Raw genomic sequence first — 72,089 nt, forward strand, 5'->3', positions numbered from 1 at the left:
TTAACATTCAACATAAAATATATGTTAATAATTAAGCAAGTATAGGAACTTTCTTACTTACGATTATACACACAATCCCAAATTATTAAAAGGAAAAGGGGATAGAAACTCACCTGGATCATGTGGCGTTCTAAGTAATTCATTTCTTTAACTGTGCATAACTAACTGTTATATCATACACGTATTAGTTAATCAATCTAACGAAACTATCTAAGTTAACATAGTTAGTTATCTTAGCTTAACCAAGTTAACTTAGTTAATGGACCATGTTACTTAGACTTGACTAAATCTTCCGACTAGGTTAACTTTAGTTGACTAGAGCCTACCAGACTTATTAGCTAACTTAATTTCATTAACGAGGTTGACTAATTTGGGTCAACCCATAGAATTAACGAAATTTTCTAATGGGAGTAACATACTTTACTAACTAACTTAATTAAGTTATCTGGTTTATTTATGTTAATATAGTTAATTTGTCTCAACCTAACTAACTAGTTAAACACATTTCTTAAGTCCATTTAAGTTACCCCACTTGCTTACAAGCCCAATTAGTTTACAAGCCCGGCCCACTCAGCTAAACGAACCCCAACACCAAAACCGTTAGGGGATCGCAACTCTCAAAATTAGGCCACAGATCATGGACTCTCATATTGCTTAGTGAAGTTCTTGGGCTCACATAGGCCGCTTGTAGGCCTGGTGGTCACACATGGGCTCAACAGTCTATTCTCATACGGGTTTTACCCCAATGGCTTGCAAGCCTGATCTGGTGGCTCGCTAACATGTTGGTACGTTGGGCTCGAGGCTCTCATGTTCCACTAGTGGACTCGCAATTTGGGCTTCATTAGGCTCACATGTTTGGACTTTGCGTTGTTTGGGACCACGAGTCTGTGTCGGCTTGCAAATGGTTGCAGGTGTTCTAAGCTTGCGAATACATTGGGCTCGCAACCATGACTGTCCGGTCCAGTTTCTTGTCTTTTAACGAGATCTCTTCACTACAAGGCTCGTTAGGAGTGAAGCTTGTATTTTTCGTAAACTCTAGACCCCAATTTACCAGCATGCAAAACCTAAAGGTATTTCAAGCAAATTTTAATAACCTTTTTGCCATTCAAAACATACCTTAACTCTTCGGGTTTGAGCTTGATTTGCAATGAGTTATACTTTATTTCTCCTTGTTGTTCTAGATGTAGAGATTTAATATTTGAGCTCCTACTCTTACTAATTCGAATCTTAAATGAAGAGAAAACGAGGAGTGTTTGTGACTTTATGTGTTTTCAAGATGTAGTTGGAATAGATGAATAATGGGGTTTAAGGGTTTTAGGTTGGGTATTTATACCCTTGGCCCATGAACCCTCAAGCCTGCTTCCATTCTTCAAGCCCATCTTTCTATTGTATACTTATATAAGTTCGTGCCTTTGATCCTTATAGCCAATCTATATTTATTTATAGAAAAATATTAATACTTAAAATAATAAAATTCTTTTTATTACTATCTTAAATAAAAACATATGTTATTTATTAAGTAATTTTAAAAGTACTTAATTTTACATAACAATTACGTTTTAATTTCATGAAATACCATTAGATCCGGTTCGGATATAAAAATTATAATGTGTAACTGTGTATAACATAATCACATAATACATCAACGTATAAACATCATCATCATCATCATCATCATCGTACTCAGTATATCCCACCAATAGCAAAGCTATGGTAGGGTCTGAGGAGGTTAAGATGTAGACAACCTTACCTCTACCCCATAGGGATAGACAGACTGCTTTCGGTGAGACCCCCGGCTCGATAGTAGTTTTGCATCAAGTCTTGGACATAAGTGTAACATCCTACTTTCGATAAGATTAATAAAGGAAATTTCGTTTATTTAATAAAGTGTCGTGTATCGGTTTAGATAATAAACTATAAGATGATGGGCTTGGACTTAGAAGATGGAATAAGAAATGAAATGGGCCTTAGGTCCATGGGCTTAAGGGAGTATAAATACCTCTTAAACCCTAAACCTTTCCATTTTTATCCATCTCTACACCATAGCCTACACCATCAAAAACACACAAACACTATCATATAACCCGAGTCAAGATCCGAAGGCGAAAACCCGAGATTATTGGTGTTAGAACGTTGAAACGAACCAAAACAACATCAAGACTAGCTCGAATTCTTAAACCGACTCGTTTAAGGTACGTATATAATTCGAAATCGTTCATTTGGGTCCGGATTCATTTAGGAAGTCCTAGATCTGTATGAATGTGATGAAAACGAGTCCAACGACTGATGTAGTTCGTTAAGGTAAAGTAACGAATGGATTGGGGTTTGTTGCCCGCTGGTATGGCGAATCCATTGATACCAGATTCGTGCTATTTCATCAAGAAATGAGGAATTAATTGGAAATCTTACGGTTGTTGACTGTGTAGTGTTCTTATCGATTTTGACTTTGACATCAGGGTCAAAGTCTGGATAAGACTGATGTAATTCGTTAAGGAAAAGTAACGAATTAAGGTAAATTAACGAATTAATTAACCAATTCGTTATGACAAGATAACGAATTAGTCCACCCATTCGTTATGTCCAGATAACGAATCAGCTCACCCAATTCTTTATGTTTAGATAACGAATCCAGTCATCTTCAGATGACGAATCAGAATGACGAACCAGATGATGACAAGCGGACGAAGCAGATAACGAATTAGACAACGAAGCAGATAACGAATTAGACTGTGATCTGATAACGAATTAGGCTTAATTCGTTATAGAGAATGAGTTAGCGAATTAGAAAAATAATTTAAAATCCTAATGGAAAATGTGTTAAGATAGTTAATGAAAATAAAATTTTCCAAGCTGACCTGGCAGCTTAACCGCAGCTAGGGGCTCTGCCCCTTGGACCCCGCTAGGGGCTGCCGCCCCTAGAACCCCGCTACCAGGGGCGCTGCCCTGGACCTCCGTTCGTTGTGGGTTATAAAGATAGAAATATGATATGAGTAATAATAGTTAATTGATACATGTAATTATTATACAGTTAGCCGTGCACAGCTCAAGAAAGGAATAACAATTAACGGTGAACGTAACTGCATTCAGGTGAGGTTTAGCCCCACTTCCTTGTTATGTTTTCGGGGCTGTGTGCATACTCGATGTGATTAGTTAATACACTTACCTTAAATGGTAAGTGTATGTCTTATATGATTTATGTATGAATGAATGTTTGATGATGCATGAACGATCTTCGGATATTGCATGTACCGTCAAGGGATAGTTTAAAGATATGATTGATATATATATATATATATATATATATATATATATATATATATATATGTATGATATACAAATGATGTATGTGCTATGGATGTTATAATTAAGAATGTATAGAAAGGTATGGATGGTATGACTAGAAAGGGAACAGACCCTAATAATATCCGCGAATGAAGGGAACGGACCCTAATAATATCCGCGAATGAAGGGAACAGACCCTAATAATATCAGCGAACGTAGGGAACGGACCCTAATAATATCCGCGAATGCAGGGAACAGACCCTAATAATATCTGTGAATGTTTTAGGATGAGGTATATGTATATGTGTATGTATGAAAGGAAAGAAGGAAGATATGATAGTATGTACGTATGAAGGAAGGTAAAGAACTATGTAAGTATATGTTCCTTCGGGTGTGTATATATGAATGTGTATGGACGTATTTTATGTTACTTGATTAACTAGAACTCACTCAGCGTAGCTGACTTTTAGTATGCACGCAGGTGAGTAGAATGAGGCAGCTTGCTTGATGAGGACACGTGGCATGGAATTGAAGATACTGGCATCTCAAGGAAATGCTATGATGTTTTTAAAGACTATGTTTTATGTTTAAATAACGATAAATGTTTGTTAAGACGAGATTCGAATGTTGTGTAAAATATATTATGGTTGAAGTTTTATATTCCGCGAAAGTTTTAATTAACTCTGAAGTTTAGAACTGTGTTTATGAGTAAATCCAACGTCCAATGTAGGGCACCGGTAACGGAGCCTTACAATAAGACACGTAGCATTCAATCGTCGGGACACCGGCTGATTGGTGCATGTACCTTTGTCTTTCGGTTATCATCGCCACCACATGATGCCAGATTAACCTTCCGCCAATTTTAACGTTATTTTCACGAGATTAGTGAAAGAATGTCAAAATTAGTGCACTTTCATTTTTGCCCACCCGAGGGTACACACATATATATACATTATATGCACACACCGCAAGTAGGACGTATCAACGTCCAAACACATTATAAGTAATATAAAATTTTACACACTACCAAAAAATATCATTGTAATGTATCTTCGTACGTATATAATTTATAAGCAAATTTATTTATCATAGTTTTTCATTATTGATACCTTAATTTTTTAGGACTTATGAAATTAAATTTGTTTGACCATGTTATGCACTTGTACCTAGTCTAGAGGTGGCGGAAAAAAAAGGTTCCGGATTGACTCGGAACCGAACCCGACCCTATATGACCCGCGGGTACGGACTGGGGTTCGGTTCATCATAAAAATCGTACCCGAAACCAGTTCCAACAATACCTGGTCAAAACCCTACCCGATCCTACTTGAAACCCGATAAAAACCCGACAAACGCAGTCAAATACCCAACCATACTCTAAACCGATTTCTACCCAACTCGATTCTTGACTTTTATTAACTATATGCTGAAAATAACCGGTTTGCGCACCTATGGTTGGTATACAATTAGATTTAGTCTATCCCAATGCATGTCCAAAGTATCCACAATTCCACATCACGAGGACCTATAGGCCTATCAGATTTATTAACTAAGCCCATTTTTAAAAGCCCAATATGCAAGCGAATGGAAACTTGAAAGCATGGCTGAGGCTGATACGACAGTACTTTGAATTTAAACATAGAACCCAAATCTTTCTTATCAGTTAGATAATTACCACGTAAACAAATACTGGACGGATAAGATACTGCATCTTCTCATATCTACCAACCTGAGTTCTCTTTGTTTATAATACATAAATTATACCAATGCAACATTTTGATATAGGATTTCAAAAACTTAATTAGGATTTCATATTCTAGTGTCTACAAGAACGGGTTTTTATTTTATTTTTCAACTAGTAACACATCCAAAGTGGTTTGTTTGAGGATATGTGAAGCTAGCTTTCTTTCTTTCTTTTTTTGAGAAAAGCCAAATTATATAAAAGAAAACGAAGAAACCCAAGTTAGATACTAGGAGCCTAAAGTACAAAATGAATAGAAAATATAGACATCACATGGGAATTATAAGAGTTCCGGATACATTATGTTGTTAATTTATCAATTTTAAAACTCCACCAATTCTTCCATTCTATCTTCAAACTTTTGTCTCGATTAGAAATCTATAGAAAAGAGACTATCTTTATGTCACCAATTATTTTGCTTGTTGATAAAGGTTTATTATTAAAAATAATATCGCTTCTCGCGTTCCACAACATCCACCAAGTGACCGACACCACCGCTTGGATAATCCCACCATTTCTCTGTGTAAGCCCGTTCGCATTTGAAATATCTAGCAACCCGCTAATTGATGTCTTGTCCAATTCGCCCATTAACTTCAACCATTGTGATACCACAACCCAAATAAATTTTACACACTCATATTTTACCATTAAATGATCCGTTTAAATGATCCGTTGTTTCCACCTCTTGGCTACAAAACACACAATTTATATTGTCAAAATGCATACCCCTTACCAATAAAGCATCCTTTGTTGCAATCCGACTTTGCAATCCATTTCTGCCAAGCATTCAAGCATGTTCTTTGGTTTGTCAAAGTTATCTAGCTCCCATCCATAGTTTAAAATGAAACAGTGGGTTAACGCCTACCACATATAATCTAACCGTGATAGGCCAACCTTATATCATACCAAAACCGTTAAAAGTTTATTATCAAGTCGATGTTGAGTGCGGTTAACAATCTTAAAGTTGACGATGTCTTATATGCTATTCATAGTTAGCCCCCCCCCCCCCCCCCCCTACCCATCAACGTTACCACAACCACAAGTGACAAAAGAGGAAAGACACTAGCAATTGCAACTGCAATTGTCCGTATTATTATTCGTTATTTCATGAGTCCCACAATTTATCATACCTTCTACTCAAGTAACAAGAAGTTAAATATTATATATATAAATGACAAAGAGAGAAATAGCCATTTTTAACCTTAATATGAAAGAAATAAAACATAAGTTATACCATTTAATATATAGAAACCAACATAATCGACCTCTAATGGTTTGCTAGCTGGTTTTGGCCCTTATCCCCATTCCCACCCCACATACAAACACAAGAAAAATCTTCGGTGTCGTGGGAGTAATCTTGAGTATTCTGTTTTAAATAGTTAAAGGGGCTCTTTGGAATTGACCAAAGAAATAAAAGCCTATTTTCTTCATCTATTTTTTCCACTACATTGTCACATTAGTTTAATAGTAGTGAGATATTTTATTTTGGTGTAAGTATGGTTGTAAGGTTGTGCGTTTTGGTGTCCACGTGAGATGCATAAAGCCTGTCACATAAGCAGGTTGGGCGCTATGCATCGCCACATAGGTGGCTCTGTGGAGGCAGCGCTGCGACAAAAAGGGTCTGGTGTCGGGTGCTAGGGCAAAAAGGGTTTCATCTCTTTTTGATGAAAAAGGAATGATTGATATACAACCAATTATTTCACTTCACAACCACATTTTAATCTCACAACATCACGTGTTCTTGGGTATGAAATGTGAAACACTTAATCGTCTACATGCGCCTATATGGCCACGACATTAAAAGAAGAAACTTCATCACTACTAAATTTCTTAAAGGAAATACATTAGTTAAAAAATTCACTAAAACATGATGAGTTATCACGAGACAACAGGAAGTCGTATCTTTGTGCTAACTCATAAATATATTTGCTCTCGTTAGTTTAAATGGTCGCAGTCGAGTCGAAGATTCAACGTGATCACGAAGGTGGTGTGGGCCGTGGAAAAGGCCGGTACATTTTCGAATTTTCTGAGTTGTGAACAAAATATGGAATCCACTTTTAAGATATTATATAATCCAAGCACGTGACATGACTTTTAGCAAATGACTAAATTATAAATTAATTCTTATTGGAACTGTCGTCTTGTTAAAAGACATTTTAGTACCGTTTCGTACTATTGAAGGGCCACTTCGATCGTTAACAGATTCATAAATTTAAGTATTGGAGAACGAAAGGCACGTCTTGATTTGTAAAAGTAGTCACTATTATTATGTTCTTTTAAAAATATGTACCACTTGGTGACAAATATCCTCGATCCTCAAAAGAATTCTCACTAAAATCTTATGTTGAATGACTAAATCATTAACATATCTGATCAATTAAAAGTAAGGGTGTTTTTCGGGTTTTGAGTTTTTTGGTCGGGTTCTTCAGGTTGTAAGGCTTAAAATCTTGACCCGAAACCCAATCCGAATCTCGCAGGTTTTTCGGGTTTCAAGTATCTTAGAAAACAATATTAGAATGTATTATTGTATAAGTATTTGGTATATCTTTATATTTGTAAAGGTGATATATGTTTCCTTGTATAGTGGCTAGGTTGTTTTGGTTATTCCATATATTATGGTATTATATGTAATTGAGACAGGACAAGGAAAATATCACAGAATGATGATCTATTTCATGGTATCGAGCCTCATCTAACACTAGCCACCATTTTTTTCTTCTTCTTCTTTTTTGCCTTTAATTTTTTTTTATGTGATCATTGCCATTGATTCGTCATGGCAGGCGACACCGGAGATACATCAACCAAACCCGATCCCAAAACTCTTCACCCTGTTTATTCTGTTACAAACATACAACAAAAAATCCGTATCTTGGATGGTGAAGAAGTCACTTATTCCGCATGGACCAAGTTATTTAAACTCCATGCCAAAGGTTACAAAGTCTCACATCACATCGATGAGACACCACCTCCGGCCAAAACTGATGAGACTTACGAGTCTTGGGCCGAGATCGATGCCATTATTCTACAATGGATTTACGGGACCATCTCAATGAAAATCTTGTCCCGGGTTCTTGAAGGCGATTCAACCGCTCAAAAAGCGTGGGATAAAATCCGGGACGCATTTCTCAACAATATGGCAGCCCGTGCACAACTCCTTGAACACAAGTTCACCAATCTCACCCTCGCCGCGTGCTCGTCATTGGACGATTATTTCCAGCAGCTGAAAGATTTGGCTAACCAATTGGAAGATGTTGAAAGACTTGTGGACGAGTCAAGACTTGTCCTTCAAATGATACAGGGCCTTCCACGAGAATATAACGTCGCCGCCGCCATCGTCAACCAAGGTCAGGCTACATAGGAGCATGCCCGTAATCAAATTGGACTTGAACAATTAAGGTTGCAAGCACAAGCTCAAGCCTACCCATCTCAAACCGCCCTGGCTGCACCAGCCCAATCCACTCCGACAGCCTCGGCACCACCCTCTCAGACTCCGACCCAACATCAATCATGCCCACAAAATCAAACCAATCAATATCGGGGACGAGGCAGTGGTCGTGGCAGGGGCAGTGGTCGTGGATCTTCTGGTCGTGGGTCCTATGGACGCAATCAACAACAACAGTATGGCTATGGTTGGAATAATGGATATGGGCAACATGAATGGGGGACAGGTCCTTCGGGGTGGACCAATTGGAATGGACCGATTCAACATGGGTGGAATGGGCCTCCACCATGCCCACACCCGCCCTAACCAAATTGGGGTTCCCCTTGGACTAATAAACCACCGGCCACTCCAAATATGACATCGGGCTTTCAAACCCAACCGCAACAGGCTAATATGGCACTTCACGGGTATGGGTCTGCACCCGGGCCGAACCCTCTTTGTCCTACTGAGCTTGGAGCTGCGCTTCAGGCCATGCAAATAAACCAAACTGACACTCCTTGGCACATGGACTCTGGTGCAACGTCCCATCTCACATCTAATGCAGGTAAAATCCAATTCCCATCTACTGTTCCTTTTATTGGTAATATACTCGTAGGTAATGGCCAATCTCTACCAATTTCTGGATCGGGTAATTCCACCTACCACCTCCCAAATAAAACCATTCACTTAAATAATATACTTCATGCACCTCATGTTATTAAAGATCTAATCGCTGTTCGGAAATTTAGTCGTGAAAATCTTGTTTCTATTGAATTTGACCCGTATGGTTTTTCTTTGAAGGACCTTACAACTGGAAAGATTCTTTCACGCCATGACAGCACGGGGGACCTCTACCCATTCACCGAACCTACTATGGCTTCCGCAAACTGCTTACTCACCACCACTACCAACAATTGGCACAACCGTCTTGGACACCCGAGACATCCTATCTTACCTTAACTTTCTAGTCGATTTTTTATTTCTTGTAATAAGGATAATTCCAATGTTTGTCATTCATGTCAAGTTTCAAACAATAAACGCTTACCTTTTATTGAATCTAGTTCTATAACGGTTGCACCATTTGATATTGTTCATTGTGATTTGTGGACCTCCCCGGTTCTTAGTAATTCGGGCTACAAATATTACATGGTACTTATTGATAATTTTACAAACTATGTTTGGGTTTATCCTCTTAAATTTAAATCTGAAGCATTTGCAAACTTTAAAAAAATTTATAAGTTTGTTCAAACCCAATTTCAACGTAGCATTAAAACATTTCAATGTGATTTGGGTGGCGAATTTGATAACCGGGATTTTCATAATTTTGCTTCCGCGCATGGCCTCGTTTTTCGTTTCTCGTGTCCTCAAACTTTTCCGCAAAATGGTCGCTCCGAACGTATGATTCGGCGCCTTAATGACATCATTAGACCACTTCTTATGCATGCACACCTACCACCCTCGTTTTGGGTCGAAGCCCTTCACACCGCCACTTATCTACATAATATTCTCCCAACTAAAAGACTTAATTACCTTACCCCCACCTATGCCTTATACAATCGCCACCCCACTTACGATCATCTACGAGTTTTTGATTGTGCATGCTATCCTAACCTCTCCACAACCGTACCACATAAACTCTTTCCTCGATCCACCCGATGCATATTTCTCGGCTATCCCTCAGATTTTCGCGGATACCGATGTCTCGATCCTCTTACCGGACGGGTTCACATATCTCGGCACGTCGTCTTTGACGAGTTTTCGTTCCTTTTCAACGAACCAGTTGCCAATACACATTATAATTTCCTAGATGAAGAACCTTTTATGCATCCAATTGCCTTTCCCAGCTACTCTCCTGTCACCCCACATGACCAACCCACAACTCCTTCCACCAATCACACCACTCCTACCCCACAGACCCATTCATTACCCTCACAGAAAACCCAAGACGATAACCCTCCTACCCCTCCACCTCATGATTCAGCCAACACTGATCTTCAACAACCTACTATTTCCACCTCTCCACACCAAGCCGAACCCATTTCACCTCCCACAAGTTCACACACCATGCAAACTAGAGCCAAATCCGGGATCACAAAACCAAATCCAAAATATAATCTTCACACCACACACTCCAATAACCCGATTTCCCCCATACCCACTACTTACCAAAAAGCGTTATCCGATCCAAACTGGAAAGTGCCCATGATAGATGAGTTTAAAGCGTTAAAAGATAGTGGTACATGGGACTTGGTGCCTTACCCAGCTAACCATTCCGTAATTCATTGCATGTGGTTATTACGTCATAAGTTTAATTCTGATGGATCTTTGGAACGGTATAAAGCTCGTTTGGCTGTTAACGGTAAATCTCAAACTTTGGGCATCGATTGTGATGAAACGTTTAGTCCGGTTGTTAAACCAGCCACGATACGCACCGTTCTTTCACTTGGGTTGTCCCGGTCTTGGCCGATTCATCAATTGGACGTAAAGAATGCTTTTTTGCACGGTAATCTCACCGAGACTGTTTACATGCACCAACCGGCTGGCTTTGTGGACCCGAATGCACCAAACTTTGTGTGCAAACTACGCTGATCTCTATACGGTCTTAGACAAGCACCGCGGGCTTGGTTCGATTAGTTTTCTCAGTTCATTCTCAGCAAAGGTTTTAAAGAGAGTTCTTGTGATAACTCGTTATTTATCTATCGACAAGGAAACGATATGGCATATCTACTCCTATATGTTGATGACGTTGTCCTAACAGGTTCCTCAACCACCCTTCTTAACAACATTATTCAGTCGCTTTCCCGAGAATTCGCGATGAAAGATTTAGGGCCCTTGCATAACTTCCTCGGCGTAACCGTGACCCGCGACCGACATGGCTTATTTTTATCCCAGTCGCAATATGCCATGGACATTCTTAAAGAGCCTCCATGTCCACATGTAAACCTTGTGCTACTCCCTTCGACACAGGTGTGAAACTTGGGGCTGAAGACGGACCACTACTTGAGGACGGGTCTCATTATCGTAGTCTCGCAGGAGCTTTGCAATACATCAGGTTCACTCGTCCTGATATCGCATATGCGGTTCAGCAGGTATGTTTATTTATGCACGCTCCGCGGAAACCGCATCTAGCATTCATGCAAAGAATATTACGTTATATTCGCGGAACACTAAACTACGGGTTACAACTTACGCCTTCTGCCCCTACATCCATGACCGCGTATTCGGATGCGGATTGGGGAGGGTGCCCCGATTCGCGACGTTCAACATTAGGGTATTGTGTGTATTTGGGGAACAACCTTGTTTCGTGGTCGTCCAAACGACAACCCACGATATCTCGTTCAAGTGCCGAGGAAGAATACCGAGGCGTAGCTAATGCGGTTGCCGAAACCACCTGGATTCGGAATTTATTATTGGAGCTTCATGTTCCAATGACCCGGGAGACGATAGTCTATTGTGATAACATATATGCGGTGTACTTATCTGGTAACCCGGTACAACATCAACGCACGAAACACATCGAAATCGACATCCACTTTGTCCGAGAAAAAGTTCGTCTTGGCCATGTTCGAGTCCTTCATATTCCGGCTCCATATCAGTACGCCGACATATTCACCAAAGGATTACCGCGTGACCTGTTTCAATCTTTTCGGACCAGTTTGAGCGTCGGACAAGATCCCGCTTGAACTGCGGGGGGCGTATTAGAATGTATTATTGTATAAGTATTTGGTATATCTTTATATTTGTAAAGGTGATATATGTTTCCTTGTATAGTGGCTAGGTTGTTTTGGTAATTCCATATATTATGGTATTATATGTAATTGAGACAGGACAAGGAAAATATCACAGAATGATGATCTCTTTCAAACAAAACAAAACAAAACAAAATTAAAAAACTACAATGCTAAAATTAAAACAAAATATTATTCTTTGCTCGTAAGCAAATAATCAAATAATAAACCAAGGGGTGTTCTGGATAAAACAATCCAAAAGAAAAGTAAAACTAACTCGAACCATAATCGTATTCAATCGGGCGTATGTTAGTTTTTCGATTACGGTTGCTATTAGTAATAAATGGAAAACATAAACTAACAATAAACAATCGATTAGGACCAGATTTTGATAACCTTAGGGGCTAATACTAAGCATAGTATACCTAAAAATATAGTAAATTTCAAAACTAAAAGTTTTTTCGGGTTATTCGGGTTGACCCGAAAATTATAAATCAAACCCGATAACCAACCCGAATTACTTCGGTTCGAGTTTGGGTTATTCTTTTCTCGGGTTCAGGTTTTTTGGGGGGTTCGAGTACGTGCTTTCTTGGGTTGAGTTTCGGGTAAAAATGACAGCCATAATTAAAAACTAGCATATGAATTATTCAACATTTTTATGAAACTTATCTATTAAGAAACTCAATGAATCATTAAGATGCTTTTTTAGTAAATAAAACTCACTTTACCTCCTGATCGATTTAGATGTGATATCTTAGCATATACTCTCTACGTCCCATTAAAGGTGTCTACATTTTCTTTTTTTATTTGTTCAATTACAAATAATCAAAGTGTTTGACAAATGCATCAATGAAATAATCAAAGTTTTTTGTGTTTGAAGAGGGGAGGGCAACGGGTGGTTGCTCTCCTCTTCCCTCTTACGTCGGTGTTCATTCCTCAAACTCAACTCGAGTTTTGTTTATTTTTCGGTTTTTTTTTCTTGGTGTGGTTCTTGGCTACCGGGTGTTTTGTTGGGTGGGGGTGGTATGACCGAGGTAGTGATGAGGGTGTTTGGTCGTGTCCGTTTGGGAGGCTTCCACTGTTGCCCTGATGGATTCCGGGGGTCCAAGGGGGTTCGATTGACCACACATATTAAGTGGCTTCATTTTTCATCGGATGACAAGAAAGATACCTTACGGAGGCGATCTCGACGAATTTGGATTTTTTTATTTCGGTTAGTGAGGCTTTAAAGGTCTCGCGCAGGTGGATGTGTTGGGCATGTATGGAATTACATGCTCTCAGTAGGGGGGTGCCATCATGATGAGGGTCGGTCTGGTACAAGCGAATCATGGGAGATGTGGAGGAGTTTATAGTGGGTATTGCGAAGCCTCATGTTGAGAGGGAAGTTGTCGCGGCGGGAAGGGTGGAGGTGGATGTAGCTCTCCTTGAGCGTGTCTTCAATCTTCCTATTACGACTGTAAAAAACATTCCACATAGTTGTCGTATGGTTTTTTCCCAAGCCTTAGTGGGTGCTTTGGGTAAGGTGGCGGCTATGCAAGAGTCTGTTGAGGCGTGGGGTGAAACTTTTGTTGTTACCACGTTGCACATTACGTGTGTTCAGACCTTCTAATCGTCAGCAACGCAGGTCTGGCAATAGAAAGTCTCTGCAATGCCGAAGTATTCAACGGGCGCTATCAGCGTGGGGTGACAGTGACGGTTCTTTGAGCTTCTTCTATCGCTTTTTCACCAACCCTTTGAGGATGCCCGGGGCGGCGATGCGTTGGTCCCCAAGTCTGATAACTCCTAGGTTATGCGCCAATGTTAAACAATGTTTGCGGAAAGTTGCGGATGGACATTTCACTGCTGCGGTCAAAGTTTTATGCTCTTCAGGGGTCACACCTTTCGGTAAGGATACTTTGAACGCATTGTTGTCTAAGCATCCCGTCATGGCCCCTCCGATATGTGCCTGCTTCTTTCTCTATGAGCCTCCCCTTGTTGTGGGACGTTGATAGTGTGCTTGGGGTGCATTAAATCCTTCCCTAAAGGGACTTCGTGTAGGCGGGACGGATTACGAGCCCAACACATTTTAGATGCGTTGTGCGGAGAGGGGTCTCCGATTGCGAATGGTCTGCTCAAGGCTATTTCGGTGGTGGTTAATTTATTTTTGGGGGAAGGTGTCCTAAGGTGTTGGCAGAGTTTGTTGCGTCTGCCCCATTACGCTGCAACTTAAACCGGGCAATGTGATTAGACCTATTGCTGTGGGGGGCATTTGGATGCGGTTGGTTTCTAAGGTGGCTATGAGGGGTGTCGGGAAGGAGATGGCTAAATACCTCAGTGACTTTCAATTTGGGGTGGGAGTCCCTAGTGGGGCAGAGGTCGTGCTCCATAGCGCGAACAGGTTTCTAAATTAGTTTCATTCGGATGGGTCATTGGCTATGCTTATTGTTGATTTATCTAATTCCTTCAACTTAGTCGATAGGACTACCCTTCTATATGAGGTTCGGAGTCGATGTCCTTCTATTTATCTTTGGGGTGAATTTTTTATATGGGCAGTCGGCTAGGTTATATGTGGGTGATACTTACATTAAATCCACCACTGGGGTTCAACAGGGGGACCCTCTTGGGCCTCTCCTTTTTGCCTTATTTTTGCATCCACTTGTTCACCAAATCAAAGATCGGTGCAAGCTTCTCTTTCAGGCTTGGTACTTGGAGGAAAGTATGATTATCGCGGACACTAGAGAGGTGGCCAAAGCATTACATATCATCAGGTGCGAGGGGCCTCGTTTGGGTCTTGAAATAAACGTTAAGAAAACAGAGTTATTTTGGCCAACATGCAATGGGGTGAAGGTGCAGGAGGGGTTGTTCCTTGTGGGATTGAAAGGCCGGGGCTAGGTGTGAAACTCCTTGGCGGTGCTGTAAGCCGGAATGCGGGTTTTATCAGCAGTTTGGCTATGAAAATGACATTTAGCGTTATGGAATTGATGAGCTGTCTCCCAAGACTTCGGGATCCTCAATGCGAGCTTCTTTTGCTTCGCTCATGTATGGGAGTCGCAAAGCTTTTGTTCGGTTTGAGAACGTGTCAACCTATGTATGTGGGGGAAGCTGATTCTATATTTGACAATGGTCTTTAAAGGGCGATTGAGGACATTGTGGTTTGTGGGAGTCCGTTCTTCGGGGATCTCCGATGGAGGTTGGCATCACTACCTACCGGTTTTGGGGGGGTTGGGTTTATGTTCGGCCGAGGATGTATCTACATATGCTTTTGTGGCTTCGAGAGCACAATCGTGGTGTTTGCAAGACCATATTCTTCGGGGTTGTGATATTAATGGGTTGGACTCTGATTATGGGTGTGCGATGGATCGTTTACGTACTTCACTTCCAGATTTTGATCTTAGCGGGTTCTCTAATAAGGACACTGCCCCGCCCCCCTAAAGCCCAACATGTTGTGGCGAGTGAATTATTTAGTGGAATCGTCCATAGTTTAGAAGTGAAGTTTGATCTATCCCCACGCCAAAAGACTGTGTTTGAATGCCTTCGGGCTCCTCGGGCTCAGGATTTCTAACGGTCATCCCCATTGAAGGATTGGGCCAACATATGTCGGGTTTGGAGTATCGGGCTATCCTTAAATACCGGTTAATGATCCCTATGTTCCCAACTGATGAGCCATGCCCAGTTTGTCGCAAGGTCTATTTGGATTCTTTTGAAGACCATGCGGTGCATTGCAAATAATTACCTGGCTTTAAATACAGGCATGATTTGGTTAGGGATGTTCTGTGTGATGTTCTTAAACGGGCAGGGATTTCTGCTAAAAAGAAAGCCCCTGTTAACTTTCTCACGGATCCTTTTGAAGGGAGGTCTACTTTACAACCAGCTGATATTCTTGTGTTCGGGTGGGCAGGGGGAAAACACGCATGTGTGGATCTTACAGGAGTGTCTCCTCTTGCTGGGCTTAGGGACCATGGGTTTGTTGTGGGTCAGGCTGCGCTGAAGGCTGAATCAGACAAAGTTGTTAAACATGAGAAAGCTTGTTTAGAGAATCAACATGTCTTCCTCCCATTTGATTTTCTGGCCCTAGAGGCTGTGAATTTTTTGAGTAGGGTTCAGTGTGTCGTACACGGAACCTCTTCAGCTCCTAGGTCCCAAAGTTTCGTTTTTAGTAGGGTTGGCTTGCTATTCAAAAGGGGATTGCGGCGCAACTTGTTGCCCGTTTACCTACCACTTTATTGCAATCGCTTTGCTAAACTTGTTTTAAAAGGAAAAAAAAAAGAATTACAAATTACAAATGTCCACCTTCAAAATTTATTAGCCAATTTCTAAGTTACCCTTAAACACACACCACTAACATTAATAAACAATATTTGTTGACCCAATTTTTAAGAGCATTATTGTCATTTGGTAAACGAAAAAACAATAATTTAATCTACATTAAACTTTGTGTTTTTTTAACTAAGACATTTTAACTAGGACGAAGAGACTATTTATTAAGAGACTAATATAGTCTTGAATCAAATCTGAATTTTCTTAAAAGAATACTCCCTTTACCAAATATAATGTTGATGTTTATAGAATATTTGTCCTATTTTCATAAATATATTTCGAAGTGTGATTTTTGTTTTAAAAAGGTTTTGATTTTGTAAAAGCGTTCTAAGTCTCAAATGTTACTCATTTCACATTTCACAAGATTTGTTTGAGTTAGTGATACTTTTTATAACTATTAGTTTTAGATAACATTTTAGAAATGAAGACTTCTTAAAATAGTCTAAATCATAACAGAGAAACTGAAATTAGTTCAAAAGTTTGCTAAATTCCAGTTTTACTCCATTAAAATTCATCTCTATCGATACATTTGGAATCGTGGCGACATATTTTAATAACTAATGAGGTAATGACACTTGTAAAGGTGACTATATATTTTATTTGAAATATGTTTTCGTCGTTATTTTATAATCCAAAATCATCCGCTTAAAAACCATGATTTTCCATTCAAATGTGTCTGGCCCGTGAGTTTTCAAAAAAAGATGATATTTGCGTTTTATTGAAATTCATCTCATCGGATGCATTTCAGTTGAATTTAATCTCCTCATATGAATTTAAAAAATGTATGAAAAAATCGATAATTTTCTACTAAATGTAGTCTCCTCTGATGATTTTCAAAATAGTAAAAAAAAATTGATAATTTCCTAATAAATTTTATCTCCTCATATGTTTTTCAAAAAAGTTATAGAAAACTGATAAATTTGTATTTTAACTTTGTCAGATTATATTTTGCTTTATATTTTTTCCCACTTCAACAAAATTCTCTTGTAAAATAATGAAATTTAAAAGAGATGATAGAATTGAAGTTGTTGTAGTGATAACGGTGGAGTTGAATTTGCATATGGTGCACGTAATTATAACGCTCTTTGGCATGAACGGTTAATATTTCAGCTTATGAATTAATGGTTTATTATTATATTTATTATTTCATGAAAGTATTTTTTTTTTTTTTAAGAAATCTTAGTTTGCAATATTATTTCTTTTGTTTTGGTTGATACAATTACATGCTAAGTAAAAAATATATATTAAACTTAAAAAATAAGAAAAATCATAAAGCTGCTTTTTGTACATTTAATGGTTTTTTTTTACCGAAACTTATAATTTTTTGTATATAAATATTGGGGGTGGCAGGTGGTCGACGGCCACATGCCCGACACCCCGCTAGGCCTGAACTTTTTTTTTTAAATTAGATGTATTTTTATTAAATACAATATGTATATTTAATGTTTAAATTCACTTACATAACCACTATATTCGTCTAAAGGCAAATAGATGTTACTCCTAATCAAAAGGTTATTGGTTATAGTCTTATTTTAAACATGTTTGATTTTATTTTTATACAAAAGTTTTTTACACAACTCAGAAATTATAACCATATAACTAACTAACACACATATAAAAATTAAATTGTATAAACCCAACAAAATACCTCTTTTATTTAAGACCCAAAAAAATTTCGTCTTCGATCTAAAATTTATTTTGCTTTCTCGGAGCTGACCCTGATGTTGATTAATAGTCGATCGATTAGTGATGAATTCATTTGGTAATTTCTTGATAGTCTTAATATCATGTTGTGCCCTTTTGCATATGAGATTATGAGAGTGGCACATCATTATTTGCATGCAACATCGTATATAACATATTATCATCATAAAAATATATGAAGGCCATCACTGACAACTTTTTTTTCCTTCTCTATGCACATGAACCCCATTTTGCCCAAACCGAAAGATTTGGTGAAACAATGCAGAGTAGGGGAGCTATAAAGGCCCGACATGCAACCTCAAAATGCACAATTTTACTTACACCAAAAGGTGCCAACCGGAGATATTTCGACAATAATGTATATGTATAGGTAAAACCATAAGGACAAACATAGAAGAAGCCAATCAACACCTTACATTTGGTCTTCGTTGTAGCAACATGGATTTCTGAAATGCAAATAATGGCTCTACGAATCACTTGATTAATATACACACAAGAAGAGAAGAAGTTCTATGTAGCGCGTGACTTAAAAAAAAACCATTCTGTAGTAAGTTTTGAAGAAAAATCAAGTATGAAGAACTTAAAAAGAGAACGAAAAGAAGAAGAGTCGGGCCCGAAGCTAGAAAGTATCAATAAAGAATTTCATTTTTATCAGGTAGTACGATTTTCTTACTCGATGAGTTACTTGTGACTACATTACAAATTTCCAAGTATAAGTGATTGCAAAACTATACTGTGTAACCGTCTCCCTGATTGCAAAAGCAAATAAGTTGGTGTCAACAATTAATAAAAGAGTTTTTTTTCTTTTTTTTTAATTTGGATAAAGTGTTTCACCGTAAAAACAAAAAAGTTCAAGAGAAACATAATACGAAAGAAAGATCGTACACTAGATGTAAATAAAAAAATTACATACATTAATACAAAATCTCATGAAGTATTAACAAAAATCAATATACATAAATTATTACAACATCCTTAAAAAAATGATGCATGCTTGAAACCATCAAGCCTATAATATTGGTCCTGCCGTCCTCTAGATGCAAAACCAGGCTTAATTTTACAAACTTCACCACATACAAAACCCAAAAAAAAAAAAAAAAAAAACATATCCATAGCTATCGAATCCTTCATACCAAAAAAAAAAAAAAAAGTTTTACAATTTCAAATAATTCCAATATTAAAGAAAGTGGAAATCACCACCCGTGTTCATGTTTATAGGCTAAGGATGTCACCGGGAATTAACCAAACCCATCAACCTTCCACCCCGGCCCGGACAACCATAATCAATGACCATTAACCGCCACCACCGCCTTCTTCGACTTCCTGTTCGTGTAAATCCTCGTATACAAAGCTTTAGTTCTAAATGCCAACCAAACATCCAACACAAACCCGACGACACACACAATGGCCATTACTAGAAAAACGAGGCGGTAACAATGTGCACCGATGCAGGTGTTACCCCCACCAGGTGTGGGGGTAGCCTCTGTATCGTATAAGTATCCCGCTAGGAGGCCCGAAAAGAGGAAGGACCCGAGTGGGAGGTTGAGGATGATGATGTTGTAGATGAGCCCGTAGTATTTGAGACCGAACATTTCAGAGGCGGTTGGGACCGTGATGGCTAACCGGACTCCATAGCATATACCGACTACTATTGACCCGATGTAGAGTGAGCCAGGCATGGCTATGGCCATTAGAACGTAGCCTACGGCCATTAGGATTTGTGATGCTGCGTTCCATATGGGCCTTGGTGTTCCGGCTTTCCTGTTATTGAAAGAAAATACTTTTTAAGCACAAAAATATAATAATTGTATTCTAAAGATACATAAATTTACACTCAGAGTTGTTTTATGTTTTATTTGTATAAATGTACAACGATTTTTGTTATAGATTATAACTAGGTTAGAAACATGCTAAAGAGGTAATATTAAATAGTTAGTATTAAAAATTTAAGAGTTATAAAATGATATTTGAGATAAATTATAGAATTTGCATTATATATAAGTTAGCATTTAATAATTTAATACATTTGAAGTAAAATATCTCATATAAGTTAATATGTCATGTTTTATTAGCACAAGTATGAAGGGGTGGAATAAGAGAAACTGAAAAAAATAGGTTTGGTATCGTAGAATTGTCACACTTGTGCAAATAGTTATATAATTATTAACTAGAGATTAGAATTTAATGAACTTCATATAATATATTATGTTTATATATGAAAACAAATATCATAATGCAATTCTAGATTAATTATATATATAAATGAAACCTTTATTTAGAGTTACGGGACTAGTTAAGCCCGTACTCAAACTTATTTATTTGATATGCAACATAGCTCAAACTGTAATAAGTTATTCTTAAGCATCTCATAAGCGACTCGGTTTATTTATTTGTGTTTTATTTTAAGTTTGTTGTTTCACACTTCAATATTCCATGTTACATGTTTATATTTCCAATTTTGAATTTTAGATGGTCAAAACGAATTGGAACAAAACTGAAGCATATGCCACATTATGTACGGATAAGCAAGTCTAAAATTCGTTTTTTTGAGCATAATCCCCCAACCCCCACGCTCCTACCCACCCATCCCCTACCCCCAGTACCCCCAACTCCACCCACCCACCCACCAACCTACCCGGACTCCACTGGTGACAAAAGTAGGAAAGAGGCTAGAAGTTGCAAATATCCATTATATTATTTAATTCATGGTCCCACAAATATCTCATATATTATCATGTGACAAAAAAAACTAAAAGCCCAAAAATACCAGAACCTAATAAATAATAATTAAGTGACAAAAGAAACATAGTTAAGTGTGAACCTTGCCGGCACGGAAGGCAACAGAGGGTTTTCTAATTCTATCAAATGACCAAACGAGTGTCTTGTAAGACACTCAAAACGACTTCTAAGTAAAGACACACAACCCTTAATCGTTAAGCAAATGTTAGCTGATTAGGTTTGGTTTCCACAAGACCAAAAGGTTGGTTCGTTTTTAAGTAATGGAAAATACAGCAAAACTTCCTTTATTTGTACCATTATTTGTTTTCTGGTCTTTATTTAAATATCTTGTAAACAAACAAAAAAGTACTAAAGTAACATTCTTTTCAATTTTCAAAATCACCTTTTCTTTTGGGTGTGATAACAAAGTTTAGATATTTTGGATCATAAATATGTGACAACACCTTAACGTGAATTCAAACCAAATAATGATTAATTAATAGCATAGGTGAGATTAAGATTGTTGGGCCAGAGTTTTAAGAGACGTGTGATCTATAAACTGCATGAACCCACTTGCATATAAAAAATATCTACTGCATGAACCCACTTGCAAGCGTGGTAGAATGTTTAATATATTCAATACACAAGACTTTTTAGATAATTATATAAAAGTTAGTGTAAAGAACTATATTATAACTAACTTTTCATATAATGTATTATATTAAAACCGGCCTTTCTAAGGCCATAGGTCCTGGTGAAGATGTATTTCCTCTTTTTATCTAACATTAAAGAACAAGTTCTACAAAAATACAGTACATAATTTGTGGAAATAAAACCATCCTTATGATTTGCACGTTGATTAATACCCGTTAACCGATGCGTTTAATGCTAAATCAATTTTAGCAAGAGAACCAGGTTAATCTTTATAATCCATTATGTATACATAATGCTTGTTAGATTTAATAGAGCTAGTGTGGTAGGTGTTAACGTAACCGTCTTATATATCACAGTTAAAATATAAATTATAAACGTTTATTTTTAGTTAGATATGTTTGAGAAGAGAAGTAAGAAACTTACTTCATGAAATACTCAGAAATGGAGCCGGAGCCGATCCGACCAAAAAAGCCCCAAATACTGGTCAACGAAATGAATATGGAGACGTCAGCATACCCAACCGCCAAACCCATTTGAGCCATATTATTCTGAACCGCTAACCCGGTTCCCACCCCACACAAAAACGATGTGAACAAGATCCAAAAATCAACGGTCTTCAGCGCCTCAATCATCGTGTGCTCTTCTCCGATCACCGGCGCCCGTTTCTCCAGCACCTCCTCCGTTGCACTTGCAATCACTTCTTCTTCTTGTTTTATAAGCAACGGCTCCGTTACTGTTTCCGTTGCCGTTGATTCAACGTCTAGGGTTTTTAGATTAGACCGGATTAGGTTTTGAACGGCGAGGTAAGCCGGAATTAGTATCGGAAAAGCTAAGAGTATTAATAAAATGACGCAGAATATTCGTGAGAGTGTAGTTCCGTGTTCGCCGGTGATGTCGAATATTAATAAGTAAACGGCGATGACAACGGCGATGACGTTGAATATACCGAAGTAACGAGTTTCGGATTTTTCCTCTGCCGCGGTGGACGAGGGCGGGATTTCACGGAGGAAGATTACGGCGGTGAGACAGACGGCGAGTGGGACGAGAGTGAGCATGAGGAGGAAGCGTGCTGGATCTTTGTTGAAGAGTGCGGTGCAGATATCGGTGAAAATGGCGGAGCTTAACCCTAGGTAGCCTTTGAGGATGCCGGTCACCGGGCCTCGGTTCTTCCGGAAGTTGCGAATGCACGTTACTAAAATTGCGGTGTTCATCCATGTCGTACTGTTTCCTCCCATACAGAGGAATATACACATCTGTATGAAAAAATGCACACCAAGTGTTTAATGAAACGCTCTAATAATATTAATATTGGTAATAGTAATAGTAGGATGGCATGCAAACTTGAGTGTACCCTTAATAAAATGTTGCAAGTTGCAACTTTTATTACCTGCCAGTACGGAAGCGGGTTGATCCGTTGGCTAACGACGAGCCATTGGACGCCGTAGCCAATAACACCTTCCAATGAGCCTATGAGAAGGAGGGCCGCAGGTGAGATACGGTCTGAGGCGAGGCCAGCGAGGATACCAAAAGCCTTTCCTACGTCTTTAGCGACCGAGAGGTTGTTAAGTTCGAGCTGAGTGAGCGCCATTAGGGATTTAAGGGCGTCAGAGTAGTTGGAGAAAGTGTAATTATTGCCCGAAATGGCTTGCACCCACACCGCGGTGACGAAGCCGATCCATTTACCCGCGGGAGACGAAGGAGAGATCAAGAAACCCATTTGTGGAATTTTCAAGAGCTTGTTGAATTGTACGACTAATTGGTTGCAAAAGGCATGAGTATATATAGTGTCATCTTGGCATTTCTTTAATATAAAGTAATATCGACGTCGACTACAGAAAAACCATGTCCCCAAATTTAATGTCGACTTACCACTAAGACAACTAGTTTTCTTTATTTTATATTATGAATAATAAAGAGAAAAAGCAAATAACTGCCAGAAAGAAACTCAAAATATATGATAAAATCCTTATTTTATCTTTTTCTTTTCTCAAGAATGGCTCGTATTTTGGTTTTATTTTTTCCTTTTTCATGAGTTTTAACTTTAGTCCAAGATTTTACCCATCGATATCATCTTTGATCTTTATAGTAGACAACCATTAATTTGCTTTCTTTCCTCGTTAAATTGCTAGTTCACGAGGCACAAAATTGCCTTTTAAATAGTCACCAAAATTAGACTGAAAGCTGCGATGCAAACACACTTCGTAACATTTCAATCGCTGCCTATACTTGAATAACGGCTAACCGTCATTTCTAGAAATGTAATTTTCAAACATTTGCGAAATAGGTTGTTGATGACGTGCACCGATGAAAGAGGTTATACAAAAATAACTTTTTATACGTTTAGAGCTACGAGAAGTATTGAGAATTTTACCAACTCATGAACCCAAACTTTGTGCACTACGAACTCATGTATTTTGTCAATTTGTATGTTTTCACAATGTGAAACGATGCGTTTCAAGTTTTGATCGATTCACAATTTCACATACATATTGATGCCTTCTATGATAAAAGAAAAAAAAAAGATAGTATACACGTTGACATTTTTATACACTATAACACGACACTTGGAACAATTTTGGCTAATTAAAGCATAACAAATAACAAGTTATTTAGGAAAAGAAAAACAAAAATAGTGCATGTGTTAAACAACTTTAACATGCAATTTTTTTTTCCTTTTTTGTCTTCCGTAATGTTGCCTTATACTCAAGACTTTAATATAGTTTATTATCTAAAAGCAAACCCACTACTGTTAGTTTAACCTTGAGAATTGTTCAGCGATTCAAACATAAGATTTTAAGTTTAAAACATGTTTTCAAAGATATTCGGTCTAAAATCAACGAAATTATAGAAATACCTGTTCCATATTATAAATAATTAAACCTAAAGCACATATACATGTGATTTAAGGAAAACATGCTTCACATGATATTATTGTATCCAACAATAAAACATGAAATAAATAAATTTCCAGAAATATTAAAAAATCTTATTTAACTTGCACATCTATACACTTAAAATGACTTTAGATTCTTATAATATATTAACACGCTTATAATGAGTTAATAGTAAAGGGTGATTGTGATTTAAAAGTTAAGAAGGTTTATTTTGGTACTTAATTTTTGTGGTTTTGCATATAAAAGTAAAACCGGCTATCTTGTTGCCATTCTCATTGCCACTGGTTTAGCTATAGGTCGACTTTCACACATGATTCATATATTCATCTAATTAGCTGCATCAATGTCATTGACGTTGTTTCCCCTCTAAGGCTATGCGTAGTGGAGGGACTACAAATTAGGCGAATTGCGACACATGACGTCCAGTCAGCAAATTGTAGGAATTTGCTTTTAGAGTGTAATGGTGTTGTAGCCCCTCCAGTGTCACGTCACCATTTTTTATTATTTTCTTTTAATAATTAAACTAAACAAATAAAACCCATTAAATTAATATAGGACATGTAATAACCGTGTTTTTATACACGTGTAAACTTTTTATTTTAATAATAATAAAGTTTCTTTGAAAAGTCAAACTTTGTTTATTATTATATTATACTTTATTATTATTGGCTATCGGCGATTGTCACAACCGAACGACTTGGTCAAAAGTCTTCCGCTGCTTAAATTAAGGTTTTCGAGGTGTGATATGGTCTACGTCCAACAATGTCGGTTAAACATCCTAATAACTTGAAGCTGCATTATATTCGTATTACAATGTTTATAACATCAAACCTACTGAGAACAATGATTCGTGTAGCCCTTGTTAATGTTTCTATTATACCTCTTTAGATGGTTGTGTGCATCTAGCTCTTGTTAATGACTGATGATTCAATAACAACTCAAGTTTAATCCCCGCTTATTTGTGGTGAACATGAGTGGCTCACTGACGAAAGACTTGTGATCTCCAGTTCGATTCTGAGAGCGTCCGGATTTTACCACATTTCGGGTGGGTGAGTTTTCCCCGGAACTAAAGATAACTTGGAGGCGCTTAAGGGTTCCGTATGACTGGGTTGGCAACTCGCGGTGGCCTTTTGTAATTGGGTCACCCCGTACAAAGTAGATAGACATCCTATGTTTGTTGGCCGTTAAAAGAATTACAAGATCAATTATTGAGCTTATTAATTACCTTATAGTCGAGCCGGGGGTGTCACCGAAAACAGCCTCTCTATTCTTATGGGTAGAGATAAGCAGGGGCGGAACTACCTATATGATGTGGGGTCGGGCGATCCCTGTGAAAAAAAAATAATTAGTTTATTATTGTGCTAAAATCCTGACCAACCCCTATGAAATTTTGACAACGACCCCTGTGGAATTTCGAAATCCAATGTACGATGAAAAAAAAATATAAGAAAAAGTAGCATGAACATAAATTTGTAATCCGGCTATGCGGTGGTTGTTTCACTCTCATTGATGTGTTGTTTGGATGATAAAGATGAAACAGATATATACAATGCGATGCCCTATTTGCTTTTCTTGGGCTTTTAAAGGCTCACTTAAACTTACTGAAAAACTTCAATTTATTAAAATAACTAATATATCGTGAAAGGGCTCGATGGTTCCATTATGTACGCCGTCATATTCTTTTGGTAAACTTAGAAATTATAAGAAATCTCTAACTAATAATTTATTTATTATTTTGTTCGAGCTATAGAATAAAAACATATAAATTCTGATTCCTTATTGTTTTTGTTTTATTTAACTTCATTTATCATCTTTTTAATATATCAGATAACTAGCTTTAGAAATGTCACACCCTCATCTTAGACCTAGGAGTGTTATCAACAAATGATACCTCAATTATAAATAAATCAGAGTTGCGGGTTAATGCGAAAGTCTTATAAAAACATGTGGATTTAGATTATAAATATTTACAATACAAAAGACGAGACAAAAGTCTCGTTTAAGTTTACTTGTTATAAGTTTTACAAAACCACCATTTTAATTAATAATTAAGTTCAACAAAATATCCGAGCCATCGGAATCATGAGCACTTCGTTCTTTCAAGCTCTATTCCTGATTACCTGCAAAGTGTTAAGAAAATACGTCAGCAACGAATGCTGGTGAATATGCTGACGCTAAAATATTTTCCTTTACTAGATCACCCATCGAGACCACGTAAGCCTCGACCCATCTTGGCTTAGGAATAATCTAGTTAAAACATCATTATAAACTTGAGTCTCTACTCTAGGTCACCCCAGCACACACCGCAACGTTCGACTAGTTGAGTACCCGTATGTATACACACGGTCATTACTCCTCGCAGGCGAGCGTGACTATAACCAAGTGTGGTGCTATGCGCCCATCGCGTGTAAGGATCCAGACAAACGTATACCACGTCCTGAGGGCTAGGCTTATACTCTTATTTACAATGTTTTTAGAGATACTTAATCTCACGTAAAGTTTTTCATATAACATATTTGACTCATTTTAAAACAAGTTTGTAAAAGTTTGTGGCGTATTCACCTTTTTGCTTTGGATCGGCTTCAACAACGTCCGAGGGTCTTTCCCTTGCTATCTCGCACCTATAGTACGAGTATAACTTTTTATTAGTCGGATATACAATCCGGCTTAAGACCTTTAGTCTTAGTTTTATAATCGTCACCTCGATTCTTTTATTCTTTTACTTTAAAACCTTTAGTTAAAAAGTAATACTTATAAACCTTTAGTTTATTTTATAATACCCTACGTTTCTTCTTCTTTAAGAAACGTATTCTTTTCTTTATTATTTAAGAATACTCTATATTACTTAAATAATATTCTTAACAAAGAATTATATATATTCACACATATATATTTATATATATTTATATTTCTTTCTTTTCTTTTCTTTGTTATACATTTCTTTTTATTTTCGAGGTATCGAGTATAACCTCGACTTTAGGGTTAGGCCTTTATAATATTTTATTATTATTTCATTCGGGCATTATGCCTACCTTTGTTGGCTTATAAACCCTAGATACACGAGCAGTACTTCGACGTCGCTTTCTTTACCAACCTTCCTCGATCAACACTCCACCTTGGCACGCTTATCGAGACGCACCAACACTCCACGACACGTACTTAGAGATGATCGTCAGGATGTCGGGACTGCACTATCTTAGTTGTTTGGAATATCGACGGGGTATGGCACAATTATCGAGGTATGGCACGGAAATCGAGGAATCGGGGTACGCTTATCGAGATGGATCGATGGCACGAACTTCGAGGTGTAGAGAGATGTTAGAGAGAGAGTTGTAGGTGTGTTTTTGGTGTGAGATATGAAGACCTCGAACCTGCTATTTATAGGCATTTCTCGGAAGCCCGTCGTAGTACGCAACGGCCTCCTTGGCACCCGTCGCGTATCGCGACGTAGGCCAAGTGAGTCACTTTGTAGACCTGCCACGTGGCGGCCGTGTTGCCATGTGGCGACACATTGTGCCATCATCTGCCACGTGGCACACGTGTCAAAACGTGTCAGGCAACCCATCGCGCTACGCGATGGGTCTCTCTTCTGATCCATCGCGTATCGCGATGGGTCAGGAAAACAAAATTTACAATTTTAACCCTTGAGTTTGGAAATTGATAGATTTGGTCCTTTGACTTTGGATTATGGGTATTTTTGGCTCGAAATTTCCGTGATGTTACATCCTCCCCGCCTTGAAATAAATCTCGTCCTCGAGATTGCTTCACAAGAATAAGTGGGGGTATTTCTTTCTCATTTCCGATTCGAGTTCCCATGTATACTCGGGCCCTCTTCGTGAGTCCCATTTTACTTTCACAATTTTCAAAGTTCGTATTTTAAGTTTCTTTATTTTCGAATCTTCTATTTGTATTGATCTTTCAATGAATTTTAAGTTCTCGTTAATTTCTACATCTTTTAATGGCATCGAAAGAGATTCGCCGACTAGACATTTTCGCAGATTTGAAACATGGAATACGTCGTGTATCCCTTGCATTTCCTCGGGCAGTCGCAAACGATATGCAACAGTACCAATTCGTTCAAGTACCTCGAAGGGTCCAACGAATCGAGGACTTAGCTTTCCTTTCTTACCGAAGTGAACGACGCCTTTCCAAGGCGAGACTTTCAAAAGAACTTTGTCACCAACATTGAACTCCAACGGCTTACGACGGACATCAGCGTAACTCTTTTGGCGATCACGTGTCGTCTTAAGTCGTTCTCGGATTTGAAGAACTTTGTTGGTGGTTTCTTGGACTATTTCGGGTTCGGATAACAGACTGTCTCCAGTTTCAGACCAGCACAAGGGCGTTCTACATTTTCGAACCATATAACGCCTCAAATGGTGCGGCTTGAATACTCGTGTGATAACTATTGTTATACGAAAATTCCATTAGGGTAAGTGGTCGTCCCAACTTCCGCCTAAGTCTATCACACAAGCGCGGAGCATATCTTCCAACGTTTGAATTGTCCTTTCGCTTTGCCCATCGGTTTGTGGATGATAGGCGGCACTAAGGTTTAATTTCGTACCAAGCTCTTGTTGGAAGCTATTCCAGAAATGAGACGTGAAACGGCTGTCTCGATCAGAGATTATAGATAGCGGTACTCCATGCAATGCAAAGATGTTGTTCACATAAATACGCGCTAATCTACCCATTGAGTACGATTCGTTGATTGGAATGAAGTGAGCGGATTTGGTTAATCTATCGACGATAACCCAAATAGTATTATGTTGTCGAGTCGCCTTTGGGAGTTTGGTTATGAAATCCATGTTTATTAACTCCCACTTTCATACGGGAAGTTCGGGCTGTTGGAGCAATCCCGAAGGCTTTTGGTGTTCAGCCTTGACTTTCAAACAAGTTAAACATTTCGCCACATGCGAAGCGATGTCCTTTTTCATCCCATTCCACCAGTAGTTGGGTTTGAGATTATGATACATATTGTCACTACCGGGGTGCATCATGTATTTGGACTTATGAGCTTCGTTCATAATTTTCTCACGCAAGTCTCCAACGATTGGTACCCAAATTTGATTCCCCATTCTAAGGATACCATCATCACCCTTGACTAGCGAGTCAATTGTGCCGTTTCGTTTTTCATCGGAGATCTTGTTTTCATTGATCGCTTGAGTTTGGGCAGATTTGATTTGGTCAATGAGATCGATTTGAATTTCTAATCGTAACGCTCGAACTCTTTTTGGCTTTTCATGCTCCTTACGACTTAAAGCATCGGCCACGACGTTTGCTTTGCCTTCATGGTATACAATCTCGCAGTCATGATCGTTAAGAGTTTCCATCCATTGTCGTTGTCTCATGTTAAGCTCTTTTTTATCGAAGATGTGTTTCAAGCTTTTATGATCAGTGTACACGGTAAATCTTACTCCATAGAGATAGTGCCTCCATATCTTTAGTGCAAATATTATGGCGCCTAACTCTAGATCGTGAGTTGTATAGTTCTTTTCGTGCACCTTGAGCTGACGAGAGGCATAAGCGATTACTTTCTTGCGTTGCATTAGTACGAATCCCAATCCGGAATGAGACGCATCACTAAAGACAATGAAGTCTTCAGTACCTTCTAGCAAGGCCAGTATAGGTGCTTGAGTAAGATTTTGTTTGAGTATATCGAACGCCTCTTGTTGTTTTGCTCCCCATTCATACTTGGTATTTTTACGAGTAAAAGAAGTTAGGGGAACCGCTATACGGGAGAAATTTTCAATGAACCTTCGATATTAGCCGGCCAATCCCAAGAAACTTCGAATCTCGGTTGGCGACTTTGGGACCTCCCACTTAGAGACAGATTCAATCTCAGCGGGATCGACTTGAATACCGTGGACATTAATGATGTGACCAAGGAATTGCACTTCGTGTAATCAGAACTCACATTTTGAGAACTTGGCGTACAACTTCTCGGTTCTAAGAATTTCGAGTAGGGTTCGAAGATTGTTTTCATGATCATCCTTAGACTTAGAATAAATTAGTATGTCGTCGATGAATACGATCACAAATTTATCCAAGTAAGGCTTACAAATTCGTTTCATCATATCCATGAACGCAGCTGGCGCATTAGTAAGTCCAAATGGCATAACGGTGAACTCATAATGGTTATACCTTGTTCGAAAGGCGGTTTTCGGGATATCTTCGGATTGAACTTTGAGTTGGTGATAACCGGAATGAAGATCGATTTTAGAAAAGAAACTTGTGTCTTGAAGTTGGTCAAAGAGATCATCGATTCGAGGGAGTAGATAACGATTTTTGATTGTAACTTTGTTTAGAGCTCGGTAGTCGATGCACATATGCATGGATCCATCCTTCTTCTTAACGAAAAGTATCGGCGCTCCACATGGTGATGAACTTCGTCGTATGAATCCTTTCTCGAGAAGTTCGTCAAGTTGTTTCTTTAATTCCTTCATCTCGGTTGGTTCTAGACGGTACGGAGCTTTTGCGATCGGAGCAGTATCATGAATGAGATCGATTCTAAATTCTACTTCACGATCGGGAGGGATTCTGGGAAGTTCGTCGGGAAAGACATCGGCATAATCGGAAATAACATGAACGCTTTTGATTTCTTTGGGTTTAGATTCTTTGGTGACGTTGGCCATGAATGCTAAGCATCCTTGATTTAAACATTTGTTAGCCCTTATCATGGTGATTAGGCTAACTTGGCCAGCATTTTTATCCCCTTCTATTCGAATGGTTCGTTTATCAGGGGCTCGAAGTTCAACAGTCTTGCTATTGAAAAGGATATGAGCATGGTTGTCGGATAACCAGTCCATACCCAATAGAATATCAAAACCCGCAAGAGTCATAGGTAGCAATTGGATAGGCAAAACGTAACCGGATAATAAAATTTTTCCGTTTTCTAAAGCTTCGGAGATTTTAACAATTTCGCCACTAGCGGTCTCGACACTTAGAGTTTTATTAAGTTTGACTAAAGGTTCGTTTAATAGACTACAAAAATTATAATCTATAAAATTTAATTTGGCACACGAATCAAACAAGACTCTAGCATAAGTGTTGTTAACTAGAAACGTACCGGTAATGGTTTCCGGCATGTCGGCCGCCTTTTTGGTATCAAGAACAAATACTCTTGCGTTTTCCTTTTTGGCTTGTCCACTTCCACCTGTAACACCAGTCGCAGGTTTGTTTTTCGGGCACTCGAAACTAAGATGGCCCATCTCTTTGCAATTGAAGCAAGTCATCTTCTTTTTCCAACAGTCGGCCACTACATGGCCGGGCTTTTGACATGAGTCACATACTGCTGTAGTCTGAGCATAGTGACATCGTCCTCTATGATATTTCCTGCACGTCTTGCATTGTGGAATGTTGGAATTGAATCCAGGCTTACGTTGATCAACACCTTTGCCCTTGAAGCGGGCATTTCCTCCTTTTTTTGGGTCGTATGACGTTACAACCCTCTTGTCCTTCTCCTTGTTGCGGATCATTCCGCTCATCAAATAACCAGCCAATTCCATCGCGGAGTCGGCTGTTTGTGGTAAGTGAGACCTCACCATGTCACGAATCTCTCGTGGTAGTCCCCATATATATCTCGTGACTTTGCTGGATTCGGGGTTAACCAGCTGGGGAATCAATCGACAGTATTCGTGAAATTTTGTGTTGTACTCACGTAGGTTTGTTCCAACAACCTTGTGATTCAAGAATTTGGTTTGATTTTGGTCAGTCTCGTGCATCAGACAGAATTTTGCCATTAATATTTCCTTAAACTCATTCCACGTTAGATTATACATCACCTTCCTTCCTCTACTCAGAATCAGTGTGTTCCACCACTCCAGGGCTTCACCTTTGAACATGAGGGCAGAGTATTGGATCTTCTCCTCATCAGAACACTTGCTTGTTATTACGATCGTCTCCATCTCTTCAAGCCACCTTACAGTTGTGATGGCTCCCTTGTCACCATGGAAATCCTTTGGTCCATAGTATTTGAAATCCTTAAACGAACACCCACCGATCTTAAGTTTCTTAAATTCTTGTCTAACACCTCCATCGGCATTCGACTCATGAACACTTTTTTCGATATGAGATGGTCTAGTATGAGGTTTAGAGATAGATTTTCGAGAAGGGTTAGCAGATTGTGAATGTTTAGTTTGTCTTGATTGAGATCTAAATTCGGTTTCGGGCCTTACGGCATCTTTTACAATTCTTTGAATTTGTTTCATATATTTATCATGGATTGGTTCTTCTTGTTCTCTTTCAGGACCTTTCCCTTTTCTTCTCGTTTTTCGGCTTCTTTTCGGGAAGCCTCTCGATTATCGCTTTGCCCGTGACATTTTATCTTTTATCTTTTCAATCTTTTCTTTTATATGTAATTTATCATATTTCTTTTCTTAAAATACAAGTTTTATTTTATTAAACACACACACATATATATATATATATATATCATATAATGATATATACATATATTATTTTACAACAAACTTATATATCGTTTATGCGATATATAAATTCCTATCCTTATTACATCACATGTTACACATATCATATAGACTATCTTAACACATAAACTTCATCTCTTGAAAACTCATCTTCATCACCATCAATCTTTCATGAATTTCTTCACAACCTTGGTTAACTTGTTTCACTTACGAAGAAGTGTCTCTCCTATCTTCTTCTTTTTCTTCCCATCAATAGCAATCTTCTTTTTCAATTCATCTGTCTTATGTAGGGCTCAATCAAGATGTTCCTCCTGTGACTGGGGAATGTCATTGGGATAACCGTAGCGAGGTGGTAGATCAAGATACCCCATCATGACCACGTCGAAATGATTCCTCGGATCCGGGTATGGAGAAGCAGTCACATCGGATTGGTAGTTGAAGAAAACTTCGGCAGCCTCATGCTGCTCTCGGATCTCATACGCTTGTTCTTCAACTGAGGGGATCTTGCCTGAGTACGGTGGAAGCTTGATGATGCTTTTCCCTTGAGTTCTTGAAGAAATTGTATGTAGGGATCAACAGTTACATAACTTGGGGTTTGATGAGAGTATGGTTCTTCGATCGGTGTCGTTACTTCATTCGGATTGTCGGGATATTCCTCCTCTGAGTCTTCTTCTATTTCCTCTTATTCCGGTTCCTTTTCCTCTGGGTCCTCTTCTTCCATGTCCTCCTCTTCCATTAATTTGGCAGTCTTTTTTGACATTGCAGGCAAGTGAACTTTCTCGTATGGCATCATCACCTTTATTCTGGTTTGTGAGATGTCCCTTCTTTGTTGAGGCGGGAGTCAGCAAAATCCATAGTAGATGTTCCAGTATGCCACCTTCGCTGATCAGAGTGACATTGCATCCAGTCGGATGAGGGAGATCTTGGTTCATCCTTGATTGGTCGGTTAGAGAGGAAAGCGTGTGAAGGGTGAGGATTTGGTGGTAGATACGTCGGTTCATCATATGGGTAGTATGGCGGAACCTCATATGGTTGATAGGTAGGAACCTCGGAAGGATGATACGTTGGTACTTCAGATGGTTGATAGATGGGTAAGCTTGACGGGTAGTAACTCGAGTGCCTTGGTGCTTGGTATGCTTGATGTGGAGTATTATCTAGGCGGTAAATTGGACTTTGCTCATTGCGGGGATAATGATATGGCTTGGTTTGATTATGATCCTCGTCGGAATTGAAGCATGCTTCATAGTAATCTTTGCTCATGATGTCCCTTGGAAATTTGTAATATGTTCCGGCTCTTTTTGCTTCACGATCATAATACTCCATTAATTTCTCGTAAGACATATTTGATGGGTGGTTTAGAATGAGGAGAACGAAAGAAAGGGTTACCAGCCAATCTTATCCCTATTCAAACAATCAAACAATTTCCTATGCTTGGATCGAAGCTTGGGTATTGTTTTATGATACCCAATTCGCTAAGATCGATGGCTCAGATACCAACCTTTCACACCCCCGTCTTAGGCCTAGGAGTGTGATCAACAGTTGGTACCACAATTATAAATAAATCACATTTGCGGGTTAATGCGGAAGTCTTATAAAAACATGTGGATTTAGATTATAAATATTTACAATGCAAAAGACGAGACAAAAGTCTCGTTTAAGTTTACTTGTTATAAGTGTTACAAAAACACCATTTTTATTAATAATTAAGTTCAAAAAAATATCCGAGCCATCGGAATCATGAGCAATTCGTTCTTTCAAACTCTATTCCTAATTACCTGCAAAATGTTAAGAAAATACGTCAGCAACGAATGATGGTGAATATGCTGACGCTAAAATATTTTCCTTTACTAGATCACCCCTCGAGACCACGTAAGCCTCGGCCCATCTTGGCTTAGGAATAATATAGTTAAAACATCATTATAAACTTGAGTCTCTACTCTAGGTCACCCCAACAAACACCGCAGCGTTCGACTAGTTGAGTACCCGGATGTATACACATGGTCATTACTCTCGCAGGCGAGCGTGACTATAACCAAGTGTGGTGCGATGTGCCCATCGCGTTATTACCACATATGTAAGGATCCAGACAAACGTATACCACGTCCTGAGGGCTAGGCTTATTGTGACACCGCAAAACATGGCCTAGGAGTGTGACGGCTATGTTGGTACCACATTTGTAAATATATCAGAGTTGCGTTAATTTAGCGGAAGACTTATAAACTTGTGGATTAAAGTTGTAAATATTTACATATACAAAAGTCGGGATTATAAAAGGTTCCCGTTTAAGTTTAATTGTTTTACAAAACACCCATTTACATAACTTAAGTTTATACAAAACAAATCCGAGCCATCAGATATTAGTAGGACTTCGTCACTCCAAGTGGTATCATTGTTCACCTACAAAATGTAAATAAAATACGTCAGCAACGAATGCTGGTGAACACGCTGACGCTAAAATAATTTCTTTTACTTTATTACCCCTCGAGACTACGCCTGCCTCGGCCCATCGTGGCTTAGGAATAACAAAGTTAACTAACACGTTTATAAACTCGAGCCTCTACACTAGGTCACCTCAGCAAACATCGCATCGTTCGACTTAGTTAAGTACCCGTAAGTATACACATGGTCGTGCTTCCTATAGGAAAGCGTCCTACGACCAAGCGTGGTGCGATGTGCCCACCGCGTACTACCACATATGTAAGGATCCAGACACACATATACTACAGCCTGAGGGCTAGGCTTATACTCTTATTTATAACGGTTTTAGGATCACATAGTTCCTTGTAAAAAATTTTCATATAACATATTTGACTTATTTGAAAACAAGTTTATAAAAGTTTGGGGGCGTATTCACCTCTTCGCTTTGGGATCGGCTTCACTCACCGTCTGAGGGTCTTTCCCTTTTTATCTCGCACATATAGTACGGGTATAAATATTTGTTAGTCGGATATACAATCCGGCTAAGACCTTTAGTCTTGATCTATACCTCGATGAACCTTTAGTTCATATATCTCATTTACTTGAAAACCTTTAGTTTAAAAGTAATTATAAAACTTTAGTTTATATAAAAACCCGACGTTTCTTCTTCTCTAAGAAACGTATTCTTTTTCTTTTATTATTTAAGAATACTCATTATTGCTTAAATAATAATTTCATAACAAAGAATATACATATATACTTACACACATATATATATATTCACAATTCATTCTTTTATTCTTTTCTTTGTTATGATTATATTTCTTTTTATCGAGGTATCAAGTATAAGCTCGACTTAAGGCTTAAGCCTTTAATATAATATTATATTATATTTATTTGTCGTTACGCCTAACCTTATTGGCGTATTTGAAACCCTAGGAACTCGAGCAGCACTCCAACGCCACTTAGTTTCCTTCGTTGTCCTGATCAACGTATCTCCTTGTCGCCAAACGATATCACCAATTCTTCAATACTCGTTGGCACGCTTTTCGAGACTCATCACCATGATAACAAACGCTTTCTTGGTTAAATGTGGGTGGAGGGTGGCACGAACTTCGAGGAAACGTCGGTACGGAAATCGAGGAATTATGGCACATTTATCGAGGTGGATCGTTAATATGATTGAGATATTTTAGAGAGATGCTAGAGAGAGAAAAGAGTACTGAATTTGGGATGCATCAAATGAGATCCCGAACCTTGCTGTTTATAGAAAAATTTTTGGATCCCATCACGGTACACGATGGGTCCTTGGGCTGGCCTATCGCGTAGCGCGATATAGGCCTGCTGATTCACCCAATAGACCTGCCACGTGGTGACACGTGGCAGGCGTTGGGCCACGTGGCAGCAGTGTTGCCACGTGGTGACACGTGGCAGCAGATGATGCCACCATGTGCCATGTGGCACACGCGTCAAAACGTGTCAGACCACGTCATCGTGTATCGTGATGACATCAAGTCAACAACGATCGCGTATTGCTATTTACCCCTTCCAGAAGCTTTGACCAAACCCCATCGCGGTACGCGATGGGCTTATCTTTTGTCCCGTCGCGTATCGCGATTGGACAAGAAAATAGAATTTTCACTTTCAACCTTGGTGTTTGGAATTTGGCAGATTTGATCCCTAGACTTTGGGAAGTTTATATTTTGAACTCGAAATTTTCACAATGTTACATCCTCCCCACCTTGAAATAAATCTCATCCTCGAGATTGCTTTACAAGAACAAGTGGGGGTATTTATTTCTCATTTCTAATTCGAGTTCCCATGTATATTCGGGCCCTCTACGCGAGTCCCATTTTACTTTCACAATTTTCAATGTTCTTCTTTTTAATTTCTTTGTTTTCGAATCTTCTATTTGAATCGGACGTTCTACAAATTTTAAGTTTTCATTTATTTCCACGTATTTTAATGGCATAGCCAAAGATTCATCAGTCAAGCATTTACACAGATTCGAAACATGGAATACATCGTGTATCCCTTGCATTTCCTCGGGCAGTCGCAATCGGTATGCAACAGTGCCGATTCGTTCAAATACCTCGAAAGGTCCAACGAATCGAGGACATAGCTTTCCTTTCTTACCGAAGCGAACAACGCCTTTCCAAGGCGAGACTTTCAATAACACTTTGTCACCAACTTTGAATTCCAACGGCTTACGACGGACATCAACGTAACTCTTTTGGCGATTACGTGCCGTCTTAAGTCGTTCTTGGATTTGGAGAATCTTGTCGGTGGTTTCTTGGACTCTCTCGGGTCCAGATAATTGATTATCTCCGGTTTCAGACCAACACACGGGTGTTCTACACTTTCGACCATATAACGCCTCGAATGGTGCGGCTTGTATACTTGTGTGATAGCTGTTATTATACGAAAATTCCATTAGGGGTAAGTGATCATCCCAACTTCCGCCTAAATCAATCACACAAGCCCGAAGCATGTCTTCCAACGTTTGAATAGTCCTTTCGCTTTGCCCATCAGTTTGCGGATGATAGGCAGTGCTAAGGTTAAGTTTCGTACCAAGAGCTTGTTGGAAGCTTTTCCAAAAATGAGACTTGAAACGACTGTCTCAATCAGAGATTATAGACAGCGGTAGTCCATGCAAAGCAACGATGTTGTTTACATAAATATGTGCTAGTCTATCCATTGAGTACGATTCATTGATGGGTATAAAGTGTGCGGACTTGTTAAACGATCCACAATTACCCATATTGCATTGTGTTGTCGAGTCTTCTTCGGGAGTTTGGTAATGAAATCCATAGTAATTAACTCCCACTTCCATACGGTAAGTTCGGGTTGTTGAAGTAGTCCCGAAGGCCTTTGGTGTTCAGCCTTGACCTTTAAACATGTCAAACATTTCGCAACATGCGAAGCGACATCCCTTTTCATTCCATTTCATCAATAATTTGTTTTAAGGTTATGGTACATTTTTTCGCTCCCAGGATGCATCATGTATTTGGATTTATGAGCTTCATTCAAAATTTTCTTACGTAAATTTCCAATGATTGGTACCCAAATTCTTTTTCCGAGTCTAAGGAAACCATCGTCACCCTTGACTAACGAGTCAATGGTGCCATTACGTTTTTTGTCGGAGATTTGCTTTTCATTGATCGCTTGAGTTTGGGCAGATTTGATTTGTTCAAGATTAATTTGAAGTTCTAGCCTTAACGCTCGGACTCTTTTTGGCTTTTCGTGCTCTTTACGACTTAAGGCGTCAGCCACAACGTTGGCCTTACCTTCTTGATAAACGATCTCACAGTCGTAGTCGTTGAGAGTTTCCATCCAGCGTCGTTGGCGCATATTAAGCTCTTTTTGATCGAAGATGTGTTTCAAGCTTTTATGATCAGTGTACACGGTAAATCTTACTCCATAGAGATAGTGCCTCCATATCTTAAGTGCAAAGATTATGGCGCCTAACTCTATATCGTGAGTCGTGTAATTATTTTCGTGTACTTTTAGTTGACTAGAGGCGTAAGCGATTACTTTCTTACGTTTCATTAGTACACATCCCAAGCCGGAGTGAGATGCGTCACTAACTACCACAAAATCCTCAGTACCTTATGGCAAGGCCAATATAGGTGCTTGAGTAAGCTTTTTTTTAAGTATATCGAACGCCACTTGTTGCTTTGTTCTCCATTCATATTTGATGTTTTTACGAGTTAAAGAGGTTAGGGGAACAACGATTCGAGAAAAGTTTTCAATAAATCTACGGTAATAGCCGGCCAAACCTAAGAAACTTCGGATCTCAGTTGGCGAATTTGGGACCTCCCACTTAGAGATAGCTTCAATCCTAGCGGGGTCCACTTGAATACCGTTAACTTTGATGATGTGACCAAGAAATTGTACCTCATGCAACCAGAACTCGCATTTCGAGAACTTGGCGTACAACTTTTCGGTTCTAAGAATTTCAAGCAGAGTTCGGAGGTGGACTTCATGATCAGCCTTTGACTTAGAATAACTAAGTATGTCATCGATGAAATAATAACAAATTTATCCAAGTAAGGCTTGCAAATACGATTCATCATGTCCATGAACGCAGCTGGAGCATTAGTAAGTCCAAACGGCATGACCGTGAACTCATAATGTCCATACCTTGTTCGAAAAGCAGTCTTTGGAATATCCTCGGATTGAACTTTGGGTTGGTGATAGCCGGAACGAAGATCGATTTTTGAAAATAAGCTAGCACCTTGAAGTTGGTCGAAAAGATCATCGATTCGAGGGAGTGGATAACGATTTTTGATTGTCACTTTATTTAACGCACGATAATCGATACACATACGCATGGATCCGTCCTTCTTCTTGACGAATAGAATTGGTGCTCCCCAAGGTGATGAACTCAGTCGAATGAAGCCTTTCTCCAGGAGTTCATCGAGTTGTTTCTTTAACTCCTTCATCTTGGTTGGTGCTAAGCGATACGGAGCTTTGGCGATCGGAGCAATACTGGGAATGAGATCGATCCTAAACTCTACTTCATATCACTGATGCAATGAAAATCATTCTAAGTTTGTTATACCTGCTATCAACCTATTTCTTTATGTCATAATAAGGCTGAACATGAATCCTTGTGACAGCACCTTAAACAATATGATTCCATTTTCGGATCTTTTCATAAAAGGCAACGTTTTATCAAAAACTGAAATTTGATCCCATTTTTTTGCTAAATTACAAGAAGACCGAGTGATTAAATTTGTTTTATTTTTTTTAGTTCTTATTTTATTTCTTTTATTTAATTTTTACTTCTTGATTACTCTTGTCGAAACAAATGTGTTAAGAAATTATTTTAAAAATTTGTCTTCAGCTAATGAAATATGATATCGATTACTGTGTTATAGTTGATTTAGCTGATATGATCTCATTTCAAGTCTTTTCAAGAAATTCATAAAAATAAAAACAGAAAAATATAAAAATTACAAAAAGATGTTTGTCTTATTTTGTTTTATTAAATTGTTTTCAAAATATTTTGGTTGATCTTTCTATCAAAGTTAATTGTTCTTTCAAGACTTATTTCTTGCAACGGAAGCATATGAAGTATCTGAGATTCAAATTGGATGATGCTATCAAAAGGGGGAGATGATAGAGTATTGGATGCAGATGCTGAAGTTGCTGATCATTGAAGTTGTTGATCATGTTCAAGTAAAGATTCTGAAGATCTTGAAAGCATCAGTCTAAAGGCGAGATTGTTGGGTCATAAATTGGTTAGAATGACGCATATAAAAGGGCCACGACATGATCAAGACTAAAGTGTTGTAAACGAATACGAGTTGAAGAACTACATTGGTGTAATATCGAAATCCCTATGAATTTCGGTTAGGCTAGTTTGAAGTGAAATAAACAAGAACGAAGCTACAAACAAAGGGGGAGGTTTTTGGGTCCATATTTGGTTGTTTGTACTTAGTTCTATGTATGTTGGGTTTACTTTTGGGCTATGTATGTAAACCGAGATCCTTATGGATCTCGGTGGGCTTTTGGTTTATGTGGGCCTAGGTGTTTTGGTTTCCCTATATATAGTTCATGTAATGTATAGGGTAAGGGTTGTTCACATTAGCAGAGAGTGAGCAGAACTAGAGGGTTGTTCATTCCTAGTTTTGGTTATCACAGTTTTGTAAGTGCTTAAGCACCCGACGTATTTATAATATACGTGTGTTTTGAAGCAATCTTGTGTTATTTACTTGTTATTATTCGTGTTCTTGAATCACCGAGTGTTGGTATTCCGCACCAATACTCGTTTAGTTGATATCATAGTTGTAGTGATCCAGATTCGGGGCTTACATAGCCCTAATCATGGAAATTATGCTAACTTGGCCAACGTCTTTGTTCCCTTCAATTCGAATCGTTCGTTTATCGGGGGCTTGAAGTTCAACGGTTTTGCTATTGCAGATGATACGGTCATGGTTATTAGATAACCAATCCATACCAAGTACAATATCAAATTCGGACAGACTCACGGGCAACAAACGGATAGGTAGAATATAACCAGCTAAGAGAATTTTTCCGTTTTCAAGGGCTTCGGAGATTTTAACGATTTCGCCACTAGCAGTCTCGACGCTTAGAGTTTTATCTAAATTTGTTAATGGTTCGTTTAATAGACTACAAAAACTATAATCTATAAAACTCAAATTGGCACCCGAATCAAATAAAACTCTAGCATAGGTGTCGTTGACTAGAAACGTACCGGTAATGGTTTCCGGCATATCAGTAGCTTTCTTTATGTCGAGTACAAAGACTCGACCGTTTCCCTTCTTGTCTTTGCCACTTCCACCCGCACCACCAGTCGCGGGTTTGTTCTTTGGGCACTCGAAACTAAGATGGCCCATTTCCTTGTAGTTATAACACGTCATCTTCTTTTTCCAGCAATCAGCAGCCGCATGTCCCGTATGGTTGCATGACTCACAAACTTTAGGAGGCGGAGTGAAATTGCATCGACCCTTGTGGTACCTCCTACATATCTTGCATGGCGTAGAATTGTATCGACTTTGGTTTACACCTTTGCCTTTGAAATTGGCACTTCCACCAGCTTTCCCTTGAGTAGTTGTTGTTGTAACCTTCTTGTCCTCTTCTTTGTTGCGGACCATGCCGCCCATAAAATAACCAGCTAACTCCATTGCGGAGTCGGCGATTTGAGGTAGGTGAGACCTCACCATGTCGCAAATTTCCCGCAGTAGTCCCCAAATATACCTTGTTACCTTGCTAGATTTCGGATTCACCAGCTGGGGAACCAGACGACAATATTCGTGAAACTTTGTATTGTATTCACGAAGGTTTGTCCCCATGAACTTAAGATTAAGAAATTTTGTTTGGATTTTATCGGTTTCATGCATGGGACAAAATTTTGCCATCAACATCGCCTTGAATTCATCCCAACTCAAATTATACATTACTTATCTCCCTTTACTCATCAATAAAGCATTCCACCACTCAAGTGCTTCACCCTTGAACATAAGGGCGGAATATTGGATATTTTCCTCTTCGGAACACTTGCTTGTTATCACGATTGTCTCCATCTCCCCAAGCCATCTCACAGTCGCGATGGCTCCTTTATCACCATGGAACTCTTTTGGTCCATCATATTTAAAATCTTTGAATGAACACCCACTAATTTTGAGTTTCTTGAACTCTCGCCTAACTCCACCATCGGCGTTAGACTCATGAACACTCTCCTCGACACGAGACGGTTTCGGACGGGATTTAACAGATTTGGAAGGATTAACAGATCGAGAGTTTCTAGATTGTCTAGAATGGGTTCTATTCATGGATTCTTCCCTAACCGCATCCTTAATCATCTTTTGTATTTTATTCATATATTTTTCGGGAATTTCTTCCTCTCGTTCGTTCTCGGGACCTTTCCCCTTGTATTTTATTTCTTTTTCTTTTCGAGCATTCTCGTTGTTATTACTTTGTTCAGATATTTTCAATATATCTTTTTATATCTGAAATTTTTAACAACATTCCATTTATTAACACACATTTCATTACACACTTATATATATATATATATCACTGAAGGATATATATATATATATACTTATTTATACATACATACACACATATATATGGATTATCCTATCTTTATTTCAAGAACGTTTTAACGTTCTTGTTACACACTTATTTCACATTTCATACAAAGCTATATTACACATAACTTCACATAGCATTCTTCTTCACCATCTTCAGTCTTTCAAGAATTTCTTCACCACCTTTGTTAACTTGTTGCATTTGCGAAGAAGTATTTCTCCTACTTTCTTCTTTTTCTTTCCTTCATCGACTACCTTTTTTCTCCAATCTTCCGTTTCATGCAGAGCACGATCCAAATGTTCTTTGTACGACTGTGCGACTACGTTGGGGTATCCATATTGTGGAGGTGGGTCGCGGTAACCCAATGTCACCATCTCATAGTGATTCCTTGGTTTTGGATACGGAACGTAAGTCATGTAGGATGCTAAGTAGAGGAAGGTTTTAGCAGCCATGTTTTGTTCTCGGATCTCATTAGCTTGCTCTTCTTCTGTTAGGATCACTCCTTGGAACGGTGGAAAACTTCTTGAAGCTTGGTTCCTTGATTTCTCGAGATATTGAACATATGGATCAACAGAACCATAGCTTGGGTTTTGGGAAGTGAGTGATCCATCCATTGATGTTGATATCTCATTGGGGTTATCGGGATGCTCTTCTTCCGGTTCTAATTCTTCCTCAGGATCTTTCTCTTCTTCGGGGTCCTCTTCCTCGGGTTCTTACTCTTCTTCCGGTTCCTCCTCTTCCATTGACTGGGTGGTTTCATTGTTTATTGGGGGCATCAGGAAACTTTTATAGGGCATCATTATCCTCATTTTTGGTTTGTGAGACAGCTCTCCATCATTGTTTGGTTGAGAGTTGACTTCATTGCAAGTAGAGATTCCGGTATGCCATCGTCGTTGATCGGGGTGACATTTCATCCAGTCGGAGGATGGAGATTTCGGTTCTTCTTTGACAGGTAAGTTAGAAAGGAAGGCATAGGATGGATGATGGTTTGGTGGTAGGTATCCTGTAGGGTAGTATTGCGGTATCTCCGAGGGTTGGTAAGTGGGGATCTCCGTCGGGTAGTACTTCGGTACTTCGGAAAGATGGTACATCGGTATTGTTGGTGGATGATAACTTGAGTGCCTTGGCGGCTCAATCCTTTGTTTTGGTGAACTATCGGGAACGTCTATTGGATAGTGTTTACTTCCGGGGTAGTATACGGGTTTGGTCAAGTCCACATCTTGATCGAAGTATGCTTCATGATACCCATCACTCATAGTGTCCTCGGGGTAAGGTTCGGCGATTCCAGCTTCTTTTGCCTTGCGCACATAATTCTCCATGTAAGCTTTGAATGACATCTAATATTATTGTGGAGGGAAAGAAAAGGTTACCAGCCTATCTTATCCCTAAAACAATTATTTCCTATACTTGGATCGAAGCTTGGGTATTGTTTTATGATACCCAATTCGCTAAGATCGATGGCTCTGATACCAACACTAGTCACACCCCAAAACACGGCCTAGGAGTGTGACAGCTATGTTGGTACCGCATTTGTAAATATATCAGAGTTGCGTTAATTTTGTGGAAGACTTATAAACTTGTAGATTAAAGTTGTAAATATTTACATATACAAAAGTTGGGATTATAAAAGGTTGCCGTTTAAGTTTAATTGTTTTACAAAACACCAATTTATATAACTTAAGTTTATACAAAAAAAATCCGAGCCATCGGATATTAGTAGCACTTCGTCACTCCAAGTGCTATCATTGTTCACCTGCAAAATGTAAATAAAAAACGTCAGCAACGAATGCTGGTGAACACGCTGACGCTAAAATAATTTCTTTTACTTTATTACCCCTTGAGACTACGCCTGCCTCGGCCCATCGTGGCTTAGGAATAACAAAGTTAAATAACACGTTTATAAAGTCGAGCCTCTACACTAGGTCACCTCAGCAAACACCTTAGTGTTCGACTTAGTTAAGTACCCGTAAGTATACACATGGTCATGCTTCCTATAGGAAAGCGTCCTACGACCAAGCATGGTGCGATGTGCCCACCGCGTACTACCACATATGTAAGGATCCAGACACATATATACTACAGCCTGAGGGCTAGGCTTATACTCTTCTTTATAACGGTTTTAGGATCACATAGTTCCTTGTAAACAATTTTCATATAACATGTTTGACTTATTTGAAAACAAGTTTATAAAAGTTTGGGGGCGTATTCACCTTTTCGCTTTGGGATCGGCTTCACTCACCGTCCGAGGGTCTTTCCCTTTTTTATCTCGCACCTATAGTACGGGTATAAATATTTGTTAGTCGGATATACAATCCGGCTTAAGACCTTTAGTCTTGTTCTATACCTCGATGAACCTTTAGTTCATATATCTCATTTACTTGAAAACCTTTAGTTTAAAAGTAATTATAAACCTTTAGTTTATATAAAAACCCGACGTTTCTTCTTCTCTAAGAAACGCATTCTTTTTCTTTTATTATTTAAGAATACTCATTATTGCTTAAATAATAATTTCATAACAAAGAATATACATATATACTGACACACATATATACATATTCACAATTCATTCTATTATTCTTTTCTTTGTTATGATTACATTTCTTTTTATCGAAGTATCGAGTATAAGCTCGACTTAAGGCTTAAGCCTTTAATATAATATTATATTATATTTATTTGTCGTTACGCCTAACCTTATTGGCGTATTGGAAGCCCTAGGAACTCGAGCAGCACTCCAACGCTACTTGGTTTCCTTCGTTGTCTTGATCAACGTATGTCCTTGTCGCCAAACGATATCACCAATTCTTCAATACTCGTTGGCATGCTTTTCGAGACTCATCACCATGATAACAAACGCTTTCTTGGTTAAATGTGGGTGGAGGGTGGCACGAACTTCGAGGAAACGTCGACATGGAAATCGAGGAATTATGGCACGTTTATCGAGACGGATCGTTAATATGATTGGGATATTTTAGAGAGATTCTAGAGAGAGAAAAGAGTACTGAATTTGGGATGCATCAAATGAGATCCCGGACCTTCCTATATATAGACAAATTTTTGGATCTCATCGCGGTACGCGATGGGTCCTTGGGCTGGCCTATCGCGTAGCGCGATATAGGCCTGCTGATTCACCCAATAGACCTGCCACGTGGCGACACGTGGCAGGCGTTGCGCCACGTGGAGACAGTGTTGCCATGTGGTGACACGTGGCAGCAGATGATGCCACCATGTGCCACGTGGCACACTTGTCAAAACGTGTCAGACCACGTCATCGCGTATCGCGATGACATCAAGTCAACAGCGATCGCGTATCGCTATTGACCCCTTCCAGAAGCTTTGACCAAACCCCATCGCGGTACACGATGGGCTTATCTTTTGTCCCGTCGTGTATCACGATAGGACAAGAAAACATAATTTTCACTTTCAACCTTGGAGTTTGGAATTTGGCAGAATTGATCCCTAGACTTTGGGAAGTTTATAATTTGAACTCGAAATTTTCACGATGTTACACTTATACTCTTATTTATAATGTTTTTAGAGATACTTAATCTCACGTAAAGTTTTTCGTATAACATATTTGACTCATTTGAAAACAAGTTTGTAAAAGTTTGGGGCGTATTCACATTTTTGCTTTGGATCGGCTTCAACACCATCCGAGGGTCTTTCCCTTGCTTTCTCGCACCTATAGTACGAGTATAACTTTTTATTAGTCGGATATACAATCTGGCTTAAGACCTTTAGTCTTAGTTTTATAATCGTCACCTCGATTCTTTTACTCTTTTACTTTAAAACCTTTAGTTAAAAAGTAATACTTATAAACCTTTAGTTTATTTTATAAAACCCTACGTTTCTTCTTCTTTAAGAAACATATTCTTTTCTTTATTATTTAAGAATAGTCTATATTACTTAAATAATATTTTTAACAAAGATTCACACATATATATTTATATATATTTATATTTCTTTCTTTTCTTTTCTTTGTTATATATTTCTTTTTATTTTTGAGGTATCGAGTATAACCTCGACTTTAGGGTTAAGCCTTTATAATATTTTATTATTATTTCATTTGGGCATTATGCCTACCTTTGTTGGCTTATAAACCCAAGATACGCGAGTAGTACTTCGACGTCGCTTTCTTTATCAACCTTCCTCGATCAACACTCCACCTTGGAACGCTTATCGAGACGCACCAACACTCCACGGAACGCACTTCGAGATGATCGCCGGGATGTCGGGACGGCACTATCTTAGTTGTTCGGAATATCGTCGGGGTATGATACAATTATCGAGGTATGGCACGAAAATAGAAGAATCGGGGTACGCTTATCGAGATGGATCGATGGCATGAACTTCGAGGTGTAGAGAGATGTTAGAGAGAGAGTTGTAGGTGTGTTTTTGGGGTGAGATATGAAGACCCCGAACCTGCTATTTATAGGCATTTCTCAGAAGCCCGTCGCGGTACACGACGGCCTCCTTGGCACCCGTCGCGTATCGCGACATAGGCCAGGTGAGTCACTTTGTAGACCTGCCACGTTGCGACACGTGGCAGGCGTTGCGCCATGTGGCGACACGTGGCACACGTGTCAAAACGTGTCAGGAAACCCATCGCGCTACACGAAGGGTCTCTCTTCTGATCCATCGCGTATCGCGATGGGTCAGGAAAACAAATTTACAATTTTAACCCTTGAGTTTGGAAATTGACAGATTTGGTCCTTTGACTTTGGATTTTGGCTATTTTTGGCTCGAAATTTCCGTGATGTTACAAGAAACCCGTGTATTACACGGGATAAACTAATGTATAAATTACAATGAAAAATTTAATACATATAAAAAAAAGATAATTAAGTCTCTTTATATTATGTAAAAAAATGTATTACAAGTACAGTCATTTTATATAATCAAATATATTTGAATTTTAAATCAAGAATGAATTGTTATACTATCGGTATACAATAATGAAGCAATGTCATTGGAAACACCATTTAAAACAATGAGGTCTTTTGATGTGAAAGATGTAGCTAAAGTCTTTCACAAAAATTTATACGTTCCATACCTGGCCATAGACAAAAAAGACACCAAATTTTCCTTTTTAAACAGTTTTCATGTTGTCCTTATAAACACACTCTTGTTCAACCATCACAATAGTCTTATAATAAATATAAAATATAGAAAATTTGTCTATGATTTTTAAGACTGACTATTTGTAAAAAAAAATATATTATTATAGCTTTCTTCAATATGAAGATGTCTCAAAAAAATTTACCAATTACATATATACATTATATGCGCGCACCGCAAGCAAGACGTCTAAGAAACTAAATATGATAAACTTTATTATATTTGAAAGTAATCGGTATATATTATCCTTACAATTTAACACATATTTTATTATATTCTAAAGTATTGGTATATACTATATTTACAATTTAACACATATATGTATAGTTTACTAAATTAACCGAAAAAATAAATAGACAGATTTAAATCATATATTTATAATTTATAAATTTATATGACAATGTACAAAAAACCAATAGATAAATGGATTTATTTTTAAAAAAATAGATCAACTTTAAGCATATATTTATAATTTAATGATTAAAAAAATTATTTCGTAAATTGAAAGCATATTAGAATTTTTTTTAATTTACAATCTTTAACAATAAACATAGTATAATACGTTAATGATAACATTTAAATTTTTTTTTTAATATTTAACTAACATAGTTTGTTGTTGATTTTTGGATTTCACTAAGTATGTTGTAAAATATATTCTATCAATGTTTAAAAGTATAACATGCAAATGTTTTTTTTATAAAAGTATATAGATATAATATAAACAGAGTAAAGAAAAATGAATAATTTAATCATGTTAGAGATATAAATCTATAATATGAGGGTAAAGTTAAAATACAAATGACAACAAAAATGAGAAGGGTGAGAAGTAATCTAATCCATTGATATTAGATATGGATGGTGGAGATTAATTTGAAAATAAAAATTAATGAAAAGGGCATGAAGGTAATAATCCACTTATGATGACTCCCTCTCTCCACATGCAAGGCACATGTCAATTCCTCCATCATTTTAAAACGTATATAACTTTTTTATACGACGTTTTTTTTAGAAATTTTTTTACCATAATAACGAGCGTTTTTTATCTTTAATATGAATATCATATTGTTATATAAAAATAAAAATAAAGTTGGTGGGTTTTTTATTGTGTTATTTGATTGTCCATTGTGCTTTTTAATTGGGTTTTTCTATGCATTGTGTTATATATTTTGATTATTGTGTTTTTCAATTGATACTCATATTAAAGATAAAAATTAAAACAAAGATTACGTCATTGTGTCTTTTGTTTATCACTGTGTCTTTGTGCTCAACATTTGCTTTATTTTGATTGTGTATTACGTTCAAGCCATTGTGTAATATGTAGATTACATTGTGTTTTACGTTTAAGGTCATTGTGTTATATATATTTACCATTGTGTCTTACGTTTAAGGTCATTGTGTTAAATGTATCTACCATTGTGTCTTACGTTTAAGATCATTGTGTTAAATGTATCTACCATTGTGTCTTACGTTTAAGATCATTGTGTTATATGTATTTACCATTGTGTCCTACGTTTAAGGTCATTGTGTTATATGTATTTACCATTGTGTCCTACGTTTAAGGTCATTGTGTTATATGTATTTACCATTGTGTCCTACGTTTAAGGTCATTGTGTTATATGTATTTACCATTGTGTCCTACGTTTAAGGTCATTGTGTTATATGTATTTACCATTGTGTCCTACGTTTAAGGTCATTGTGTTATATGTATTTACCATTGTGTCTTACGTTTCAGGTCATTGTGTTATATGTATTTACCATTGTGTCTTACGTTTCAGGTCATTGTGTTATATGTATTTACCATTGTGTCTTACGTTTCAGGTCATTGTGTTATATGTATTTACCATTGTATCTTACGTTTAAGGTCATTGTGTTATATGTATTTACCATTGTGTCTTACGTTTCAGGCCATTGTGTTGTTATATTATATGTATTCATGATTGTGTTTTACGTTTCATGTTATTGTGGAATATGCATTCATCTTTGTGTTTTATGTATTAGATAATTTGTTAGTATTTTTCATTATATATATATTATTACACAACGGTGTTATTAGTATTTAAAAAATACAATGATCAGTTGAAAGACACAATAGCGAAAAAACACAATAACAAACACTGGAAGGATAAGATTGAAATATAAAGGACAACAAAAATGAGAAGTGTAAGAATAAATTTAATCAATTAATCTTATATTTGAATAATAGAGACTAATTTAAAAACAAAAAATTGATAGGAATGACATAAAGATAATAACCCACTTTTGTTGACTTTTTCTCTTCACATGCAAGACATATCACCCCCATCATTTTAAAATGTTCATAACCTTTTCATACAAATTTTTTTTTAAAAGATCACCACAATAACAACAATTTTTTATCTTTAATATGAGTATTTTATTGTTATATATAAATAAAAATAATTAGTGTATATTTCTATATTGTGTTATTGGTTTTTCATTGTGTTTCTTATTTGGGTTTTTCTATGCATTGTGTTATAAATTTTGGTTATTGTGTTTTTCAGTTAGTATTCATATTTATAAGAATTAAAACAAAGATTACGTCATTGCGTATTTTTGTTCGTTATTGCGTCTTTGTGCTCATCATTTGTCGTTTTACTTATCATTTGGTGTGGTAATAGTGTAATACGTTCATTGTTTTTTGTTCGGGATTGACATGTGACGTTCACTTAATTTGAGAAAAAGAGTATTATGTTCATGGTATTGTGTAATATTTAGTTTATATTGTGTTTTACGTTTTAAGTCATTGTGCTATATGCATTCACCATTGTGTTTACGTTTCATGTCATTGTGTTATATGTATTCACCATTGTATTTTATGTTTTAGGTTATTGTCTAATATATATTCATCATTGTATTTTATGTATTGGATAATTTATTGTATTTTATCATTATATTTACATATTATTACACAACGATGTTATTAATATTAAAAAACCCAATGACAAAAAACATACAATAACGTAGTTTTTGTTTTAATTTTTATATAACAAATCACACTCATACTAAATATAAAAAAAAACGCTTGTTATTATGGTGACTTTTTGTAAACAAAATATATCATATGAAAAGGTTATAAAAGTTTTAAAATGATAGGAGTATTGATATGTGAATTGCATGTGGAGAGATAAAATATGTATTATTACTTTTATATAATTTTCTCTTTAGTCCCCAATTAATACATGCCAATTAATTATTGTTTATCACACTTATCATTTTTGTTGACCTTTATAGAATAACTCAACCTCACATAGAATATTCTCTAAAAAGTGTTATTAAACAGTTTGATCTTAATCCTGAGATAAAGTAATTTGTAAATCAAGTTGTTTTACTTTTAGGGTCAAGTTATTCTATAAAAGGGAATAAAAATGAGAAGAATTTATATAAAAAAAAAGCTTAAAAAATAATGAAAAATTAATATAAAAAATCATAACTCAAAATTTAATAAAAAAAAATGAAAAATGTAAAAATGCATAAATGTTTCCACCGGTTTCGTCGTTATAAAAAAACCCTAAAAAGACACAATGTTGAGGAAAAACATCATTTTGTCTTTTATTTATCATAGTGTTTTGTGTTTATTTCCATTATTGATTTATTTGATTGCGTCTTTTTTTTTCTTAGCATTGTGTCTTTTTTTTGTGTGTTATGTTACTCAAAATTGTTTTATATTTTGTTCGGCATTGTATTAAATTTTGCGACCTATTGTGTCTTATTTTTATTTATCACTGTGGTGTTTGTTCATTTTCAGTGTTGTGCCTTTAGTCTCGACATTGTGTCTTTTCGTCATTTTTTGGGAACGGGAATGACGGGGGAAAAATCTAGTTTTTAATTGTATTTCGTTTTTATTTATATTTTGATATATTATTATTATTATTATTAATTTTGAATTTTTTTTATTAAATGGTTATTTATATGACCATAAATCTTTCTCATTTTTTAACTTTACCCTTACGTTTAAACACTCAAAAATGTCTTAACCATTAAAATAATCAATAAATCCGTCGTTAATTAAGAATATAATATATATTATCAACAAATAGAAAGATTGAACAAAAAGACAACTTAATGTCCTTTTCGTCAGAACGCTCGATATTTAGCAGTACAACTTTTGACAGCTTCAATAATTATAATGATTTCCTTGACAATATTTTTCTTTTAAAGAATAATTTTTGAGTCGTACCAGAGACACCATCCCAAATTAAAAACACTCATCCAATCCGTCACGGACTGAGAGATCCGCCACGGATCAAAATTTTTTGTCTTATTATGTATGTACCCTATCCCTCACGGATAGGTTTTTATCAGCCACAGATCTCGTACACGTCAACCTCGGACTATCAAATCAGTCTAGCTAACCTCGTACCCAATCCGTCACGGATTGGGCGATCCGCCCCGAATTGAATCAATAATTGGATTTTAAGGCTACCGTCTCCCTCTCTCTATATATTATGCATGGTTTCAAGGCTTGAAGGTGTTAAAATATTTTGTTTGTTAAAAACAAGGATGTTACAAAATATTTGTTATAATATACAAAGAAAATGTCGTTGTATGATTGTTTGGTGACGGGAACGACGAGCAGTCGGGCTACGCATATAACTATCAGCCGGAGCAGTCGGTCTTGCTAGATTTGAATGAACTTCCAGACTTGAACCATGAGCCGGGCTATGCAAATATCAAGCAGTACGACTTACCAAAACATGACCAGGTTATTTGTATAGTACAATAGCGCGCTAGTTTTTTTTAAATAGTATACGTTGCCATTATATTTTATCAGGGGAATATTATATACGGTAGTCACCATTCCTGTTCGGAGGATAATAGGACATCTCCGAATACATATGATGCCAGAACCGAACAGCCTTATGGTCAGTCTTCGCAGCAGTTATATGTAGACGGTCCGTATTATGGAACACAAAATTCGTACCAATTACCTTATGAAGAGCAACCATACTTGTCACGACCAGTCACGAGTAACGTCGTTGATGGCATTCAAGAGGCTCAAGGCGAAGGAGGCGATGATGATGATAGCAGTTCATGATGATGATGATGATGATGATGATGGTGATTTTTACATACGCCAGACGACATTTTCCTATGTAACTGATAATGTATGACCCAATATGTTTTTTTTTTAAACTTACTATTATTCTTTTTCAACACGTTACTAAATATTACTTTACTTACGTTGCTTGATATCAGTATTTTAATTATGTTGATGAGTTGGTGGATTGGGTTAAGAAAACAAGATGGGAGCATGGTTGTGTTATCTTTGTCCAACGGTCAAGGAACAAAAGTGTTGAACTTGTCTACAATCGAGGAGGGGAACCAAAACTCAAGGCCAAGGTGAGGCATACCGAGAGTATCAAAAGAGGTTGCCAATTTAAACTTGTCGGTAGGTATAACTCGGTAGGTGATTGTTGGAAGCTAGAGGTTTTCAACGAGACGCACAACCACGGACCCGTTGTGTTTGAAGAGGGTCACCCAACTCTAAGGAAACTGACCGACGAGGAAGTTGATATGGTTGCGATGTTACATAGGCAGGGTCTGAGGCCTACTAATATTAAGGCAGCCATAAAGGAACGCTTTCCCAGGAACAAATGTATTACTAGGGACATATACAACGTCATGATGTTCGTTGATGACCAAGATAAAATTGGTGATATCCCCATGCGGGTACTTTTTGTAAGAACATTATTATTTTGTAAAACTTTTTATAATATATATTATTTTGTAAGACTATTTGTTAATATATAATATTTGGTTTTATTATATTATTATATTTTATTGTTATTATGATATTTAATAAGAATATTTTGTAATATTTATTAATTTTTTGTTAAACCCAACGTAGGTACTTGAAAACTTTCTTTAAACCCATTGCTTCACCTTTTACACATGGGAGAATCCTTCCATCAATAGGACGGAGAATGTTTTCTTTTGTCATGAGAAGTCGCATACCATGTGGCGTGCATTCCCATATTTGTTGTTGATTGACACGACGTACAACACCAACATGTACAAGAGGCTGTTTGTTCAGTTTGTTGGTGTGACGTCGACATCAAAGACTTTCTGTATTGCGCAAGCGGTTATCTTTAGGGAACAACTGTGTAACTTCACATGGCCCCTGGGACGACTTAAAGACATGCTCGGCGATTGTAGGGAGCCGCGTGTGATCCTGACTGATAAGGACCAAGCCTTGATGAAATCCTGTGACATAGTGTTTCTAGAAGCTGCCAAAAACCTTTGTAGGTGGCACATCACACAGAACATAAAGAAAAAACATGAGTCTTTTTCAGACAGTTATTTTTGAATTCTTCTCTTACTGATGGAAAGTATTGTACGAGTCGCTAACAAAATCTATGTACGAGTATAATTGCGGTTAAATGGAAGCAACGTAGCTGGACACGGAAGACGCGGTAAGTCTTTGTCCCGTATATACACATGATTTTAGAATCTAGTTGTACATTGTATAAATTGTTTTTTTTAATTTGTTTATAGAGGCTTGGTATTATATTCGCGACAACTAGTTGGAACCAGACAAGGAAAAGTTCTTGTCCCGCTGGATTGACGACTGCCTAAACTGCGGCGAGCATACACCAAACAGAGTAGAGGGCCAGCACGCGAACTTGAAGAGATACCTTCCGGGGCCGAATAATTCGCTAGACTCTATTGCGGCATTTTCCCTTCAAGTCGCGAATTCCCAAATGGAAGTAATCGGTGCAACCCTTGAAGACTCTCGTGTTAGGATCAAGAAGTACCATAAGTTGACTTTGTTTAATAAGCTACATAATAGGGTTTCGATTTTTGCTCTCACTAAACTTGACAAAGAGCTGACTTTGCTTGACACATTGCAAGATACGGGGGGTTCGTGCGACCACAGGTTACAGATATGATGCGGCCTGCCATGTGCTTGTAAGCTTGACTGGTATACTATTAACAATATACGTATTTCATTAAAAGACATAGACCCCTTTTGGAGGAAGCTCGAAGATAATGTAAAAAAACAAGTTCTTAGACTAAACAACCGAATGCAAAAAAAAAAAAAGTCTACTCTAAAAGATAATGTATGTTCTTACTGGGAAATCAAACATGGAGGAGCCTGAGAAACGAGAGGACCCTCGGGGGCTTCCAAATCTAAACCAACAAGCCAGAACATGAGAAACCCTTAGACAGAGCTCGTACTCCCCGTCCCCGTCATTTGATTCCCAGAGACAGAGCTCGTACTCCTCGTCCCCGTCTTTTGATCCCCACAGACACAGGTTGTACTCCCCGTCCCCGTCATTTGATCCCCATAGACACATCTCGTACGCTCTGTCCCCATCATTTGATCCCCACAGACACAGCTCGTACTCCCCGTCCATGTCATTTGATCCCCACACACATAGCTCGTACGCCCCCTCCTTATCACAGGAACCAACACCCGAAACCCCCACCCATTTGTTGTCGCGTTCCCAGCCTCAGTCTCTGTCACACCCCGACCAAAGGCGGCGGAACATGCCGAGGTGTAACGATTGCCCATAAGCGCATGACACTATTTTAAGCGACAATATTTAATAACTCATTTCATTTCACAACATCGAAAATGTCATATAACAATAATCATAAGTCAAATACAACAAAATATAACAACATATAGAAATCAAATATTGTTCATTTTTGCTAATATCCTAACGATATTTGTGACGTTTTCTTCATCAAACTCCAAAATCAACCTAGATGCAAACCTGTAACATTTCATAAAATAAAGTTTGTTAACACAAAGGTTGGAGAGCAATTCATATTATTGAGCATATATGTATATAATAGAAAAGCCACAATCTTGTATACGAAACAACAAATAAATAGCAATAATTTGGATAATATGAGGTCGCTAATAAGAATACATTAGCGGCACCGTCTATAAGAGAATACCAAATAGATTCGGATTTCATGAGGTCGTTAATAAGAATACATTAACGGCATCGTGCTATAAGAGAATACCAGATAGTTCACGGATTTATGAATCAACCTTCCAAAAGCGGTAAACACATAAGCATATAATCATGTAAGCATAGAACACCAAATCGAGCATTTATTTAAGTAAAGTATTCAATAACGTTTGTGATTTAAGACTCAAGTATAAAGCATTTGATTTGAATAAGTGTGAAATGTCAACCCAAAACAAAAGATAGAAAACGGGGTATGAAGTTACTCACGTTCAAGTAATAAACTTTAAAAGTTGGTAATTTGAAGATTTTTCGGAACGACGGGTTTAACGTATGAAGCTTTAACAAAAGAAAGTCTTGGATTTAGAAAGGTTGTCTTAAATATCTTTAAATAAAATAATTTTTGCAAAAAGTAAACAATTAAAGTTCATGGTTTAAAATGTAACTATTTAAGAATTTATAATAATAACTCTTTAAAAATGTAAGTTTGCTCGAAACGGGGTTAAAGTATCTAACCTTAATATTTACTCAACCTTTGTTAAGTAATAAGGTGAGAAAAATGCTAAATGCAAGTTCCTTTGGGACAAAGATACTAAAACGGGTCTTTAGCGAGTGTTTGGGTTGTTGGTTCGTGTCTTGATAATTGGTCAAACCCAAAGTCAACTTTCCAAAATAATGAATGTTATGAGATAACTCAATAAAACTTTATAAGACTTAACCAAGTATGTAGATCTATTGTTTTAGAACTAACAACGTACGTTAAGCGAGTGTTCGGTTTTGTCGGTCCAAACTATGTTACGAGATCAAGTTGGATCCAACAATTCCAAATACTTAAGAAAATAATTAAAATCAGTTTGTAAACTATTTTTAAAGAAATATACAAGTCTTGATAGCTAAAAACACACTTGTGTGTCTTAAGTGAGTAAAAATCGGATTGGTTCGTTTTCCATCTCCCAATATGTCCCTTGATGGTTTCCACATGCCCAAATATCATAGATCTTGTATAATAATTTATAAATGAAAAATATTTAAGTTTTACAACTAACATTTTACAAGTCTTTTAAGCAAAAGTTTCGATTTGGTTCGGTTTCCATCTCCCAACGAGTTCATAGATGGATTCCACATTCTTAATATCAAAGAAATTGTAAAAATGATTTGAAACTCGAATCTAACATTAAACATGTTTAAACAACTATTTTAACAAAACTAGTAAGCAAAAGTTCGGTTCACGGTTTGGACTATTTACGGTTAAACCGAGGTTAGTCTCTACAAACCCCCACCATGGAACTTCATAAATATGACAAAAAAAACTAAAAAGAGTAGAAGTTAGTCATGGTTAGTATGTGCAAACATGTGTGTGTGTATATATCAAGAACACGAAGTCCTTCATGAAGCCTTGCCTTAGGAGGTCCGAAACTTAACCAACCGGAGTCGGAGAAGTAACTACCAAAGGTAACAAGGGTTGTGTATTATATATATATGTTGTACCACCATATTCAAGTAATAAGAATTAGTTAGAACAAGGTTAGCTTTTAGTTTGACCTTAAGTAGTCAAAATAGCAAAATGTTGAAGATGAATACTTGGATTTTAGAGAGATGTTGGAGAAGATGAACAACCAAAGTGGTGTATGGAGCCTTTCTTTCATAATGGTAAGAGTATGGCTCATACAAATAGGGTAAAGATGCATGTGATGGTTGAAATAGTCAAACAATTTTTTGGTAAATGACAATAATAGTCCCCAAAGTTTGGTTTAAGTCCAAAAAGGATGTTTTCAAGACACAACAAGTGTAAAAAAATATTGTAACATAAAATCCATCATTTTGATTATATCATAAGCTTTGTTTTACAAAATGGGTCGGTTTACATGGTAAACGAATACAACAACGAATACAAACGAGACCCAAAATTGACGAATGTCACAGTATTCCCTACTTTAGGAAATTTCGTCTCGAAATTAAGATGACGATGATGATGCAAACAAGTGTGGATACTTCTCCTTCATTGTGTCTTCTCGTTCCCAAGTGAACTTCGCGCCACGCCATGATTCCCATCGAACTTTGACTAACCGAATACGACTACGCTTGGTTTTTTTCTCGTTGCGATCCATGATCTCGACGGGTCGTTCAACCATGACCATCGACTCATCGACATGTACTTCGTCGAGAGGTATATGGAGATTACCCTCGGCTAGGCACTTTTTGAGATTTGAAACATGAAATGTCGGATGAACACCGACAAGTTCTTGCGGTAGTTCGAGTCGATACGATACTTTCCCAACACGTTCAAGAATTTTGAAAGGACCAATGAACGAGGAGCTAGCTTACCCTTCTTTTCAAAACGGACTACCCCCTTCCAAGGTGATGTGCTAAAAACATTCAATAAATATTAACTAAATTAAACAAGTAATAAAAACAAGACCTAAGACTCAACTAAATAAAACACCGGCAAGTGAACCGGTCAATTGTACTAAGCTAAGTAAGTCCGGAATATCGAACCCACAGGACTCTATAAATTACGTTAATTAACTAATTAGAATCGACTTACGACACGACTATTTATTATTAATTTTTTGAGGGGGATTTTTAAACTAATATTAAACTAAGATTAAACTAAGAAAGTAAATAAACAAGTTAACGAGAAATAAGCAACTAAACACAAGATCGAAACAAATCAGAGAAGGAATCTACCTAGGTAAGAATCCCATGCATCAACAATCATCAAGCAATGGACAAATAACATGATTATGGAAACTGATTTCTAAACGTGTTCATCTAACAAACCCTAAGGACCTTTGACTGAATCAAATGAAATCCCAAAGAACAATTATTAGATTATTAAGCAATCAGTTGAATTGATTTCTGCAAAGTCATCAATTAGGGTTAACTAATAGTATCTAAAGCAAGCAATCTTACAAAACACTAAACCCTAGATAACTTGATAAGCTAACATGACATCATGAACATGGATCAACACAATAAGCAAGAATATTGTCACTAACTATCCTAGCATGCAATTGACCAAGACACATGAACAACTCCTCACCTTACAGCTATTGGAATTTAGCAAAACATTTAAAACCTTAACCAACTATCAACAAGCTTCCATGATCTAATGGGCCCATTTAACCATAATAATCAAAACACCAAGTAATTGATTAAACATAAACACTAAATCTAAAGAACACAATCAAAAGATAAAAGATCTACGTGAAGCAATAGTTAACAATCGATCAAGATAATAAATACTTATACGCATCATGAAAACAAAATCAAGTCTTTTACTATTAAATCAACGAAACCATAATCAAAGCATAAGTCCAAAACAAGAATCAAGTCTTAAACATGTTCATCAAACCTAGGTAGACATGAAGTCTAGCCTAGCATCATTATTAAAAACAATCCTAAATAAGTCTTAAAAACAAAGAGGAAAGACATCAAGAATAATGAACAAGAAACGAAAGTTAGAGCGATAAAACCCTTAGCGATTGATCCTCGAACACCCGGATGAAAGCTCTCTTGATCCTCATTGGTTCCTAGCTTCAAATCACCTTCAACACCTGGTTATCCTTCTCAAAATCGGCTGCCAAACGCTGTAGTATCGGATTGGTATGCAATATATATATATATATGTATATATAAACGAACTGGGCTTGGGCTTGCGAAGATAGCTGACCAGGAGGCCTAGGCGCCCCGCGAACCTAAGCTCCGCGCGGCGCGGCGCCCTTTTTTTGCTGACCAGAAGGCCTAGGTGCCCCGCGGCCCTTTGCCTTCGCGGGGCGCGGCGCCCTCAAAAGGTGGATTCCGGATTTTTCCTTTTTATTTATTTTTTTGTTGATAAATCTTGTTAATTATCTTCCTTGAATCCCAAGCAACACTTAGAACCTTCTAGACCTTCTTTTCCTTGAATTTCAAACCACCATCTATATGCAAATAAATCAAAACTCGTAAGTGAATTAATCATGTAATCAATGACGAGCAAAACGAGCATAAACTTCTCATAAAATGATAGAAAGAATTAAGTTTAACGTGAAAGACACCAAAATATTTAAAACATGAAAATCATACAATACTTGACTCAAAACTTAATTAAATAAAAGATAAACGAAACTCGAACTAAAACGAACTCAAAACATTAAATATACAAAACTTTACAGGGGATTCGAGATGTATAAATACATGTATATCACAAGGAGATACTTTTAGAAGGACAAGATCGTCAACATTAAATTCGATAGGTTTTCGCCGTTTGTCGGCGTAACTCTTTTGACGACTTCTAGTGGCTAAGAGATTTTTACGAATTTGACCAATAATGCCGGTGGCTTCTTGGACCATTTCGGGTCCCGTGATTTGAGCTTCACCAATTTCGTTCCAACTAATCGGGGGAACGACATTTACGACCGCAAAGAGCTTGGAATGGAGCCATTTCGATTTTATAATGATAACTATTGTTATATGAGAACTCAATGAACGGGATGTGAGAATCCCAATTCCCACCAAAATCGAGAACGCATGCTCGTAGCATATCCTCAAGTGTTTGGAACGTACGTTCGAATTGACCGTCCGTTTGAGGATGATAAGCGGTGCTAAGATCGAGACGTGTTCCCAAAGCTTCTTGAAGTGAATGCCAAAAATGAGAGGTAAAACGAGCATTGCGATTGGAGATGATTGTCAATGGTAAACCGTGTCGACACACAATTTCCCGGACATAGATTTGAGCAAGCTGCTCGACATAATACTTCTCGCGGATCGGAATGAAATGAGCGGATTTGGTCAAACGATCGATGATCACCCAAATACTATCGTTACCTTTTTGGGTGTTGGTCAATTTGGTGATAAAGTTCATAGCAATGTCTTCCCATTTCCAAACGGGAATCGGTGGTTGCTCGAGTAGACCAAAAGGTCTTTGATGTTCGGCTTTGACTTTTTAGAAAGTAAGACATTTAGATACAAACAACGCTACGTCCTTTTTTCATACCCGGCCACCAAAAGATAGCACCAAGATCGAAATACATCTTATCCGCACCGGGAAGAACGGAATAATGTGAATTGTTAGATTCGTCGAGTATACAAGTACGAAGGTCATCGCGATCCGGAACCCACAAACGATTGAGAAAGTACAAAAGATCATCGGGTTTAGTTTCGAGTTGAATTTCGGCTCCACATGACATTTCGTCGTACATGTTACCCTCTTCAACGGAGATTCGTTGAGCTTGGAAGATTCGGATTTGAAGATCGGTTTGAAAAACAACGCTTAGAAGCAAAACTGATTTAACATTAACCTTTCGACTTAGGGCGTCGGCGATAACATTCGCTTTACCGGGATGGTAGAGAATTTTGCAATCGTAATCACTAAGTAATTCGGCCCATCGTCGTTGTCTCATGTTGAGATCTTTTTGGTCAAAAATATGTTGAAGGCTTTTATGATCGGTAAAAACCACACATTTTGTACCATAAAGGTAATGTCTCTAGATTTTTAGAGCGAAAACGACGGCACCAAGTTTGATATCGTGAGTCGTATAGTTCTTCTCGTTGTCCTTTTGTTGTCTTGATGCGTATGCGATGACTTGACCTCTTTGCATGAGAACACAACCAAGGCCTTGATGGGATGCATCGAAAAATACAACAAAATCGTCATTTCCATCGGGAAGGGTTAGAATAGGAGCATTGCAAAGCATGTCCTTGAGAGTACATAAGGCTTCCTCTTGCTTCGAACCCCAATCAAAAGGTTTTCCTTTATGGGTGAGAGAGGTAAGAGGCAAATAGATCTTGGAAAAATTCTGAATGAAACGCCGATAATATCCGGCCAAACCGAGGAAGGATCAAATTTCCGTGGGAGTCGTTGGAGTTTTCCAATCCTTAACGGCCTCAATTTTAGCGGGATCAACATGAATATCTTTGTCGTTTACAATATGTCCCAAAAATTGAACTTCCTCGAGCCAAAATTCGCATTTGTAGAATTTGGCATAAAGTTGTTCGTTTCTAAGGAGCCCGAGAATGGAACGCAAATGATGTTCATGTTCAAATTTATATTTAGAAAAGATAAGGATGTCATCAACAAAGACATTAACGAATTTATCAAGGAATGGTTGGCAAATGTGGTTCATGAGGTCCATAACTACCGCGGGTGCATTTGTTCACCCGAAGGGCATAACCAAAAATTCAAAATGTCTATATCGAGTATGAAAAACGGTTTTAGGAATGTCTTCTTCGCGAACACGCAATTGATGATAACCCGATCGAAGATCAATTTTGGTGAAACAAGTTGCGCCTTGAATTTGGTCGAATAGGTCGTCGATTCATGGCAAGGGATAACGATTTTTGATTGTTAGTTTGTTAAGTTCTCGGTAATAAATGCACATACGAAACGAACCATCTTTCTTTTTCACTAAGAGAACGGGAGCGCCCCAAGGAGAAGAGCTTGGACGAATGAAACCTTTATCGAAAAGTTCTTCGAGTTGGTTTGATAATTCTTGCATTTCCGACGTGGCTAGACGATAAGGAGCCTTGGCCATGGGCATCGCGCCGGGCACAAGATCGATTTGGAATTCAATCGGACGAACGGGAGGAAGACCGGTGACATCATCGGGAAAGACATCGAGGAAATCACGAACAATGGAAATATCTTGGATTTTCCTTTCCTTTTTGTCTATTGTCACCAAGAGAGCTAAAAACGGAACGTACTTTTGGCGTAAGTACTTTTGCGATTAAGCACACGGCATGAGATTAAGCCTTCGAGGCGTTGCATTGCCGAAGACAATAAGAATTTTACCGTTGACAAGCGGAATACGAATGAATTTATTGAAACAAACGACTTCGGCATGGTGCAAACACAACCAATCCATGCCTACTATGACATCGAAACTTCCCATTTGCATCAGGATGAGATCGATGGAGAATTTATGCTTGGAAAGGATGAGAGAATAATCACGGACGACGGAATTGATGGTAATAGAATTTCCATTGGCGACTTCAACGGAGAACGGTCGGGAAAGCTTAGTTCAAGGCATCGCAAGTTTCGACTCAAATTTCAAAGAAATAAAACTTCTATCGGCACCCGTATCAAATAAAATAGAAGCCAAATGATAGTTCACCAAAAACATACCGTTCACGACATCGTTTGCCACTTGAGCTTATTTTGCATTCATCATGAAAGCTCGCCCTTGATTGCCATGGTTGACTGGAGGTGCTTGTTGTGGTGGTGGAGGTGGTGCTTGGATTGCTTGGATGGGTTGGATGAGTGGTGCATTGAGTTGGGGAAGTTGGGGTTGGTAGGTTTGGACTTGGTAGGCTTGGGTTTGGTAGTAAGGTATGGTCATGGTTTGGTTAGCAAAAGTGAGGCGAGGGCAATTGTTGCGGAAATGGTTAGGTTCGCCACAATTGAAGCAAGCTCGGGGTTGTTGTGTAGGGTTTGGTGGGTAGGGTGCATACCGGTTTTGGGGATTTAGGGGAGTAGTTCTTGGTTGGTTGGGTTGGGTTGGTTTTGCGGATCGACATGTGGTATTGAGATAACCAAAACGGTTACAAAATTGTGCATTGGCTGCATGGTAAGTGTGATGGGTGATGCGTTGACAATTGTTGCAAAGTGGGAAAGTACCGGTGTAGGGTCTTCGGGTTTGTGGTGGAGCTTGGGTTTGTTGTTGTGGTTGGGGTTGGGTGACAGCATAGTTTCGGTAGTTGGTTTTGGGTTTCTTTTTGTTATTGTTATTGTGGAGTCGGGAAGAGTTGGAGTAGTTAATGGCTTGGGGTTGTGGCTCAACCTTGGCTTGCGGTGCGAGCTCGGGCTTTGGCTTTCTCGGTCGTTTTCTTAATAGTGAGGGTACCCGCTTTCACGTGATTTTCCGACAGCGCGCCAGCTAAAGTGATGGCATCCCCGAGGGTCAAGGGTTTGCTACTCTTAACAGAGTCCCGGATTTGCATGGTAGACCCCCAATATATTTTTCAAGCTCACGCTCGGTCGGGGTAACCAAGTGCGGGACAAGGATGCTCAACTCGTGAAATCGGAGCGAGTAGGCGGCATTATCACCACTATCTTGTTTTAGGTTCCAAAATTCTTCCTCAAACTTTTGTAGCTTGTGTTTGGGACATAATTTCTTCATCATAAGTGCCTTGAGATCGGCCTATGGATGAGCCATAGCCACATCCGAACCATGGAGGTGCATAACACTAGCCCACCATGTTAGAGCGGTTTTCTTAAACATGCTTGAAGTGAAATTTGTCTTTTTCGCTTCGGGGCATTCGCTATGTCGGAACACACTCTCTATCGATTCGAACCATTGCAACAAAGTAGTCGCGCAATTGGTTCCAAAGAACTCGGACGGGTTGGCACTAGTAAATTGCTTAAGTAGGTAAGATGCGGGTTTGGGTTCAACGGGTGCAACAATGGGTGCGGGTAGGGTAGCTTGGATTTGGGTTATAAGTTCGGGAATCACAACGACCATTTGTTTGGCGACGAGAGCGGCCATGCGTCGGGTGGAGTTCTTGCATGGTTAGCGTCTTAGCGGAGGCATGCTAAAATTTATAAAGAAAATAGGATAAGTTTTTGGGTAAAAAGAAATGAATATATGAGTGTGTAAAATAAAATAAGGTATCAAAACTTTTTTTTTTGTTTGTGAATCCTAGAGTTAGTAAGGAGAAGATGTTAGTGTTAGATATATAAAACTTTGTTTATAAATAACAAAACCGTAAACAAAACGCAGATGATTTTGAGATGGTTAAAGCTTGAAAATTTTGAGATTTTGAGATTTATAGAGTCGAAAAATCGCGCATGAACCACCATGACTTGATATTCCAACACTAAAAAGTTTATAAAACACCACGTTGGAGTCTAAACATGTGCACGAACCACCGCGACTTTTTCATGTTTTAGACTTAAATAACAACAATAGCACAATAAATCGAGATACAACGTCATGTCAAAACACTAGTCCACGAACCACCGTAGTTCTATTGTTTTAACACCGAAAATTAGGATGGCGACCGGAACGCTCGCATTCGACTACTTAAAGAATTGACATATATAACATGATTTGTGGCCTAGAAAACGAGCACTATAACTCAACCATCCCAGGTAAGTAAATAACCTTCGATCCTTGGAATCTTTTTGTCAAATGGTCATTTTATAATGTCTCGTTTTCTATGATGGCTATAAACCCGATATAAACGCAACCTTTAAGGGATTTGAAACAACGGGATCCAAGTTAATCTTGTAATCCATAAAACACAATAAAAATCTACTTTTGTGTTTTAAGGTAAGGATATCTTGAATATACTATGAAAGTGTGTGTATGTGAACATTTAGGATATTGGTGAATTTTAAACAAGTTTATAAATAAACATGAGATATGAACAACAAAATAGAGTAAGCAGGTATGAAAACACGTATAGGACCCTAAGCATAACAGTTCTAGGTCGTTACGGCTAACCACCTATCCTAATTGTCATGACTGATACCAATCTGTCACACCCCGACCAAAGGAGGAGGAACATGCCGAGGTGTAACGATTGCCCATAAGCGCATGACACTATTTTAAGCGACAATATTTAACAACTCATTTCATTTCACAACATTGAAAACATCACATAACAATAATCATAAGTCAAATACAACAAAATATAGCAAATCGAATATTGTTTATTTTTGCTAATATCCTAACGATATTTGTGATGTTTTCTTCACCGAACTCCAAAATCAACCTAGATACAAAGGTTGGTGAGAAATTCATAGTTTTTGAGCATATATGTATATAATAGAAAAGCCACAATCTTGTATACGAAACAACAAATAAATAGCAATAATTTGGATAATATGAGGTCGCTAATAAGAATGCATTAGCGGCACCGTCTATAAGAGAATACCAAATAGATTCGGATTTCATGAGGTCGTTAATAAGAATACATTAACGGCACCGTACTATAAGAGAATAACAGATAGTTCACGGATTTATGAATCAACCTTCCAAAAGCGGTAAACACATAAGCATATAATCATGTAAGCATAGAACAACAAATCGAGCATTTATTTAAGTAAAGTATACAATAACGTTTGTGGTTTAAGACTCAAGTATAAAGCATTTGATTTGAATAAGTATGAAATGTCACCCCCAAAACAAAAGATAGAAAACGGGGTATGAAGTTACTAACGTTCAAGTAATAAACTTGAAAAGTTGGTAATTTGAAGATTTATCGGAACGACGGGTTTAACGTATGAAGCCTAAACAAAAGAAAGTCTTGGATTTAGAAAGGCTGTCTTAAATATGTTGCAAAAAGTAAACAATTAAAGTTCATGGTTTTAAATGTAACTATTTAAGAATTTATAATAATAACCCTTTAAAAATGTAAGTTTGTTCGAAATCGGGTTAAAGTATCTAACCTTAATATTTACTCAACCTATGTTAAGTAATAAGGTGAGAAAAATTTTAAATGAAAGTTCCTTTGGGACAAAGATACTAAAACGGGGCTTTAGTGAGTGTTCGGGTTGTTGGTTCGTGTCTTGATAATTGGTCAAACCCAAAGTCAACTTTCCAAAATAATGAATGTTATGAGATAACTCAATAAATTTTATAAGACTTAACCAAGTATGTAGATCTATTTTTTAGAACTAACAACGTACGTTAAGCGAGTGTTCGGTTTTGTCGGTCCAAACTATGTTATGAGATCAAGTTGGATCCAACAATTCCAAGTACTTAGGAAAATAATAAAAATCAGTTTGCAAACTATTTTTAAAGAAATATACAAGTCTTGATAGCTAAACACACACTTGTGTCTCTTAAGCGAGTAAAAATCAAATTGGTTCGTTTTCCATCTCACAATATATTCCTTGATGGTTTCCACATGTCCAAATATCATAGATCTTGTATAATAATTTATAAATGAAAAATATTTAGGTTTTACAACTAAAAAGTTTACAACAAGTCTTTAAGCAAAAGTTTCAGTTTGGTTCGATTTCCATCTCCCAACGAGTTCCTAGATGGATTCCACATGCTTAATATCAAAGAACTTGTAAATATGATTTTTGAAACTCGAATCTAACATTAAACATGTTTAAACAACTATTTTAACAAAACTAGTAAGCAAAAGTTCGGTTCACGGTTTGGACTATTTACGGTTAAACCGAGGTTAGTCTCTACAAACCTCCACCATGGAACTTCATAAATATGACAAAAAAAAACTAAAAAGAGTAGAAGTTAGTCATGGTTAGTATGTGCAAACATGTGTGTGTGTGTATATCAAGAACACGAAGTCCTTCATGAAGCCTTGCCTTACGAGGTCCGAAACTTAACCAACCGGAGTCGGAAAAGTAACTACCAAAGGTAACAAGGGGTGTGATTATATATATGTTGTACCACCATATTCAAGTAATAAGAATTAGTTAGAACAAGGTTAGCGTTTAGTTTAACCTTAAGTAGTCAAAATAGCAAAATGTTGAAGATGAATACTTGGATTTGAGAGATATTTTGGAGACGATGAACAACCAAAGTGGTGTATGGAGCCTTGCTTTTATAATGGTAAGAGTATGGCTCATACAAATAGGGTAAAGATGCATGTGATGGTTGAAATGGTCAAACAATTTTTTGGTAAATGACAATAATAGTCCCCAAAGTTTGGTTTAAGTCATTTTTAAGGAGTTTTAAGGACCAAAAAGGATGTTTTCAACACCCAACAAGTGTAAAACAATATTGTAACATAAAATCCATCGTTTTGATTATATCATAAGCTTTGGTTTACAGAATGGTTCGGTTTACATGATAAACGAATACAAAAACGAATACAAACGAGACCCGAAATTGACGAATGTCACAGTCTCAACCCTGGTTTAAGATACCTAAACCACCGAAACGTTCATCTAAAAAGCAACAAACCGCAACCGACCTTGGTTTCCCATTACTGCGTAAACCAAAGGACGTGCCAATCGTAGAAAAGTATACGCACATCATTCCTACCTGGGCATACCCGTTCATCTCATGAATAAGCGATGTAAATCCAGATGGTAATTGCGGTTTCCGAGCAATTGCTCTCGGTTTAGGCATGCGTCAAATAAACTGGAAGGAGGTTAGATCACACATGAGGAATGATATGGGCACTAACCAATCGTGGTGGAGGCACAGGTTGAACTACGAGACAACCGGTAATTATGACACGGTTCGTGATTCGCTAGACTACTCGACGTCAGCTTTATTCCAACAAAAGAGTAGCTGGTTTTCGGTACCTGGGCACAGACGCGTATTGGCTCAAACGTTTGACTGTGTTTCAATCAATTTTCATCTGACTTCCAGTGATAGTTACTTCCCTATGAGACAGAGTCCGAACCACTATCTCAGATTCCAGTGATAGCTATCTTAAAAGTAAAAGATAATCATTGGCTCAACATACAATTAGAAGGGAATTACCGCGTGCCGCTACCAGCACGTCAATGGGAAGATAAGCCAATGAAGCGGCACACGAATGGAAGTCTTTGTACGAAGATCGTATAAAAGAGTATATGCGAATAAGGGAAACTTGGCGAGTGCAAACTGAAGAGTCATTTTATTAAGGATGATGTGTACGCTGTAGTTTGAGAAACTATGAATAAAATGTTTGTATTATTATGAATAATTATTAATAAAATGTTTGTATTATCAACAATGTTTTTTTACATATACTTTTTTATATATACTTGAGAATGATAAAACATATATTAAAAATAATATAAAAAAATCAACAATTAAAAATAATTTATATACTTACTTGAGAATATAATATAACCATATAATATATAATAAAATATATATATTTATAAAATAAAATATATATTAAATATAATAAAAAATAATATATATAAAATAAAATATATATTAAAAATAATATATATATAATTTATATTGAAAATAATATAAAATAATATATATAAAATAAAATATATATTAAAAATAATATAAATAATATATGCACGCAGATCGGATCCGTGGCGGATAGGCCGATCTGTCGCGTATTCTACTGCAGATCAGATCCGTGGCGGATAGGGCGATCTGCCATGGGTCTGATCCATATTTCATTGTGTTAAATACACACGTGTTATTACCGTTCAACACACCAAAACCTCAAAAAACATTCTGATGTGTTGAATAACACACTTATATTTCCTTAAAATTTTATGATGTTTTAATGATTTAATATCAAGTTTATGTAAGTTTAGGGGGTTAAGTGAAAATTTTACAAAGTTGAAATGTTTTGTGTAGGTTATGGAAAGATGTGGGAAAAAAGGCAAGAAAAAGAGAACTTGGAGGGTTTAAGTGTCAAAGTTTCAAAGTTTAATCAAGGCCCGGTCCAAGCCCACAAGTTAGGAGCCTAATATAATATTATATTAAGTTAAAATAATCATTAATCAGCCATTCATCTGATCCCTAACCCGAAATTACACTAACCCTAAAACCCTAACAAGATTCCGATCGGACAGCAGCCGCCGGCAAGAAAAGAAAGAAGAAAAAGAAAAAGCTGTTGGCGGCTGAGGTGTTTTGGACGGCTGGAGGGAAGAGGAACCTTTGGGGCAGCAGTTAGGGGCTTCAATACATCACAAATCTCAGCCATACTCTTAAGTAAAACACTCATAAACTTTATTTATCTTTCAAGAACCCTAACTATCTTGATTTGGTCTTTTGATTTACATTGTTTTGCAATTGTTTGATAGTTTGAGTTATAATTGATTGAGTTTGGTTCTTGAATGAATTTTATAATGTTTATGATGATGTTTGTGATGTTTTTATTAAGTATGCATGGCTGTCCAAAATCTATGTTAGGCTAAACTTGTTTGTTCTACCTAGGATAGATGATTGTTGAATGGTTTTAACTTGTTTAATGGATTGTTAATGTTCAAGACTTAAATTATTGATGTAAAGTTTAACTAAACCATGAATTAGATTGTGTATGGTGGCTGTGTTTTATTTGTTATTACTTATAATCCTCTTGCATTAGTTAATTGAATCAGTTTTGATTAATTGATTGCTTGTTAAGCTCTTTACTTGGTGTTTTGGGTTTATTTGCGGGATGCGCAACCGTAGGGATAAGTGGGTAATATATCATCTAAAATCAGTTAGAATACATCTTCTTTGAAACTGAGAGGTGATAAGAAGTAATATTGTCTCTTTGCTTTTACTTGTTAGAATTAAGACCGCGCGAGAGCGGGTTTTGTCTTGTCAAGTTTGAGTGTTTATGTGCAATTAGTTGGTTTAATTTGGGTTAAGTTAAATTGTTCCTCTATCCTTGGTTGCATAGTATTCGTCTCCATTAGGATAGTGTGTCGAGGAGACCGAGAGGAGAGTCGATATTTGAACACGTTAATAATTGTTTTTCCGGTTTATTCTTTAAAATCAACTAAAATAAGTTAGAGATTGTTAGAGAGACTGAGAGGTAATTTGACTTTCTTAAAACAAGTTTTGGTTGTGTCATCTTTTATAACCGGTGTCTTGAATATTTTCAATCCGTTGTCTTGTTATTTCTATCAACATGATTCATTCCTAGGTAGACGTTTTTATATATTGAATTTAAATCAAAGTTTTCTAAAAGTGTTTTGTCAAACGTTTTTGTTTAGTTGAATTAATTTAAGTAGTTAAATAAAATCTTAAAAATTGAATAAATATTATTTTGGTAAGTCTTGGTTAGAGTTTTCTTAATTATAAACGTTTTCACGTGTCTTTGAGTTCGACATCCGGACTTCCTTGATGCTATACTATTTTCACTTGCCGGTTTTGTGTGGTTTCTATAGGATTTTCGTTTTTATAAATTTAAAGCTTAATTGTGATTCGTTCTTTATTTATATTATACATTTTCACACATCACATTCAAACTTTCACTCAAAACATCACCAGATTATATTACCAAAACCACCACTACCGGAAAATAATGACGTCAGGGTCGAAAATAGCATCTACACAGCCATAATAATTTCGTTCAGAAATAGTGGTGGTTGTGTAAAGGCTATTTTGGTGTCCGTTATTATTACAAAATAAAACCATATGTTGGCGGAAAATAATGACGACGGGGTCCGAAAATAGCATCTACACAACCATAATAATTTCGTTTAGAAATAGTGGTAGCTGTGTAAATGCTATTTTGGAGTCCGTTATTATTACAAAATAAAACCATATGTTGGCTGTGTAGATGCTATTTTGAACTTATGTGCTACCAGTGCAGCTGTCGAGAGCTGGCGGAACACTTTAGTAGTCCCCCTTCATAAATCCCAACAGTGTCGTTAATTCGGGATTGTGGTGATTGTGGGGATCAACACTGGTAAGCCACATAATAAAGTCCCGTATCAACCTACTTGGGGTTGTCCAGTATCAACATATATTGCAGCGATGAACCCACGTGAGGTTCATTTCACAATCTTTGGTTTTTGATTAATTCGGTGTCACCCCAAATTGTCGCCTTGCTGATGTTAATCGATCAGTGACTCGATAATATCAGCAAGGGCTGACACAGCTAATGGAGGAGATATGCGGGCGTAACGGTACCTGTATAGGGTACACTATTTAAATTTATCCGGTGCATCCTGTCGGATTTGACATCCCGACGACTAGAGTGTCGTGACCGACACAGATTTGCTCACTTCCCGGTGGCTGGAGTGCTGTGGCAAATATTTGCTGGGTAGATGCTATTTTTCGAGTGGTTATTTAGAAGAACTGCTAATAAGTCCGAAGATGATTAGGAAATAGTCGTTGTATAGATGATTTTTTTGATGTAATTATTCAAATTTGTAATTTATTATTGGTTTAATATAAAATTTGTGTTGTTATTATTATAAATTTATATATTATGAATATAATATTATTTTTATAAAATATATTCAAATTTGTACTCACAATATATAAAATTTATATAATATTATTAAAAAAATATGCATTAATGGTTTTATGTTGTATAAATATTACTCACAATATTTAAAAATTATATAATATTATTTTAAAATTAATCCGCTACTGATTGCCTTATCTGTGGCGGATTTGATTTAAAAAGTAATCTGCCAATGAGAGATTGATCTGTGGCGGATTGTCCCACAGATATTCCCGCCCGTCTCTGAAACTTACACTATCAAACAAAAACAAACAAACACCCATATGTTGGGAGATCCGACTTGTTTCCGTTTGACATAAGCTATTCAAGATCTGACGCGGCAACATCAAGGTAACTAGAATACTTGTATTGTACACTAGTTTGATAT

At 37.4% G+C, this 72,089-nt stretch overlaps 4 protein-coding genes across 4 annotated transcripts; 3 read left to right on the forward strand and 1 right to left on the reverse strand.

Moving 5' to 3' along the window:
• Nucleotides 1–7,793: 7,793 nt before the first annotated feature.
• On the forward strand, nt 7,794–8,378 carry LOC143555394 (uncharacterized). The gene has a single exon (XM_077044958.1). It carries the CDS (start codon nt 7,794–7,796, stop codon nt 8,376–8,378), a length of 585 nt encoding a protein of 194 aa, XP_076901073.1.
• A 10,765-nt stretch (nt 8,379–19,143) lies between these two features.
• On the reverse strand, nt 19,144–23,306 carry LOC143555391 (protein NUCLEAR FUSION DEFECTIVE 4-like). The gene is made up of 3 exons (XM_077044954.1): nt 22,929–23,306; nt 21,965–22,794; nt 19,144–19,930 (listed from the first exon to the last, which is right to left on the reverse strand). The coding sequence occupies exons 1-3, from the start codon at nt 23,256–23,258 to the stop codon at nt 19,453–19,455; spliced, it is 1,638 nt and encodes a 545-aa protein (XP_076901069.1). The 5' UTR covers nt 23,259–23,306; the 3' UTR covers nt 19,144–19,452.
• Nucleotides 23,307–52,954: 29,648 nt separating this feature from the next.
• On the forward strand, nt 52,955–53,844 carry LOC143555395 (uncharacterized). Its single transcript, XM_077044959.1, has 3 exons — nt 52,955–53,080; nt 53,172–53,645; nt 53,824–53,844. The coding sequence occupies exons 1-3, from the start codon at nt 52,955–52,957 to the stop codon at nt 53,842–53,844; spliced, it is 621 nt and encodes a 206-aa protein (XP_076901074.1).
• An 87-nt stretch (nt 53,845–53,931) lies between these two features.
• On the forward strand, nt 53,932–54,282 carry LOC143555396 (protein FAR-RED IMPAIRED RESPONSE 1-like). The gene has a single exon (XM_077044960.1). It carries the CDS (start codon nt 53,932–53,934, stop codon nt 54,280–54,282), a length of 351 nt encoding a protein of 116 aa, XP_076901075.1.
• Nucleotides 54,283–72,089: the final 17,807 nt, after the last annotated feature.

Source organism: Bidens hawaiensis, unplaced genomic scaffold, assembly GCF_021521415.1.
Source record: "Bidens hawaiensis isolate Kalapana, Puna unplaced genomic scaffold, B.hawaiensis_p1.1 tig00018123_1, whole genome shotgun sequence".
NCBI classification, from domain to species: Eukaryota; Viridiplantae; Streptophyta; class Magnoliopsida; order Asterales; family Asteraceae; genus Bidens; species Bidens hawaiensis.

Coding starts and splice junctions, on each gene's coding strand:
- LOC143555396 (XM_077044960.1), top strand. CDS start 53,932: ATGTGGCGTGCATTCCCATATTTGTTGTTGATTGACACGACGTACAAC.
- LOC143555391 (XM_077044954.1), bottom strand. CDS start 23,258: ATGGGTTTCTTGATCTCTCCTTCGTCTCCCGCGGGTAAATGGATCGGC. Junction 22,795..22,928: donor ACCCGCTTCCGTACTGGCAG/GTAATAAAAGTT, acceptor TTTTTCATACAG/ATGTGTATATTCCTCTGTAT. Junction 19,931..21,964: donor ATTTCTGAGTATTTCATGAA/GTAAGTTTCTTA, acceptor TTTCAATAACAG/GAAAGCCGGAACACCAAGGC.
- LOC143555394 (XM_077044958.1), top strand. CDS start 7,794: ATGGCAGGCGACACCGGAGATACATCAACCAAACCCGATCCCAAAACT.
- LOC143555395 (XM_077044959.1), top strand. CDS start 52,955: ATGGCATTCAAGAGGCTCAAGGCGAAGGAGGCGATGATGATGATAGCA. Junction 53,081..53,171: donor TTTCCTATGTAACTGATAAT/GTATGACCCAAT, acceptor GCTTGATATCAG/TATTTTAATTATGTTGATGA. Junction 53,646..53,823: donor TTGGTGATATCCCCATGCGG/GTACTTTTTGTA, acceptor AACCCAACGTAG/GTACTTGAAAACTTTCTTTA.